Below are 68,727 nucleotides of genomic sequence, written 5' to 3' on the forward strand. Positions count from 1 at the left end.
CACAAGAAATTAGAGCAGAAAATGGAGACCAACATGTCCCGATAAAAAAGCAGAGGGAAGTTAGAGAGGTAGAATATAATTATTCAAACTGGAATCTGACCAGACCGCCAGGGGTAATACCCTCACTCCTGCAAAAAGGGTTGAGATCTTGGGTTTACTTCCAAAAGACATAACCTCAAGCAACACAGAACCTTTTCATGCCACACTGGGTGAGTGACCATATTTCCCAAAGAAGAACAGGACACCCCCACCCAATTGCCTGAGCCCTCCCCCCACAAGACTGTTGCCCATGGCTAGAACCCTTAGGGGGGCCCTCATGAGGCTGTCCCCCTGCCCCAAGCTGGACTGCTGCCTCCCCTCCCCAGCTTTGCCTCCCCCGCTGCGGGGGCGGGGAGCCTGACATCTCTGCTTGCCCCACACGCTCCTCCACACTGCACCCCACTTTTTTGACAAAAGTGAGCATTTGTCCCATTGCTCTTGCCAACACAGCAAGAGCAAACGGGACAAATGTCTCCTTTTGGGAAAAAAAAAGTTGGGCCGGCAGGGACAGAGTTTTAAAAAGGGACTGCCCCGGGATGTACGGTCACCCTTCTGACTCAGCACTGACTCAGAGAGAATGACACCTAGTGTCTAACCACCACCACTTATCACACAATGAAGTTAGCCTGTGCAACTCATTGCCACAAGATATTATGGAGATCAAGAACTTAGCAGGATTAAAAAAGGACGGGAGATGTATATGCCTAACAAGCATATCCAGAGTTATAATGGCAAGAACAACAAAACGAATATTGGAAGGACTATAAGCCCTCACACTTCAGAGCATAAGACAGCCTCCAGCTATTGGGAGTTGGGAAGAACCCTCTCTCTGTGGGCAGGTTATTCCATAGGTGCCTAGTGCCAGGTTGTTTTCCAATCTTCTGAAGCAGCTGATGTTTGAGATGGTATACTGGACTGGATGGAGCCCCAGAGTGGGGCAATTCCTATGCATTATTGTCCGAAGTGCCTAGGTGTTCCTCAGAGGTCACGGACCTAGCCTCACACAGGCTCTCTGATGGGCTCCTGTCCCAGGGATGGAGGTAGGCAAGGAAGCAGAAAGAGTGGGGCAAAGGATAACTATCGTCTCTTTATTTACATTGCAACCAAATGCACATGCAACACGTCACAGGATGTACTACAAGGTAACAGCCCTCCCCCACCTTCCATCGTCAGAAACTTTATTGTCTGTTCACTAGGAAAACTGCATTTCCCCAGAAAACTAAAAATAATCATTAAAAAACCCACACTCCAAAGGAGAACCAAATGAGTGAGAGCTGCAGGCCGGGACATTTAGCTTCAGCCCATCCCAACCAGCTTGTCCTCCATGGGAGAGAGAGGAAGGGATGGGGAAGGGACAAGCTCAGGAACTCAGAGTCTACAAACTGCAGTGGGAACTAAAACAGGGCATGGCCTTGTGGCTAGGTGAGCCTCGTTCCAGCCTTGGCTGCTGGTTGAAGAAAAGCAAAATCAGCATCTGCCCCTCCCAGTGTCACGGTGCTGACCCAGGGACAGACCCTCTGGCTAACTGCACCAGCCCTCAGTCGAGTCCTCTTGCCAAGAGTCCCCTCATAGATCTGCCTTGTCACTCAGATCAGACTGCGTGCTGAGCTGCTGGTCCTCCGAAAGGGAGCATGCTGGCTGGCGCCCCTGCCAACAGCACAGTGCACCAGAGGGTCTGAAAAGTGGGTCACCAACATGAATGAACTGAAGGAGGGAGGGAGACATCTCCATTGTACAGAAGGGGAAACAGAGGCACAGAGAAATAGAGTGACTCACCCTGGCCCCACAGCGAGTCTCTGGCAAAGCAAAGAGCAGAACTAAGATCCAGTGACTCATCACCTACACATCTAGGGCCAGATCCTCGGGTGGTGTAAAATGGGCCCAACTCCCTTGAAGTCAATGGAACAGCAGCCACGTACACCAGCTGAGGTTCAGATTCTTATCTTCCAAATTACCCCACGCAGACACTGAGGTGTGAGTTCTGGACAGAGTCACCAGTGACGGCAGGTGTTTGTCTAGTGTGTGGTGCGGGCTATCACTAAAGCACTGCTTAGCCGTGCGTCACTGCCCCACAATCCTAGGTACAGAAGAAAGAATCCGACTGGCTGTAGGCGACGAGCCACAGGGAAAGCAAGAATTTCAGGTCTGCAGAGAATGGGCATGTCCCATGCAATGGTCCGGTTTGGGGTATCCAATTTCCTGGTTATCTTCTCTGATCTCTCATATAGGTTTCAAGCAGACGAGAACAAGGACACCCGCCCATTTGTCCCAGAACCCAGGATTCCTAGGGGAGCTCCTCCCAGTCTTCTCACAAGAAATAACCAAGGTGAAAGACTTAAGCCTTGGCTTCCATTCGACCTAAAGGAGGCAACTTTAGCTGCAGTGAGAAGAGAGCCTTGAATTCTCTTTCCCTCTCAGCAGAGAGGATATAAGGCCCCTTTCCCCTGTTTCAGAGGTTCTCAACTCAAGGGTTATCAACTGGTGTCAGAGGGTCCCAATCACTCTGCTAGATGGGAGAGGGGGGTCCCAGCAAGATGGAAGAGATTGGGGGTGGTCCTGGGATAGAAAACGTGGAGAACAATTACCCTCATCTCATCACCAGAATCAGTCTTGTTGGGGTCCTGCCCGGTTAGAGCCTGCAGCTTCAATCATTTGGTAGAAATTTTCCCACCCCTCCCCACTGCTAGTTATAAATAACTCGTCCCTGGCCCTCCAGGCTGGAAATGAATCTCTGCCCCCTTCTACACGTTAATGAACGATCCCTGATCACCGCTGGCTGACTCCGGCTCCACACAACGCCCTTTCCTCCGGGTCACTCTTCGGTTCCGGTGAAATTTGGCGTAGCAACGTAGCCCTGCACAGAAGACACAGATGATGAGTGTGAGATGGTCTACCTGCTCTGGGGAGTAATCTGGGTGTGCGTGTGCGCACTCACACACACACATGGAATTGTACTGGAGTCTGCATGTGTGCTGGTGAATAGAGCTTTCAAGGAATTAGGCTGGTCCTCATCTTACAGTAGGAGAAGCAGAGGCAAGCTCAGCAGTGAGGACATGTGACTCATGGTGACAAACAGAGTCAATGGCAGAACCCACCACAACGGGGACTGTCCCATGAACGCTGGGTGAGCCATTTGGACCAGAATGGCAGAGAAGTCCCATCACCTGCGTTGGACCATGCAGGGCTTATTGTTTTCTTGTCTCTTGTATTAGAGGCTATTTAGCTCACTGCTCAAAGATGACATCTGTTCATTTATGGCTGCGATTTCATTGGTGCGGACAGTGTGTTTCACAGGCACTTCAGAAATTCCACTGACAACAATAAGGACAGCCCATAGGAAGTTTTGCTTGGTCTCCCCCGATTACTTCCTATTACTGTCTAAGCGATCCTGCCACTGGGAAATTACAGTAATGTGTGGCTATGAGAGCAGCAACAGTCGGGGAGCTCCCCTTGCTACTTTCTCTCTCTCAAACTTCACGAGAGGAGGCAGAGGCGTCTGAGAGCAGTGACTGAAGGCCCGATCCAAAGCCCACGGAAGTCCAGAGGAGTCTTTCCATTGACTTCTATGGGGTTTGGATCAGGTCCTCAAGTGTAGGGAACATGTGATGCTGGTAGATGTAGCCTTTGGTGAAGAAGTAATATATGTATACAAGGAAAGCAGCCTCTGTTTTAAAAAGATACCAATGAACAGCCTTCCTAAGGAGGGTGTTTCACTCTGGGAATTTGCCCCGGTAATTCATCTGGTGCTGGGACTTGGCACATTTGTTTTTTGGTGTCTCTTCTTAGTTAGCCTCTTGTCAATCAGAACCATGGGAAGTATTTAGAACGTTGGGCCAGCTGGTAGAAATCCAGCTAGCTCCACTGAGGACAACGATGTACGGCTGGCCCTTGGTATTGCTGGAAGGCGCTGCATGGACAGCCCTGGAGACAAGAGCTCTCTTTTGCTCCACAGAGCAGGGCTGCATGGACAGCTCTGGAGACAAGAGCTCTCTTTTGCTCCACAGAGCAGGGACAGCACAGGCTGGGCAGTGCAAGCTTCCCCTAGAGAGAGACCCTTTCAGGGGTGAGAGGAGACTTCAGTCTCCCTGGCTTCTGCAATGAGACAGCCAACAAAATTGCCTTTGAGGGATGGATTTTATGATGTGGGCAGTTGTTCACTGGACCGATGTCACAGGTCACTGAGCAGATGGCATTTGGATTTGGATACCACTGCTCTGAGCTGCATTCAGACCTGTCTACCAAGAGGGGAAAGGTTCTGCATTTCATTACCAATGCCCTCGGGCCGTTCAGTTCCCCCATAAGAAAAACACACATGATCAGAGCTTCACTCGACTCCAAATTGATCCTACCACCGTATCTCATGGGATATCAATATACGATAAGGAATGCATACTTGTCATTAACTTAAGTAGCCTAAACATGAAACAGAGCCTGGGGCAGCCCCACTGGGATTTCCATAGGAGTATCTTCCTGAGGCCAATCTATCACAGCATCATGTTTGAATAAGGTCCTGGGTCTAGAACATCCTGCTACAATGTACACCTCTGAGAAAAATCTACCTAGAAAGTATATAGCACAGTGCATTTTCAAAGCCCCTTACAGCCATTAATGGATTATTGCTCACACTCCTCTGCTGAGACTGGTATAGAGGGATTAATTTCCCTACTTTGCAGGTGAGGAAATAGTGAGATTAAATGACTTGACCATGGACATGCAGTAAGTTAATGGCAGAGACAAGATTAGAACTCGGAGTCCCAGCTCTCAAACTGCTAGACCACATTGCCCCTCTATAATCTCTGTAGCCAGCCACTGAACCAGCAATAAGAAGAAAACAAGGACTTGGGGGTCTCCCACCAGCGACGGGCTGAACTCACCCTGAGTGCACATGCAGTCATCATAACATTTGTTGTTAAGGCCTCGATTGTGCGGTTTGCAGAGGTGCTCACGCAAGTCACAGCAGGATCCTGCCAACACAGCGAGTGAGCCATCAAGAGATGGTCAAAAGGAGAGAAAATGCAGTTGAATTATCTCCCCACTGGCACCTGCCTGGAGCAGGAAGTCCTCCAGGTCACAGCCCCAGCGCATTGTCAGAACATGGATGTTCACAGCAGGCTCCACGTTCACCTCAGCACCTCACTCATTTCTCAAAATTAGGATAAGTTACGGGGGATGTCACCCCTCCCTCCCCCGACCCCAGCCCCAGAATCCAGGCCTGGATTCCAAACACTCCAGAGTCTGCAACCAACTCTGCAATGAATGAATTTGTTTTTATGAGGCTGGTGCTCACCTGGGAGGCAGTCAAGGTGATGGTCACATGGTTCTCCTTCAGCTGCCATGGTTTCATTCCCACTGCTGGGGCTCTTACTATGGTGTTTCTCTAGGGAGAAGAGCAAATAGCTGATGGAATTCAATGGGGCAGTATGTTTTCCAGCAGCCTGAACCTTCCTGAGGCCTGGTATGGAGGGATTAATTTCCCTACTTTGAGGGGTCCTGGCTCTCAAACTACTAGACAAGACTAGAAGTAGCAGCATTTCTTTAGCAGGTGCTAAGCTACTTTGACCTTCTCCCATGTTCCCTCTCACTAGTCCAAATGACCAGCACTCCCACTGCTCAAGGGGAACAGAAGGTCTTTGAAAGCTTCCGAGATCAGCATTCCTTCCTAGAGGTAGGCCCAGAACTAAACCATCCCTAGATCCAAAGAGCCTCAAACTTTAGAGAAGTTCTGATCTGGATCCAAACTTCTACAGTTCAAGTCTCATCTCTGCTCCTCACAGGCTTCATTGCTTATTGGAATCTCCCTCAGCCTGAACCTAATCCAAACCACATCTTCTAGACCAGCTCAGGGCAAATTGCTCTAGAACACGAAATACAAGTGGATAGAAGAAGGGTTTAGCGGGAGTCAAAAGAATCAGCCCCAGCTAATGGAGATAGTTCTAAAAACAATACTTTCCATAGCTAGATTCGTGGATTAGCTCTTGAAAAACGATGACAAATTCCTTAGCCGTTGACACCAACACTGTTCTCTTTCCAGTTGAACCTGACAATACCAGATAAATCACTTGATACTGCAGAGATGTGGTTTGCTCAATACCGAAGCTGCGGGACCAGCGGACCCTCCGCAGGCATGCCTGCGGGAGGTCCTCCGAAGCTGTGGGACCAGCGGACCCTCCACAGGCATGCCTGCGGGAGGTCCTCCGAAGCCGCGGGACCAGCGGACCCTCCACAGGCAAGCCGCTGAAGGTAGCCTTCCTGCCGCCCTCGCGGCGCTGGCAGATCGCCCCCCGCAGCTTGGCGTGCTTGGGCCTGGAGCTGCCCCTGAGTATTTTCATGGAAGCTTATAAAGCTAAAATGTGCATCCTCATCTTGACAAGCACAGAGTCTGGGTACAGCCATGGCAGGGGTGTGTTAGATATAATCAACTGCACAATCTAACCAATGCAATAAGACAACTTAAGCTTTTTGGCTGTCTCTCCTACTCCTTCCTTCACCCCCAATTCTATCCTCCAGTTTCCTGGATAGCTGGGACTCCCAAGCCTTAGAGGGATGGTGGAGGGTGCAGGTAGCAATAGTGGGTCCTATGGATACCTTTCCTCTTGGCAGATGGCCACATTTCTGGCTTGAGGTCTTCATAATCTGTCCAATCAAACAGAGCCATATCCAGGGTGGGCATCACGTCCCCATCTTGCCTGACACGGGCCTGCAGATGACAAGAAGCAAGGCAGTAAGTAGTATGCCCTTCTGTAGGGCCCTGCAGGCAAATTTCAGCAGGTACTTTAAGGACACTAACTCCCAAGAAGTGGGGATTTTTACCCCCATTTCACAGATTGTTCAGCATCGGCCTCACTGTTCCAATTGAAGCCAAGGATAAAATTCCTGATGACCTCAACAGGAGCAGTTAGGTCAATGCTGCTTACTTCTGAAAATCCTACCCTGTCGCTATAAAGCAAGTCAGTGGCAGAGCCTAGGACGAGGACTCATGAGTTCCTGGCTTCTAGGTGCATCCTGGGTCCACTGGGACATGCTGGAGATGTCTCAATCAAAGGAGGTGATCTTCCTGAGTGAGGAGATGCTCTGGTTGTCTCTGAGGAACTTTTTAGGAGAGCTTTTGTGTCAGACAATACACCTGGAAAGTGGATGCCTGAAAGGGGCAGGAGGGCATTGTAGCTCACGGGGAAGTTTTGGGGTGTCATACTGGGTGGGGAGAAGGTGTTTTTCAGTAGAGAGCTGATCATTGTGGGGGAGATGGTGACACCAAGCAGCTACCTGTTTCCTCTCCCAGGATTCTGCTGTCTCCAGGTGGGGACAGCCAGCCATCCTCAGCCTCCATACCACCATTGAGCTTGACTTAGGACAGCTGAGCACTTAACTCCCTCAGGTCACTTTGAAAATTCCAGCAAGCTGCAATGGTGGAGAGTCCAGTGCGTTTAACAGATGCACCTTTACCTGGGGCCGAAGGGATGCGGCTGAAAGAGCTGGTGGTTCCTCAGTAGAAGCTCCTGTCTCCAGCGTGGTGAAGAGGAGCACCGTGGGAGCCAGACCCGTGAATTCCTCCACCTGCAGGTTTTGAAACTGCCCCTCAAAGTTTTCAGGCTTCTTATACAGCGAGCTTGGACCAGGGTCAGGGCCTTTGCCTACAGAAGGTGACAAGGACAACAACTTCATCTTCCTCATCCCTTTCCTTGCTGGGGCAACCGAATTTCCCCTGGGGATAGTTACACCGCAACACCACCTGCGGCCTTTGAATCTGGATCCGGACATCAGATGCACTTGGACCTTAAGGTGTGTGGGGTGGGGGAAGCAGTTCAAATCCATTTCATTCCAAATCCATCTCTCCCAGGGGAAGTTCCAAAGGGGCTGACACAGACTTTTATTGATTATTAATTATTATTATTATCGATCTGTATTGTGGAAGTGCCAACCCAGCAGCCGATGGTGCTTGGTGCTGTACAGACAGAACAAAATAATCTCTGCCCCGAAAAGCTTATCTGGGAATGCCATAGAAAAACAGGGCATGGCCACTGATTTAAAACTATATTGTGGGATTCAGCCAATGCTTGCTGGAGTCAATAGTAGAGTATGGCTGAGTGCTTTTGAGTAACCCACCCTTAACTGGTAAGCTGTAACTGTTTAATTTAAATCAGGTTGAAACCAATATAGTTATGCCACCACAAACCACTGTGTGCCCACACTTATTTCAGTTTGAGAGGACTCTATTTTGGTTCCGTGTACATCTGTTCCTAGTTGACTGTTTAAGATAAACTGAAGTAAGAGCGTCCACATAGCCCTTTGTCCTAGTTTAACTAAATCAGTTTAAATTTACACCTTAAGCTAAATTTATGTCTACACAGGAAGATTGCAACAATCTGGGAAGATTGCAACAGTCTGCCTGAAACCAGCAGTAGTGTTCTTTGTTCTCCCCCCTGTAGACTTTGTGTGAAGCAGTCAGTCCCATAAGAAAGCAACCAAGGGCTCTTTCTTTTAGGGAGGGCAGAAAGAGATTGAGGTGAGCCCTGGGAAATATCGGAGGCCAAATTCTCAGTTGGTGTAAATTGGCATAGTTGCATTAGCGCTAATAGAGTGATGCTGATTTACACCAGCTGAGAAACTGGCCCCCAGAATCATGCATATACACAGCTTGAACTGAGAAGCAAAGCAGCCCCCTTGTTAAATTAAAGCAACTTTTTAATTCTGTTAGTGTAATTTGGCACCTGCAAAATTTACATGTTTCACACAACTTTGCTAAATTGACTTGACTGAAAATCGTTAGAATTCAAGTTTTGATGCAAAATAAATAAATAAATAAATAAAAATAAATGTGGATGAAAATTGTTTTATGTATGTATGTATGTATGTATGTATGTATGTATTAATTTCCAATTCTGGTAATGTTCCAAGGTCAAGATTGGAAGTTTTGAACATTGCTGAAATGTGTTTGTAAACTGAACCAGTTGAGGAAAAGAAACAACAATAAAACCCCCAAAGAAAGCCAAAACAACCCAACCCTCATGAAATTTCAGGGTTTCCTTCCTTCCCAAAATCAGATCATTTTTACAAAACAGCAATGAATTGTGACAACCTGAGATTTCAACATTTTCACATTTTCTTGTGCATATTTTGTACATATGCCCACCCACCGGATCACACCAGCCACACACACTGCCCCCAAACACCCTCCCATGCTCCTCTACACCTCTGCACACACACACTGTCAATTCCCAATCACCCTCCTCCCTCACTCCCAGAACCCCGACACACTGCCCTTCCCTAACCACCTTCCCCCATACACACTGCCCTTCCCTAACCTAGCGGATTTTCAGGTGTTACTGAATTGGATGCCGGGGGCCCTGAAATGGGACAGACGTGTATTTTCCCTAACCACCTTCCCCCATACACACTGCCCTTCCCTCCCACACTGTCCCTCCCCAGCCACATTTCCCCCTCACAAACACACTGCCCCTCCCCACCACACACTGCCCCTCTCCCCCCCCACTGCCCCTCCCCACCACAGACTTCCCTTCTCTCCCACACTGCCCCTCCCCAGGCACATTCCCCCTCACACACACACTGCCCCTCCCCGCCACACACTGCCACTCCCCTCCCACTGCCCCTCCCCACCACAGACTTCCCTTCTCTCCCACACTGCCCCTCCCCAGGCATATTCCCCCCCACACACACACTGCCCCTCCCCACCACACACTACCCTTTCCCCTCACACTGCTCCTCCTTAGCCATCTTCCCCTCACACATTGCCACTCTGCCCCACACTGCCCCTCCCCAGTCACCTTTCCCCCCATACTGTCCCTGCCACACACACACTGCCCCTCCCCAGCCACCTTTCCCCCACACTGCCCCTCCCGCCACACTGCCCCTCCTCAGCCACTGTCTCCCCCCACACCGACCCCCCTCAAGACACCTTCTGCACACACACTTCCCCCCACACACACACACACATACACTTTGCCCTCTGAAGTGGCCAGGAGACCTTGGTCCCTTTGAGTCCCTTAGGGTTCTGCTACCTCTGTGTTGTTTCAGCCTTTCCCTGCGGCTGTGCCGCCGGTGCTCCCGGTTCTGCTTCTTCCCCCTCTCCGACCCCGGGGACTGGTTCTCTCTCTCAGGATATGGGAACTCAAAGCCCAGAAACACGTCCTTCTGCTGCTTCAGGGCAGCGGGCCCCTGGATTGCTCCCTGGTCCTCCCCCGCTGGAGTCCCACTTGCCAGCCTGAGGGCCTCCTCTCCAGACACCTGCCCTCTGGAAGTCATGCCATGGGCCCTGTCCTTCTTGGCTCCACCATGCCTGCGGTGGTGCCCTGCTCTGGGCTGATGCTGCCACAGCTCCTCGTTTTGAAGGTTGTTGTTATTCTCTGGGATGTTTTTGTCCTGGGTGCCAGAGTCCAGGGAGCCCACTGAGCAGATGTCAGAGAGAACCAGGACACAGAAGAAAAAGAAAGGGGACAAGGAGCAGGAGGAAGATGCCATAATCCTGGGCGCCTTGCTGCACCTGAGGTAAACATATAATCAACATCAAGCTCATCAAAGAATCCAGGCCTTGTAGAGCCCACAAAACCCCCTGCCCCATACCAGGATTGAGATCAGCCCTTTAAACACGTCACGCTCACTGGTCCCACAGCTGCACTCCAGCCTTGTGGGACTGTGTTTTTATCCCTTAATAGCACCACTTCAGATGTTCTTGTTAGCCATATAAAAGTCTCATCTTGATCTGAATCCTGCTAGGCTCCTGGCCTCCATGATATCATGTGGCAATGAGTTCCACAGGCCAACCGAGCATTATGCAAAATAAAATAAAATAATAATAATAATAATAAAAGCCTCTCCTTTTATCAGTTTGAAATCTTCTGCCTTTCAGTTTCATTGAATGTGGCTTTAACCTGAGGCTCTCAACATGCTTTACAAAGACTTCCAAGTGTTGTGATCCCCTTTTGAGGAACAGGGGAGACACCAAGAAATTAAGTGCATCGGTCAACATCACCAACTGGCAGAGCTGGGAACAGAATCCAGGTGCTCTGACGCTCACTCCTGCCCTCTGTGCCACACTGCTGACTTAAGAGGGTGAGCAGCACTGCAGAAGGAGAGTGGCCAGAAGGCAGTATCATCACATGCTGAATTTACTCACCCCGTCCCATGTCTCCTCCTAGCAAAGAGAATGCAATCCTTGCAGATCCTGCATTTATCAAAACCTTGCATCAAGCAAAACAGCCAAAGGAAAGACATAGTTCGATAAATGAGCCTGTTACGTGTATCTGCAGTTGCGTCTGCGATACAAAGAGTCTCCTGTCCGGGGAATGCTGACTCAACATGAATAAGGCGTGCGTTTGAGAACCAGTGAGTAAAGGGGACATTCCAGGCTAGGGCCCCTGGGCTAGCACCTCAGCTGGCATAAATGGGCAGTTTCTTTGATTTCAGTCAAACTGAGCGTCGGCCCAACAGTCCAACCAAACCTCACCAGCTAGAATGAGCCCTGACCTCTAGGGGAAGTTGGAGTCCAGAACCCACCTTGGCAGCTTAGCCCCACCTCTCATCTCTTGGGACACCAGGGGTCAATGACTATAACATGCAGGCAGGGCCAAGGAGCGCAGCAAACGAGGAGGGTCCTTGAGACTGGATGCACATGAAGAGCAGGGGGAGGCCAGGACTGAAGCAGTATGGAGTGGGAGGCAGGCCAAGATTCAGGACTGAATGTGAACACAACGTGAAGAGGCTCAAGGCTGGCAATGAATGAGTCCCTCCTCCTATTCCAGCCTTGGTTACAGCAGCATGTGCAAGGCCTGCAGGGAAGGAGAGGTTCCAGTTTCATGTGCAAATGAAGGTCATTAATCAATGGTGATGCCTCCCTTTGATTTCTGACTAGCCCCCCTACCTTTCCCTTTTACCTCCTGCCAGCTGAGTATGTAGTAATGGGATCCTGGCTCCTATGGGCAATGGTGGGGCAGCCCAGCGCCAGCTGCCATGCTGGAGCTGCCGGCCAGGCAGGTGGGCATTCTGGGCCTCATCACGGCTGGCTTGCTTGAAATGAAAAAGTCAGAACTGGAAGCAGCCGATGGCCTTGCAGGGCAGATGATTGGCTTGGGGCTGGGCTGCACCAGGGAAGCTAAAGCAAAACAGGGTCTGAGTAAACCCTGGAAGTGTTCCATTGAAGGGTAGCCAGGCGGCAGACGAATGCTTCCAGTCACTTCTGTTGGACTGCCAAGGGTGGGAGGGCTGTCTCATGTGCCGAATAGGGGACTGGGACTGGAATTCTGAGCTGCTGTTCTTGGGTTCCGTTCCCTGCTCTGCCACCCTGTGGCCTTGGACAAGTCACTTCACCACTCCTTGCCTCAGTTTCCCCATCTGTGAAATGGGGTTACTGGCGTCAGGAGGCTTGTTAGGTCAGTAAAACCATTTGAGATCCTTAGATGGAATGGTGAGGGCAAAATAATATTATTTACTTCTCTTTGTATTCAGATTTCTCACATGGTTTCTTTACTGCTCAAGTTTTTGTTCTAAGACGGGTCTTCAGACCCTCATACAATCAATGTATGGACTTCACTGCCCTGATCATACACACCTTCTCTCATCCCTTCCCCACCCCTCCAAAACCAATCTTTTCCCATTGAGAATACTTCTTAAGCCGCTCTAGTGCACCTATTGCCGTGGGACAGAGGTACCGTTATTAGCATGGCATGGAGGAGGCTGGTCTCCCTGTGTCTGGGCTATACACATTTGGAAAGAGCAATGGTAAGCCAAAACCCCAAAGGCAATGACCATCTCTAGAATTTAACTGCAGCTCTTCACCTCCTCTGCTGGGTTAGGCCACAAAAAAGCTTCTGGGGCTGACGCTGGTACTGGTGGACTCAGCTTAATATGAGATTGTTACAAAAACTATATCACAGAGGAAGAACTGTGTCTCTTTGGGAGTGCAGAGCTTGGCACACCAAGATCTTTCCTCCCACCAATTCTCTTCACTCCTGATTAATTTCCCCCTGCTCCCTGGACAGTGACCAGATAGCAAATGTGAAAAATCAGGACACTTTTTTCACTGGGGGGGGGGAGGGATTGCCTTTTTAAAACAAAGCCACTGATATCAGGTCCTCTGGACAGCCCAGCTCCCAGTGAGCACCTCCTAAGTACATGCCTGCAATGGCTAAACCTCAGACCACTGCACAGCAGCCATTAACCCTTCAGGTTCCAGGCAGCCTCTATGGATTGTCTGGCTAGAGTCAGCATGACAAGAAAGCAGAGGAAAGGGGAATAACTAGCATCTCCTTTGATGCCAGCCCCACCGCTGCTTCATGAAGCCGACCACAGGAGGCCTGAGATTCTCTTCCACAGTTAAGATGTTTTCCCTGAGTTTCAAACTATGACACAGATTCAGTGTAAATCTGGAGCGTCTCCCCTGAGGTCAGTGAAAGCTCCTCTGCATTCACACCTGCATGACTGAGAGCAGAATCTGGCCCTGAGACAGGATAAAGGAGCCCTGAGCCGATGGGCCAGCTCAGCTTTCTGAGGGTTAGCTCCCAGGAAAGCACGACTGCTGTGTAAGGGAGATTCAGTGTGCGCGTCTTAGGAATCAAACTTTAATTAAACATGAAAGACATGAGTTAAAAGGACTCGCCACATGCCCATTACTTGGTACTGATATAATCTTTACCATTGGCACATTTTGCTGGGGATTTGTCACCAGCACATGAGGAAGAAAGGGAAGCCCTGGCTGTCAGGAGCAACTGATGTGCTCATAAGAAGGAATTCTTCAGTCCTCTAGCGAAAACCCTGCTTATTTAACCCCAGCAAACTCTGTCACAGCCTTTCTACAGTTACTGCCTGTGGGTCTTTAGAGAGTGGAAGGAGGCAAACCCTTCCATATGTTTCCACTCCCATCGGGAAAAGCCCCCTCCCCTGGAAGTTCAGGCCTAAGCAGCGCTAGTGTAGACAGCACCCGTTCCTTTATTTAGGGCTGCTAATGAACGAGGAAAGCCGCTTGTCTAAGCATTGCTTTGCGAGGCACTGGAATGTCTTATTTGCCAAGGGAGGTCATGCTACAAAATAGCATTTCATTGTGGTTCATGCAAAATCTAGAGTTACAACTTGGAATCCATCTAGCAAAGCATCTGCAGTTCCCAGTCCAAGGCCAGGGAAACAATAAATATTGTTGAGCAAAAACCAGTATCTCTGTGTCCAGAACATTTTCATCTTGTTTTTTTTTAATTAGAGCAAACCAGTTGGATCTTGGCAACTCTGAATTCTAAGGACTGGGAACAGTGTCTCACCTTCTCATCCACAGGAGAAATGGGAGGGTACCAAGCGGAAGGAACAGCAGGTGCCAAGAGTGGATTAAACAGGCAGTTCTTGCCTGGGCCACACATTACAATCACTAGTGCTGCCACGATCCCTTTGCTTTCCACTTGAACATTATCCCAGCCACGTGTTCTTCTGGGGACCTGATGCCAAAGAATCAGACACAGAACCCCCATGCGGGGCTAAATGCTGCTGTGAACTTAAATGCAGCTCTTCACCAACTGGGAAAGTGCAGCGCCCAGGCCCTGGCCTTAGGAGCTGCCCTGAGGGCATGATACAGGTTGGAATCTTGCAGGGGCCAGAGGGCTACCTCCACTCTGCACTAGATCTGTGGGCATGGGGAAGAGGGCCCAGGTTTGCAATAATAATGCAGTTAATAAATATGTGATATCATACAGCTCCTGTCATCAGAGGAGCTAAGAAGTGTTTATGCTGCTGTCCTTCCTGCGTGACTCCAAAGACAACCGCATACATTCGGGCCACCCTAAGTTAATGGAACCACCGCTCCATTAAAGAGCAACTCCTACAATGCCCCTTGTCAGCATGGGACTCCTCCAGATAGTGCATCCTCTTCTGCATCAGCCAGTCATATGCCCAGATCCAGCTGCTACCTCTACTTCCCAATCCTCTTCCCCTGCACAATCTGCAAGTTCTCCCTTCCCATCTACGGCATCCTTTGCTTTACACACACAAACCCATTCGTTTCTGACACTGGTCTGCATCTTCTCCGGCCTCCTGCTGCTGCTCTTCCCATCAGCATCCAGTCTGGCTCCTGATCCTCCTCCCTCCAAACCAAGCTCCAGCGTAGCCTCTCTCCTGATTGAGCACCGCACTTGTACCAAGTCCCTTGTGCTCTGCATTTCAGAGACATAGCAGCCAGCATCAGTCTGACACCTCCACTCCACTCTCTTCATAACAGGATAGATTCTGTGTTCACCTCAGTAGGTGTTAAGTCAGAGTGGAATTTGCCCCTGCAAGGAGATACCTTCGCCAGCCTGCTCTGAAACAAAGTTGTACATAGTGTAAAGACAAAAGTTCACCTCCTTCCTGGGATCCGGCTTAATCAACAAAGGTTATAAAGTTCCCCCAGGCTTGGCTGCTCCCAGGGTTCCTCCCTCAGTGCTGCTTGGCCCACACCCTAGATCCTCATTCCTCTAGAGAGCCACTTCTGCCTCCCCTATGCAGGCAGGGTAATGAGTCACCCCCCTCAGTGTGTCAGCAGGACCCACTTAACATTCCCAGTAGGATCAACACCTGCTAACAGAGTGAAGGGTCTCAAGCAAATACTGTTAATGGTCCTAAAACTACCCTCAGTGCAGCTAGGATGGTGTAGGGGATGGTGCAGGGGATTATTAATGGGCTATAGAGCCTCCCAATTCTAAGTCACCAGTCTGAATCCAACTTGGGTAAGTAGTGGCTGTTCAGTAGCTTATATAAGACATGAGTTTGTTGGGGCTCAGGCCAGTTCCTAGTGGGCAGATATCTGTAGCACAAAACCCACCAATGTAATGGGCACTAATGTGCTCTGTCATTTGTAGTCGCTACAGAGAAAAACCAGGGACTTACTGTGCCACTGAAATGCAGCCATCTCCTGCCCCCAACTTAAAGGTGGTTCCTCAGGGATAGAGCAAAGACATCAGACCAACACTAAATTCATTCAAATATCTAATAATCCCCCTGCCTCCCACTCCATATCGGGGGGGTGGGGGGGAGCAGGAGCTCTGAGCCCATGAACAAAGAATGTTGAGACTCTTAACAGACAGAGGAAACCAGCTTGTGAGCTCCAGGGCTGAATCAAAATGGATTGAACAGAAACCTGGGCCAGATTTATCCCTGGCTTTAAGGAATTAAATTCGCGGTGGGAGTGCTACAGTGTACAGCTCTCATGGGGCTCCAGACAGAGGAACATAAGCTGCAGGGATAGACAAATGCACGTGTGTCTCTCATCATCTGTGTGTGTTGTGTGCTCACATGGCAGGACTGATGACCAATGAATCCCAATTGTCCCTGCCAGGGCTCACAGTAAAGAAGGATCCAGGGGGTGACGGGGTGACGGATGGGCCTGGAGGAGAATAGAATGGGTGAGCTCTGGTCTGGGCTAGCAGACATGCAGCGAGTGGGCTGGAGTCAGGAGGATGGCATTGTGCAGATAAATGAGGTTTCTCTTCCCTGCTGGGGCTCTCTCCATCTGTTTTTTTATTTCTGCAGGCAAGTGCTGGGGAACTTCACATGTTTCTCTCCCTTTCACCAGCATCCCTCACTTATATGCACTCATCTCAAACACCACCACTCCAGATATAGGAAATGTACATGGCCTCATCCCTGGCTTTGAGCATTTCTTGCATATTCCTGTCACCAATTTTGTAAAGAGCTTTCTGTCGGGACAGCTTCCATGCCAGAGCTGCCAGCCCAGGCGTCCTCTTTCAGACCTAGCTCATGCAGACAAAGAAGCACTCTGTTACTTTCAGGATCCACCTCCTCCTTTTCCGAATGGTCCATGAACTTGCTTCAGCTTTCCTCACTCCCCTCTCTGAGCACCACCCTGCACCCCCTTCATTTGTCCACTCCTGGGTCCTCCTTGTCCCTGGTCACCAAATTTGGTGAAAGAGCCTTCTTCTCTGCAGCTCCTTTCTCACTCTGTCGTTATTTAACTTGGTGTGGCATTTTACAGTTACTGCAAAAGCTGCTACACAAAAGAAAGTCCCAGGGCCAAATTTTGCAATGCCCTAAGCGCTCACGGCTCCCTCTTGGGTTTGCGGGAAATTGAGTTCATTTGTATGAGGGCTGAGTTTGGCCCATATTGTGATTGTGGAAGGGTTGTGACTCTGACACAGGACTGAATGGGCTTTGGGAAAATACACGTCTGTCCCATTTCAGGGCCCCCGGCATCCGATTCAGTAACACCTGAAAATCCGCCCCCACCACTGTGCAGCCTCTTGCTAAGCCTAGATGGCAGAGATGGTCGGTTCCTGCTGCCTGACCCATACTGTCTAATGTAAATGCTTTGCACTGCCATGGCCCCTTTCATCCAAGGATCTCAGAGTGCTTTACAGACCTTAGCCACACAATGCACTTGAGACGCAGTGCCTTACGATTACTCGTTTTATTAATGGATGGAGAGAAGCACAGAGGGGTAAGACCCACATTTTCAAAAGACCCAGAATTAGATGGCAATCTCCATTTTTGCATGCTCAACCCAAGACACCTTAAAGGGGCCTGATTCTCCATTGTCCTGCACCCTGGGTTGTCACGAACCCCCGTGCAAAGTGAGCGTACAATGCTACCATTCCAAATGGGCAGGGTTTTACATGCACGTCAAGCTCACTTTGCACTGGCAGGAATGACTGCACAAGCTGCAGGCGGTGGCAAAGCAGGCCCCACTGCGGTTGTGATGGCCTCATCCCCTCTGCAAGTCAGGCCCTTGGTGTCTCAAGCGGAGCACTGAAAATCAGTGACAAGTGGAAAACGTTGGCTTTGATGATCAATAGTAGAGCTGGGATGCCCTCCTGTTGAGAAACATAGTGTCACACGCGTAATGCTACTCAAGAAATCCCATCTTCAGCGGCTCACATACAGTGGGAGGTTTGCATGTATACGTTTGCCACCACTCGCTTCCAGGGTTTTACACTTTGGCTCTGAGTGGTGCTGGACACCTTGCAAATCTCTCATCTCCCAAGAGATGGGCCTTGCCTTCCTATTATCTTGAGCCTCAATCCTCGACCTGTACCCTGGGGAATAACTCTTCCTCAAGCTCTATTGACTTCAGTAGCACTATGGCAAGAGGGTTGCAGGACTGGGCCTCCAATGTCCTAGAAGGTGGAACAGACTGATAGGACATGGTATGGAAATGGAAGAGGGGCACCTGGATGAATATGCAGTACCCTCTGCTCTGCTTTCCCCCTGGAGCTTCACAAAACGGCTGACACAGCCATCATTGGTGAGAGACGTGTGACCTGCTATCAAACGAGGTCTCTTCTTCCCAATAATGAGATTAAAATGGCAATGAGTCTGAGATTAGCATCCAAGATACAGTCACTTGCTGTCACCACGGCACTGAAGAATCTCTAATTTCATGCACAAAGCAGAGTGACAAATGGGGGACGATCAATAGGAAAGGACACTGCACACGCCACTGAAAAGCATTCAGCCAACTGATAAAAAACACCCAGTGGAGTTACACCAGGGGGGATTTGACCCAATATGCTCGATCATTTCAAGGGGTGAATTTGTCCCCATGTATCAGCTCACAAAGCAAGATACTGACATTATTCCTTGAGTGATAAGTGTTGATTTTTTTAAATCAGATTTCACAAGAGAAATGCACAGTTTTATAAAAGGGAAATGTAATGAAAATGCAAACCAATTTCCATCCAAACTCTGTGCTGATGGAAGACTTCACGTGTGAATTGGATGAATGTCACATAAATGCTATATGATGAATTACCAGCTGTAATAAGCCATTAGCTGATACCAAAATCATTTAATTCAGAATCACAACCCCACTTTCACCAGCAGAAGAAGATTAGAGGACAATCAGGGAGCAACTGAGAGAGGTGTGTGTGTGTGTATGTCTCTGTGAATTCAATTATTAGCTTTTAAAAAAAACAGGAAAACAGAAGCTTTTCATCATGGTAACTTTTCCCAGTGGAGCAAGTGCAGGCTGAGGAGACGTCTAGGATCAATGGGACAGTGTGGTTACTCTTAGGTGCAAAAGGAGCTAGACAACTGAATGGAGAAAAACAAACAGTAGAAAGTGCAAACAAGCAAACTCAGGAAGACAACATGAATGGAGAACCAGGATCTTAAAAGCAGCAGAGAGTCCTGTGGCACCTTATAGACCAACAGACATATAGGAGCATGAGCTTTCATGGGTGAATACCCACTTCGTTGGATACATGCATCCGTCGAAGTGGGTATTCACCCACGAAAGCTCATGCTCCAATACGTGTTAGTCTACAAGGTGCCACAGGACTCTTTGCTGCTTTTACAGATCCAGACTAACACGGCTACCCCTCTGATACAGGATCTTAAAGTGACCCAGAGCCTCTAATAGTATCCAAAGTGACAAAGATTTAAAGTAGCCGGGAAACAGCAACCGTGTCTGATTCTCAGCATGAATGGAGAAGAGGGCGAGCAGAGATTAATCATAAGGACTGACTGACCCCAGTACTCATGGCCCCATCTCCAAAGATCTGTACTAGATCAGATCGCTAGACAGGCCTAATCAGTGGGATGCTCTATAAATATTTCAGGTTCTTAAGTCCCCCCACCTTTCTGCCAGGCATTAAGAAACATCACTAGCATCTGTTGTGCAGATGATAGTTAGAAGTGACTGTATCAGGTCTGACTCCGAGGAACCCGCCACAACCAAAATAATGAACCCTGTTGGCAATGGGCCTGCATGTGAAATAAGCAATAAAATAACTAATAAAACCCTGGGAGAGACCAGACTCAGAACAGACAGTGCCTGAGGTGCCTGTGAATGGATTAAACTGCATCCCCACCACAGCCCTTCCCGCAAGCACAGTGACTAGAATCAATAATACAGGAGGGAAGGGGGGAAATGAGGCACAGGGAGGTAGAACAACTCAAACAATGCACTAATCAGAGGGACCATGTCAAAACAATGAAAGTGGAAGGCTGGCTACCTCCCCCCTAGCTTAGCCATCGCTGGCTAAAAGTGACTTTAGACTGGCACCAACCAGGAACATGGGATCAGCAGCATGAGCCCCCCACTCCCAGTCCGGGGGATTCTAAGCAGGACCATGATGTAAAGGCGTCACCCCCCACCCCTCCCGCACACTTTCCCCAAGAATCAGCAGCTGTACCTGAAATCAGCAAAGGCGAACTGGACCAAAGCTCAGGACTGCAGAGAGTGGCATGGGGGAGCGCGATCTCGAGCTGCCCAGGTGTGTGCAGAGAGTGGCATGGGGGAGCGGGATCTCCAGAGGGGCTGTGAGCCCCAGAGGGGGAAGGGATCGGGGCAGCCTAAGGAAGTGGAGGTCTTTGGACCGCGGCGCAGTCAGCCACCCTCAGCATCTCACAGCTCTCCGCCGGGCTGGGAGGGAGGGATGGGCAGGAAAGGTGTGTGGGCGGGGGAAGGGGGGGCGTCCCGCCAGAGGACGAGAGAACCTGCCCATTCCTTGCCCCCTCCCCAGAGAAGAGGGCTGAGCCCAGCTGCAAGGTCAGAGGTGCAGGGAGGGAGAGATCCGCTGCCTACCTGTCTGCAGCTCCTCGGCTCTGGAGTCAGCCCGGACGGCAGAGGCAGCTGGGAGGGCAGGGAGGGGAACCGCCGATCTGCCTGGCTGGGCCGGGGGGGGAGCCTGTCCGAGAGGAGGAGGAGACAGGGAAGGGCGAGAGGCAGTGGGGGAATGTGCAGAGCCGGCCGAGGAGCTGGGGACGCTGGGAAGCCCAGGGGAGAGGGGTGGGGGGATCAGATGGAGCTGCTAGCAATAGAGCTGGGGGGGGGGCGGGGGTGTTGCAATAGGAGGAAAGGGAGAGTGCGCGTTCCCGAGCCCAGGCGCGCCCCCGCGGGGCTGCTCCCCCAGCTGGTGGTCCCCAGAGAGAGAAGGAGACAAAGGCAGGAGACAAAGGCAGGAAGGAGCCCCCGGGGGGAGAAGTTGATGCCAGGCTGCGAGAGTGAGAAGGGAAGTTCCCTCCCCCCCTAGTCACAGGAATCAGGTGTGGGGGGAGCTGCACAGCTCCACGCCTCACCTGCCTGCAGCTGCTGCCGGCCCGGGGCTCCGCTCCCGCCTCCGTTCACACCCCCCCGCAGCGCTTCAAAGCGGATTGGGGCCCTCTGGAGTCCCGGGGCAGCGAGTGGCGCGGTGGCCGCAGGACACAATGAGATCAAGGCTCTGCTCAGCTGGTGGAGCGTCTGCCCGCGTCCGCGAGCCCCCGCTCAGTCCCCAAAGAGATTAGTCTCCATTGCTGTCAAATGGGATGGAACAAATACTGGGGGGGGGGAGTTGTTAGGTTGTTTGATGATAAACCCCCCTCCCCCCCGCACACACACACACGCATCATACTAGAGAGTGGTGTAAAGGTGGGGAAATCTCCCCCCCTCCTGATTTGGGGACATCTGTGTTAGCAGGGAAAAGAAAAGATAAAGTCATCAACATCATGTACACGGGTCTCTTCAAGCCAGGGCGCACCTGGGGTTTCACTTCCCTGCTTCTCTCACAACAGATTTTTTTAATTCCCAAGAGAGGGTTGGCAGTTCAAATGGTCTCCCCCCCATCCTTTCCCTCCTTCCTTTGCCACAGTCTCTATTTCTGGCTGTATTAAAAAAAATCAGTCAATCTTAGTGGCTTGGCATAATTCTTACTGCACTGATCTCTCCTCAGAGATGACTTGTGTGTGTGTGTGCACCATGGTATGTACCCACGTCTCATGTAGGGAATCTACCACAGAGTGTTACTGTTGAACATATAAATGCATCAGAGACGCGAAGGCCTGCTGTCCAACTACAGCATCCTTAACTCGGCCCTCTGGGGCACACACACTATTCCGCAGGGCTCTAAATGTGCCCATTCATGGCCCAATCCTGCCATCCTTCCCGCTGTGCTGAGGCCTTTACTAGAACCTGGGGCCTCTGTTGAGCTCATGTAAACCCTGGTCCTGCCCATTCATTCATGAATATTCCTTACTCAGGGAAGCAATCTCGCTGACTTCTTCACAACTACTCACAGGTAGCTGGGCAGTGCCACAAATGAAAGTGCACCTGGGTTGTGTGGCAACCCTGATGTGCAACGTCCTCATTGTTTTTGTGATTCAAATCTTAGCCACAACGTTCAGTGCACAGCTGGGGTTTTTGCATTCATTCATTTCAAAGGGTTCAGTTCTAATCCTGTTAAAATCAAGAGATGTTTTGCTATTGGCCTCACTAGGAGCAGGACAGGGTCCAAAATGTGTGCACTGGGAGAGCTGAAGCTTGGCATGCAGAATCTGACACTGGTACTGCAAAGGCCTATTGCAAAAAACTTTAGATTTTACCAGGGCTGTGTCCCCCAATGCACACATTTTAAAACGGCATCAGAAAAGTCCCACTAGATCTCGAAGCTTTCCTCCTAGGCTTCTGCACCACCAGTGCTGTAGTAAAAGGGTCCAGTGCACAGATGTGGAGTATATGAAATTTGAAGTGACTGTGAAATTTAATGCTCCCGTCAAACTAAATATGGTAGAGAAAATTTAGAAGGTGGAATGACTGAGTGAGATAGGAGAATCAATCTATCTAAGGTACTTCTACATGGTGGTATCCCGGGCTGCCCAGAGGATTCAGAGGGCCTGGGGTCTTTGGTGGCGAGGGGCCCCCGCCGCAGAATTGCCGCCAAAGACCCAGCACTTCAGCGGAAGGACCCCCTGCTGCCGAATTGCTGCTGGAGACCTGGAGTGGAAGAAGCTCCAGGGGCCTGGACCCCACGAGAGTTTTCCAGGGCCCCTGGAACGAGTGAAGGACCCTGTTCCACAGGCCCCAAAAACTCTCGTGGGGGCCCCTGCAGGGCCTAGGGCAAATTGCCCCACTTGCCCTCCCCCTGGGTGGCACTGGTGGTATCTAAACACCTCACAATCTTTAATGCATTTATTCTCATAACACCACTATGAGCTAGGGAAGCGCTATTATCCCCACTTTACAGATGGGAAACTGAGGCACGGAGCTACTACAGTTGCTACGGCAGCACAACTACTGCAGTGCAGCTGTGCCAGTCTTGTGCTCAGGCTGCTGCACTAACCACTGGACCATCCTAGGGTGATTGGACTCTGACACCACCAAATTCATTGTGTGTGTGTGGGTGTGTAAATATATATATAATTTTTAATTCTCCATACCTGTGTTACTCATATCACTTTAGATTATTAAGAATGGCAGAATCTGAAAAAAAAACTTTTAATGTTTGCATGTACATTTGGACAATGAAAATCACTGAAGTCAGTTTCTTTGTCTTTATTTATTATGTGTATATAGAGAATTTTGCTTTCTGGCTGTCAAGCAACGGCACAATGATTCCCAGTGTGGGCTGTAAACACCAAAGGGAATGTTTACTTGTTTTTTTTAAAAACATAGTGGAATTAATATAAATGCCTGGAGATATTTTTGTTGGTTACCGTCTTTTTTCAAACTGGTCTGAGAGTTTTTGACTTAAAGAAGCAGAATTTGGGGCCAACTTTGATCTAAAAGTGTCCCTCTAAGAGGGAGGCTTTCAAAAGGAGGCTGGATAGCTATCTGTCTTGACCAGGGATTCTCAAACTTCATTGCACCGCGATCCTCTTCTGACAAAAAAAAATTACTACATGACCCCAGGAGGAGGGGACCGAAACGTGAGCACTGATGCTCCAGGCGGGGAGGGCCTACGCCCAAGGGCTTCAGCCCTAGGTGGGGGGGCTTGTAACCTGAGCGCTACTGCCCAGGGTTGAAGCTCTTGGGCTTCAGCCCCGGGCAGTGGGGCTTGGGCTTTAGCCCCAGGCCCTAGCAAGTCTAACACTAGCTCTGGCACCGTGGGGTCATGACCCACTTTGAGGTCCCGACCCCCAGTTTGAGAACTGCTGGTTTAGACACAACAAAGCCTGCATCTAGATCAGTGGTTTTCAAGTACTGGGTCGCAGAATGCAAGGCACTGGGTCACCTTGCTCAGCACCCAGGGACCCTGGTGGCCGGCCAGTAAAAATGAGTGGTCCCTACCTGTTCCGACACCGTGCTGTGCCCCGGAAGCGGCCAGCAGCAGGTCCGGCTTGTAGGCAGGGGGCACCATGGGCTCCAGGCGCTGCCCCCACCCTGAGCACCGGCTCCGTGCTCCCATTGGCTGGAAACAGGCCAGTGGGAGCTGGGGGGGCGCGGGGGAGATGGTGCCTGCGGGTGAGAGCCACGCAGAGCCGCTCGCGTACCTCTGCCTAGGAGCCAGTCCTGCTGGCCACTTCCAGGGTGCAGCGTAGTCCGCGGTGCCAGGACAAGCACTAAGCCTGGCTCTGCACCCCAGCTGTGCCGTTGACAGGGAGCTGCCGGAGGTAAGCCCATGCCCCAATCCCTCCCCCAGCCCTGAGCCCCCCCAAACCCAGAGCCCCTTAAAGCACCCCAACCCTAAATTCCAGACTATGTCCCCGTCTCTGAGTGCAGCATTGCACATAGGTATGGTGCTTAAAATGAGAAGAACCAAATCTCAGAGGAACTCACTGAAAGCCCTTGATCAAGTCACTCACTGCTTTCTGCCTCAGTTTCCCAACCTGTAAAATGAGACCACCCGATGAAGAGAAGCATATTAGCGCTAAACTCAATTTTGAGCGTGTTACTGAGGCAAGGGCTCAGAAATGTGTTTGTGTTTAAAGTGATTTTTGATCCCCACATCGTCCTCCCCCCCGACTCCCCTTCAAAGGCCTGATTCAAAGCTCCATGACAGGCTCCCAGTCCCACTGGCTTTGGATCAGGCCCTGCCTGTCCCGTGGGAACACACACTGCGGAGACCCCTTCTCTGAAGAGGAAGCAGGGACACTGCGTGGCCTCCCGCCCCCGGGGGACCCCCACCCGGAGATCCCCACACCAAGATCGTCAGAGGCCCCGGCTCCCCCCAGCGCCTGGGCGCTGCGCCCCGCCCTCCAGCTGTGCGCGGCTGGCGCAACCCGCGGGGCGCTAGGACCCGGCGGAAGGCAGGGGGCGGCGAGGCACGTCAAAGGGCCGCGCCGAGCGGACACCCCCAAGCCTGGCAAGCGGGGCCCGGGTGGGGAGCGGCCACCGCCCCGCGGTAAGGGGGGGCACGGGGGGTGGCCCCGCGCGTGCCCCGAAAAGGGGGGGTGGAGTGGGGGTGGCCCCGCGCGTGCCCCGAAAGGCGGGGCTGGAGTGGGGGTGCCCCGCGCGTGCCCCGAAAAGGGGGGGTGGAGTGGGGGTGGCCCCGCGCGTGCCCCGAAAAGGGGGGAGGGGGCTGGAGTGGGGGTGGCTCAGAGCGTGCCCTAAAGGGGGGGCTGGGGATGGTGGCCCCACGCGTGCCCCGAAAAGGGGGGGGCACGGGGGGTGGCCCCGCGCGTGCCCCGAAAACGGGGGAAGGGGGCTGGAGTGGGGGTGGCCCCGCGCGTGCCCCGAAAAGGGGGGGGCTGGAGTGGGGGTGGCCCCGCGCGTGCCCTGAAAGGCGGGGCTGGAGTGGGGGTGCCCCGCGCTTGCCCCGAAAAGGGGGGGTGGAGTGGGGGTGGCCCCGCGCGTGCCCCGAAAGGCGGGGCTGGAGTGGGGGTGCCCCGCGCGTGCCCCGAAAAGGGGGGGTGGAGTGGGGGTGGCCCGGCGCGTGCCCCGAGCTGGAGGCATTGGGGAGGGGGGCCCTGAGTGCGCCCTAGACTGGGAGGGGGTGTTGGTGAGATCAGTCCTGCGTCTGCCCTGAAATGAGACCGGGGTGGGGGGTGCCCACATGAGACCCTGTTCCTGGAAGGTGCCAAAATTCTCACAGAACCTCCCCCCCACGCCGCAAGGTGCCAGAGCAGGGTGGGTCTGGGGGGTGAAGCAGCCACCTGCTGCCCTGGAGAAGCCCTACTTGGGGTGGGCTTGTGCCGTGAGAGTGAACCGATCACCAGGGGTGAGAGGGGGGTGCCCTGCTGGATTCACGAGTGCTTGCCACCGATTGCCAAATCCAGGCTTGCTCAGGATCCTGTCTGGCCAATTGCCCTGAAAATGTAAAAAGAAGTATTGGATGGTACCAAAATAAAGTAATAAGAGTGTCTCCATTGACAAGATGCTCAGGCTTTCCCCAGCTTCCAAAGAGCATCATTACCAATATACACAACCTCAATCCATTGGGCCCTCTCAAACCATTGACAAGAGCCCTGCTGAGTGGATCAGCACATTTTCTATCCTATCTGCTGTAATTCAGGTACACACCTGGGGCCTGATGCAAACCCCACTGTAATGGATGGAAGGACTGATCTTAGTGGGTTCTGGGTCAGGCCCACAGTCCCCCATCCTCACCATAGTAAGCCATATCCTGGGGCAGTGGGAGGGTTAGCTATTAAAAACGGTGGTCTTGTCCTGCAATTGTCCTCAGGTGGGTGCAGCTGTCTCTATGTAGATTCATCTGCAGGATTAGGGTCTTTGTGAGAGGAAGGCTGGTCTGAGGTTGAAGGTAAAAGGAGACACTGGAGAGCTGAGTTCAATTCCCTGCTTTGCCACAGATTTCCTGTATGTCCTGAGCTGGAGGCCTAGATTTTATTTTTTTTGAAGGTATTTAGGTGTTGCTGCACTCAGTGACAGTCAGTGGAATTTAGGTTCTGAAGTACCTAAATCCCTTTTGGAAATGAAATTTAGGCTTCTAAATCAGTTAGGCATTTCAACACCGAGGGCAGCCCTGCCTAAATACCTTCAAAATCTATGGCCTTAGTCTTTCTGTGCCTCAGTTCCCCAGATAATGGCACTTCCCTACCTCACAGGGTGTTGTGAAGATAAGTACATTAATAATTGTGAGGTGCTCAGCTACTGTCTAACAGAGGCCATATAAGTACCTCATATGGGAGGGGAGTTTGGTTTTATAAAACACTTTTTTCCACATTAATATAATTTTGTTGTTTGGGTTTAATCCTTCCCCTGCAGTGTTTGCAACTCAAACACTGCTGCATTTTGTTAGTGCAGGGGAACCAGAAAGGGAAATAAAGACAAAATTGTGAAAGTGACTAGCTCATTTTCACTGCCCAGGCTAATACAAAAATCAAACAAAAACACCCCCCCCCCAAACAAACAAAAACAAAACAAAATCACATATCCCAAAACATTAACAAACAAGAAACACTCCCACAAACAGCAGAAACCAGTACATTCAGATTTGCAATTTGAGGTGTTATCAAGAACACAAGGACGGATGTCATCTTATGCAAAATATGATTTGTTACCCACTATCCCTTTAACTGGGTTCCTGAGAGCCGATCTGCGAGCAACCCCGATGGCAGTTCAAGTAGATGGGGGCTATGCGGCATTTGAAAATCAGAACCCTTCCTTGGTTTGTGTAATAGCAGTTAGTGTGCGCGCAAATATCTAGAGTGTGGAATTTTGCTGCTGGTATGGAGGTAATGGGGGAGAGGGATCTGAATGGTGCCATGAGCTGAGAGGAAAACTCCTTTCCCAATTCCTTCCCAGGTTACTGGAAAGATGACCACCCTCACCCGGCAGGATCTCAACTTTGGACAAGGTAGCATAGCGTGCTGCTCTCCAGAAGCTCATGAGGCTTCTTGCTGGCACAGGGAGTCCTGTGGAGATAGAGCTGGCTCTGCCTTGGTGTGTTGGTCTTCTACCCCTCAGCTACTGCTGTGAATGGGGTGAAACATGTACTGTACAGGGAAAATGGGACACCTTTATGCCTTGCTGGTGGGTTGTAGTATTGCAGGTCAGAGGTTATGATGATCACTGCACTGCCCTGTTATGAGCTTTGGAACTCACAAGCTAAGCTGGGGTAGCTCTGGTCATACTTGGAAGTGAGACCTGTAAGGAGCGTTTATAATCCTGGTCAACTTGCATAATTATATTTTTACATGGGTATATCATGAAATTCTGCCTTCCTCCAGTTCACCGCAGTTTCAATTGGATACAGGATTTTTCTTTACTTCGGGTCATACATGGTTGTATAGTGTTGCTGTGGTGTTAAATAGTTAGCACATTCCATCCTAGAGGTGGTTGTGTATCAGTGGTGAATGCAGTGATCTCAAGGGTAAAACGCTTTGGGAGGACCGTCATGTCACCACAGTTCATAAAACAAGCAGTGTACGGATAAGATGATGATCATGGGCAACAGTTAACCAGGAGATTCCTGCAGCCAGGACATATTTGCTGGGTTTGTTTTTCTTTACCTGCTTTCCTCCACCTCCTCTTTCTTCTGTTCTCCAGTGGTTGCAGATGTGCTCTCTGAGTTTCTTGAAGTGGCTGTTCATCTCATCCTTTATGTTAGAGAAGTTTACCCCATTGGGATCTTTCAGAAGAGGAAAAAATACAACGTACCAGTCCAGGTAGGTGTCTCTCCTGTAGCTCTGTGGCTATGAGGAAATACACAATTAAGCAGGGAGCATGCTGTATGTTCAAAAGCACTACAGAAGAGGTAAGTATTATTATGAATGCTTAGGCTCAGGGAGGTGCTACTAGAATGGCATTTGTGGCCATCAATGAGATATTGGAGGTGCGTTTGTTCTGGCTGGTGCCCAGCTGAATTAGTTTATATTTGAACAAATGCAAACCCTTAATTATTTTCAAAGTGAATTGAGTGGTCCTGAAAAGGGATGAAATAACAACTCTGGAGTTTGAAATGTTACACTTATGCACAGAACAGACAGATCACAGGCAACAGCAGTACAGATTTCCCCCATGCTGCCCGCACAATGTGCTGTAATCCTGGCTGGGAGAGACTGTCTCTAAGAAAGACCAGTTGTGAGGTAGACAGTGGTCTAGTGGTGTCTGCTGACAACTAGCCTATTTCCCATAAGCCACTGCATAGTTATCAGATGCCAGCAACTTCCAATCACTACTTACCTCGGCTGGATTTGAACTGGCAACCTAGTGGTAAAATATCCCATTACAGTAGCAACCCCCTGAGGCCCTGCAGCCCACCAGCCCTTCTGCTATTTGATCTGAGTTCTCATTCTGTTTGCACAGATGTCCTGTCATCCAGAGCTGAATCAGTACATCCAGGACACGTTGCATTGTGTGAAGCCACTGTTAGAGAAGGTGAGGCCATGCCAGAGACCCTCGTATGGGGCATACCCCCTGCCCCAACTGTGCTAGTCACAAATAGAGAACTTTTACAGAGATTTGTATAGAGCAGTGGTCCTCAAAATTTTCAGGATCACACTCCCCTGTCCACCTGTCCCTGTCCCACCCTGTCCACACCTCCCTCCCCCAGGGGCCAGAGCCGCAGCTCCTGGGGAAAGTGGGGAAACGTGATAAGGGGTCCAAAGCTGGGGCTGGGAATGGAGCCACAACCAGGGGCCTAGGTTGGGGTGAGGGCTGGGGCCGAAACCATGGCTGGGAGCGGGATGGGGGGCAGGGCCGCAGCGGAGCTGGGGGGCATTCTCTCCCTGCCCCCCATGTGGGCTTGCCCAGGTCTGCTACTCTTCCCCCCTCCCCCCAGTTCCTCTGCACCCCCCTAGAAGGGATGCACCCCACAGTTTGGGGACCACTGGTATAGAGTTAGTGACCTAATCAGTTTCCCCACAACCAGGGTCCAGGTTTGGTGGTGTTCATTTATTCACATTGAAACAGGTAAAAGGACACCAGCAGACTGCTAACTAATATATATGTGTCCTTAACTATGGTATGTTACAAATGATTAAAATTGAAACACTTAAAAATAAGGCTTATAAATCCTGAAGACACTTAGTCACTAGTAACTTTACTCACATGAGCAGCCTTATGGAGGTCAGGGAGACTATTAATGCAAGCAAAATTAGACACCCGCTTAAGGCTCCAATCCGGCAGTGAGGTCTGGCTGTGCAGAGCTCCTTGCCTTAGGCTGTTGTTTACTCTTCGCAGTTTGGCATTGCTCTCCATTTGGAGGATTGAAATAGGGCAGTTTCACTTGCTAGTTAATTTTCCTCAATTTCACTTCTGAGCATTAGCCATAAAGCTGCGGTGGTTGGTTGCCAACACCACGTGGTTTATTATTTTTCAGCACTCTTTCCACTATAACTCAATAGTCTATTGGCTTTAGGATTTTTAAACGCTTATTTTTACATAATCTAAATTGTGAAGCCAAACTCGCCTTACTGGTGCTGTGAGTGTGAACTGTCCTCTGCCTTGTATTGTCCCTGGGTTGGGAGTATATTGTGAGCCTCGTGTCTAATCCTTGGGGAGGTGGAAGCCTATGATGGCTGCACGTTGCCTCTCCATGTAGCAGTAGCTAGAGAGGGAAATGTCCGTTGTGGTGGACTGCAGCTCCCTACAAGTCTTGGGGTGATTCCCCCAACAGGGATCTCGTATCCAATAATAAACTAGTAGGGCATTGATTGTAGCTAGAGCAATCCAGCAGCCTTTCTAAAGCACTGGGAAAACACTGAAGTGATGCGGGGCTAGAGCAGGTAAGCATGTTCCTGATTCATAGGGAGCATCAGAGACAGGGGGAGCAGAGGAAGAGGGGTGATCTGGCAGAGAGCTCCTGACTGGGTGTCTGTGCTTGCAGAATGACGTGGAGAAGGTGGTGGTAGTAATCCTGGATAAAGAGCACCATCCAGTGGAGAGATTTGTCTTTGAGATCACTCAGCCACCTCTACTTTCCATCAGGTAAAGGTTCCCTCCTCCCAGCCCAGTGCAGCTAGTGCAGCTGCTTCCCTCTCCCCGTGTTCGACTTTGGGAGCTGATATTGGATACAACTACCCCTCCTTCTGGGCCAGGGAGTTCCCCTAATGATCTCTGTCTCCTCCCCAGCTCGGACTCGCTGCTGTCCCACGTGGAGCAGTTGCTCCGTGCCTTCATCCTGAAGATTAGCGTGTGCGATGCCGTGCTCGACAACAACCCCCCAGGTAGGACTGAAAGCCTCCTCTTCTCCAGGTTGGGCTCTAACTGCTGCTCCAGTGACAGCCTCACTGCCTGATTTGACATACCGCTCTTTGTGTAAGGGGTGGCAAAATGTCTTTCCTGGACAAAGACACTAGGGAGAAGCAGCAGAGAGTCCTGTGGCACCTTATAGACTAATAGATGTATTGGAGCATGAGCTTTCGTGGGTGAATACCCACTTCGTCGCTCCAATACATCTGTTAGTCTGCAAGGTGCCACAGGACTCTCTCTCTCTTGCTTTTTACAGATCCAGACTAACACAGCTACACCCCTGATCCTTGACACTAGAGAGAGTTTGTTTTGCACAGCTGGGCTCACTGTCACTCAGACAGGCAAAAATGGAGATTAAAAAAAAAGTACAGGGGATCTAATCCCCAAAAGATCACAGGGCCTGGTGCATATTAGACATATGCAGCATCGCTGAAGTGCAACCAGCTCTGAGGTGGAAGGCAGCAGCCAACAGGTAACGAGCATCTCGCTCAAGAGGTGAGGGTAGAAATAAAATGTTGATCATGAGCACTGGAGCAGAATCCGAATCATATAAAAGGTGCTCTGGGCCAGTTGCATCAGGGGCCTGGAGTTGGCGAGAGGTTTACAGGAGAGGGGAAGGTGGAGACCGTGGAGAAGTCCACAGTTTCTGAAGTGGTGCTAAGGAGAGCGCTAGCAAAGTCAGAGAGATCAGAAAATGACAGATTACTTCCCCAGTCCCTTTTGGAAAGGAACATGTCTTGGTATTTACTTAGCTGTGGATGAAACATGCAGAGAAGCTGGCTCTGTCCGAGCACTGCCCAGATCATACCCTGATCCCTGTTCCCTCTGGCCATCTGATTACAGTGCCTTCCTCTCATCCCTGCCCCATCCCTTCTAGGCTGCACCTTCACTGTCCTGGTTCATACACGGGAGGCTGCCACGCGAAACATGGAGAAGATCCAGGTGATAAAGGTAGGTGATGCCTCTATCTGCTTGTTGCTTGCAGTGAGCTGCATGGTAAAGGATGGAAGTGAATTAAGGTGCTGCAGCTTTGGATTCTCCTTTCATCAGTGGGATTATATTATCATTCCCTGGAAGGACTGGGCCACAGCAATTCCTGATGTCTCAAAGAGCTCTCCAAAGACCTCTCCTTAACAAGGAGGGTGTGAAGTTTTGCACTGGGAATGTACATGCAGTGTTGCAGGTGTCTGGCCCCCGGCCTCGCCTGCGACTGATCAGGTGATTATAAAAGCTAACAAGTAGCCCAGCTGGGAGAGCTGCAGAGAGCAGGAAGGCTCCTGTTGGAGATCCTTGGACTAGGGCTAGAAAGCAGGTTGGCTCCTGAGGTGGGACCTAGAGCAGAGGTTCTCAAACTTCATTGCACTGCGACCCCCTTTTGACAACAAAAATTTCTACATGGCCCCAGGAGGGGGGACTGAAGGCTGAGCCTGCCCCATCCCTGCCACCATGGATTTGGGGGCCAAAGGCTTCAGCCCCAGGCAGGGAGCCTGTAATCTCAGCCCCACTGCCCAAGGCTGAAGCCCTCAGACTTGGGCCCCAGACAGTGGGGCGTAGGCTTTGGCCCCTGGCCCCAGCAAATCTAAAGTAGCCCTGCCGACCCCCTAGTTTGAGAACCGCTGCCCTAGAGCAAGCTAGATCCCAGGCAGATGGCCTGTAGGAAGATTGGGGAAGAGCCGCCAGGAGCGAGGCCAGACTGGCAGCCCCTGTGTCAGGGGAAGGGACTAGTTTGCAATGTGGAATTTGATATTAGTTTTACATGAGACAACTCAAGCTGAAACCCTGCGAAGAAGGGCCTGAACCAGACAGCAGGCTGAGTGGACAGGCCAGCAGCCTATGTGCATGTTAGCCAGTACATGCTCACAACATCCCCCTGGGGAGATGGCTTACCTGTCTTCCAGATGGGCAAGTCACTAATCTTGTGAGGTGCTGAGCCCCCTTTCCCCTATGGGATACGTAACCCACTTTGAGTTCTTCTGCTTAGCCCCAGGGCAGAGGTAAGGTCTGCAAGTGGAGGTCAGGGGAGGGAATTGGAGGAGGAGATTGAGGTCTCTGGGTGCATAGGGTAATGAGCCCTTAGTAATCAAAGACCTTGGCTCAGGCTCTGCTGGTAAACCCTGGCTGAGGGATGGGCGGGGTGGACATTGTCAGTGTGTGGATTAGCAAGACTTTCTGGTATAAACCACTCTTTAAAGCTGGGAGCTCCCTGCTAACTTCCCAGCCAGGCATGTGCTCTGCCTCTACTCCTCCCCTAGCCTGATCTATGGTCCCCCTCAAATCCTCATGTTCATGGCCCCATCCCCATTCCCTCCTTACTCCTTTGCCATAGACCCAATGACTGGGAAGGGGCAGGGGGAGCACTTGTGGGGTGCAGAAGGCCGGAGGGAGGGGCAGTAGTGGGTCCCTGCCACCTCCACCCAATGCTGCTCCCATTTCCAGCCCTCTGAGCCAAGAAAGGGAGGGTGCTTTCTGCAGTTCATTCCTCCTGTTCTGAGGAAGCCTCTATTCCTGCCGCCAGGATTTCCCATGGATCCTGGCAGATGAGCAGGATGTGCACATGCATGACCCCCGGCTAATCCCCCTGAAGACCATGACCTCGGATATCTTAAAGGTGAGCAGAGCGCTCCAGCCCAGGCTGGCATGGTACTTCAATCTATGCAGATTCCCCAGGGTGAGGGAAATCTGGCTCCCATTTCATCTACGGGGCAAAGCTTGGGAGGGAATGAAACACTGGCCCCATTATCCCATCATCAGTAAGTTCAGCCTGGCTCAGACCATCTACGTGTTACAGGGGCTGGGGAGTGAAGTGCCCAATGGGCAAGCCAAAGAACACCCCACTCTGCTCGTCGGAGGCGAGAGGCGCCACGGCACAGCCACTGCTGGAGGGCTGGGTTGTAGCTCCCGTCTGTCAGAGCTGTTGGATTATAACCCCTGCCCACTAACAGTCTGATTGCGAGCGGCTGAGCACCTCGTGGAAGTGTGCCCAGCACCCTGAATTCCCCTTGGGAACTGTGCTCTTAAAGGACTGGGCCCTAGAGCAAGAATATATCCCCGGACTGAATCCTTAGCTTTTTGGTGCTGCTCCACAGCACCAGTTTACATCACCTCATGCAAATAGACTCTGATCACAGGTGCAACCTACGGCGAAGACCCAAGCTGATTAAGTCTGGTTTCCCTGTCTACAGTACATTCCCCTAAGAAGGTATTAAGCCAGTACTGCAGGGTTACCTTTCTGAATCCCTTCTGTTACTCTTTTCTAGATGCAGCTTTATGTAGAAGAAAGAGCCCACAAAGGTACCTGATGCCGACTCTTCCCATCAACTTCAACCGTGTCCAAGGCTCAGATCTTCCAGAAGAATCCAGTGTCTTCTAGGGGGACGCAGCGTATCCTGTTAACGGGTGCTTCTTCAGTTGGCCTCCTGAGTGACTTAATGTCCATTAAGCAGCTCCCGATGGCCAGGCTGCCTATGGATAACCTTTAGAGGGCAGCTCAGTTGCATATTGGTACTTTATGTGAATGTCCATTTTGTGTACGTACCTCTTAGCATCCAGCTGGATAACTTGGCCATGTTCTGTTGGAAGCCTAAGCTCGTGTGACTCCACCGAACTTGCCAGACTTATAGCAGGGATGAGTGGAGCCTTATCTACAATGTGTGTCCACTGTGAGTGAGCTGTAGCGTTATCAATAAATACTGAGTGAGTTCTGCCATCGTGGAGGTAGGCTGAATTGTGTCAAAGGCAGCTTCCCCCAGTGTGGTAGATGCACAGGCCAGTACTATTCAGAACTATTTCAGTGACCAAGTATAACTGGCACCATTGCTCCTACTGGCCTTGCTCTCTCTTCATTTTCAGTGTTAGACACAAGTGATGGCCCCATGTTTCCATGGGAAAGATCTAGGAAGGGTGGAGAACGTCCGTGGGATTCCTTTGGCATCCCAGTCTCCCCCTGTACACATACACCTCCAGAAGGAGAGGGATTCAGCCCTCCAATCCCCCGGATCCCCAGGAAACTAGAGCTGTACGCACAAGGTGCTGGGCCTCCCTCTCCCACACCCTGTCTCCATCACAGCTACTGTGGTGACTTGCTGCCACCACTCAGGCTTCTCTCAAGGAGAGGAGGTTCCCATGGCCAAGAAAATACAGCACCAGCCTCTTGCCTCTCAATGAAGGGTCTCCACTCCATCCTGTGGGAGAAACAATAGGCAGGAGCATTGTCCATGTAGGATAGGCCCATCTCCTGCTCAGCCTCCTGCCCTGGTCAGGGCCCTCTTTGATGTGCAGTGCTGTTATTCTGCAAGTTGAGGCGAGAGCTGGAGTCTGTTCCTTGTCTGTGCTCCTACAAGATTTGTTTGAGGGAGGGGTTTTGCAAAAAGCACTTGAAGTTGCTCAACTCTGTTACCACTGAAATTTATGGGAAAACTCCCACTGACTTTTCTGGGAGCAGTCTTAAGAGTGGGGGTGGAGGGGGTTCACTTAAGTCTACAAAACACCCTTTAGAAAAAACAGGGTTGCAGAAGCCCTCAAAGGGGCCTTCAGAATCTCGTAGTACTGGTGAGGGTGGAAAAGGGAAGAACATCGTTTGACTATTGGCTCCTAGACTGTGGTGGCGAGGCTGGCACAGAAACACCCTCCATGACGAATCAGTGAGCTGGCCAGCATGGAATCACCTGCTGCCCTACTCCCAGAGTCAGAGAGCAGAACTCCATTAGACAAAGGAGAGTAAAGAAATTGACTAGGATTATACATATCACTTTATTCACGCCTATTGGCCAGCCAGTAGCATCAGCACTTCAGGGGTAAGAGACAGTTTATGAAGATAAAAATAACCCCTCTCTTCCCCACCCCAAATCCCTTTCCTTGGTCCTAGGATCACCCTGCACCTTCCCTCTATCCACACACAAAAGCAATAATGCCCAGTGCACAGGGAGAGAGTTCTCTAGAGCTACAACCTGCTTCCATCAGCTTCATTTTACTTAATCAATCTGCAGCACTCAGGACCACCCAAGGCTGAAATCCGGGTCTAGTTTCTTTCCAAGCTGTGGGAAATATGGCAAAGTAACATACAGGGGAAAGAGGGCTTAGGTCCAGTGGGTTGTTTTTGTTTTCAGCATACAAAGAGGCCTGGCACTTGTTGTTGCTTTACACACTACACAGTGGAGTCTCACCTTATTCTCCAGGGAAGCTTCTGTGGCTGCCTGGAGAACCCAGCTGTTTGATTAGAGATACCAAGAAAGCAATTTAATTCAGACTATTTACATGTTTAACGCCACTGCCCAATGAACAGTTTGAAGAGCTTTGCATCTAAGATTCAAAACAATCCTAACTCCTGGGGGAGAGAGAGCTCATGTTCCAAAGCAAAGTGCTCCAAGAGAGACTTGAAAATTCTGACACTAACATAGGGAAAACAACAAAGGTCCCTGTCCCCAGCTGGTCCCCTGTGAGTCCTTTCAGGCCTTAACCACAGATCATGACCACTCCGGGTTTCCTTTATCACCACCCTGGTTTATTGTATTTTATGTTTACAGCAGGGGTGGGCAAACTACGGCCCAGCAGACCATTTAATCCAGCCCTCAGCTCCTGCCGGGGAGCGGGCTTGGGGTTTGCCCCACTCCAGCGCTCCCAATCCCCTCACTGCCCCCCCCTGCACCCCACCCTGGAGCCCCCTCCCACACCCTGAACTTCTCATTTCAGGCCCCACTCCAGAACCCACACCCCTACCCCCAATTTCGTGAGCAATTCAGGGCCTGCCCTATAATTTCCATAGCCCAATATGGCCCTCAGGCCAAAGACGGTGCCCACTTCTGGTTTACAGGGAGCCGGCAGCATCCCCCTTTGCTCTGGATCAGGGTACAATAGTAGTAGCAGCCAGTTCTGCCTCCCCCACCAAGCTCTTCAACCTGTCAGATGTTCTATAGAAACCCACAGGCACAACCCTCAGTCCCTGCCCCCTTTGAAGGTCTCCTTTAAAGAGATGCTGCCGGGGTCTCTGGCTGCCTGTGCTGCAGCCAAGGCCAGGCCTTTTTGAAGAGGCTGATTTCTTAGCGGACCGTAGCCCCGGAGCATATTCCCTCCTGTGGGAAAGACACTCGGCTGCTTGGCCTGGCTGATGTCCCTGGTGCGAGATGCATAAGGTTAAAATGGAGTCCCAGAGAAGACAAGTCATTTCAGAGGGCAGAGCTTGTAGGCGGCTTGGTGTCAACCAGGAGCACTTGCTCTGCAGATTCCAGCCAGGGTATGAAAATACAGTCATGGAGAGGCTGGGGACAGAGCAAAAAAAAAAAAAAAAAAAGTCTGACACCACCCCAAGTCTGAACTGGAAGAGCTCACGCAGATTACCTCAAGTGCTAAGAGCTGGAGTCTGGCCTGTGGCCTCTCTACAGTGACCTCCTGGCTCAATGGTGATGCTGCTGTTCGTCACTCTGCACCCGTACCATCCTGCCCAGAACTGGGTGTCCTGTCCTCCATGTTCGAACAAGATGTGACGAACTCCAGCCTTGTAGTTGTGGAAGGTGTAAGAGATCTGGGGGGTAAGAAAGGGAGGGAAAAAATCTTCCATTTTGCCTGATGGACTCAGCCCCTGTCCTGTGATTGTGAGTGTGTCTGTACTGCAAAAATCTCAACGCTAAGCCAAGGTAGCCGGTCTCAAGAGGCAGATTGGCCCGGCAAGCGGGTGGGTCTCAGAGCCCGGGCTCCAGCCCAAGTGGGCTATTTTTAGCCCTGTAGCATGAGCCTGGGTCAGTTGATGTGCTGCTATAGGGTGGTGTTTCGTTTGTGTTTTAAACAGCGTAGGCATCCCCTATGGTAAAGTAAGAGCTCTGGCCTTGTGAAGAAGTTATCTCATGAACATCCTCTCTGAGCTGGAAGAGGGTTAGAGACAGAGGCTTGCGTTGCTCTATATGGAAGGCCATAAAAGGTTAAAATAAAGTTAAAAATCCAGGCCCTGTCTAGCCTGGAAGCCTCCTTGATATCTATAGTCGGATACTAGATGCCCCAAGTTCTCCCACATTCAGTTCACCGTGGCAGTGGCTATGTGGTGCAGACGGGCCTGGGGTGTTTAACCACTGTGTTATCCTACCCATGGCACTGGAAAGGATGTAAGCACCTTGCTAAATCAGGACCTTGAGCATCCACTCACTTGATTTCAAACCAGTTGCAGGGATTTTGACATCTTCCATTAAATCACCGAGGCCTGGTCTATGCTACTAGGTTTAGGCTTATGGTGTGCACAAACCATTGCCTATCATGCTGGCCAATATCATCTCATTGTTTCCCTGTGCTGCCCCTCTGTTGTCTGTCTTATATTAGATTGCCTGCTCTTTGGGGCAAGGCCTGTCTTGTTCTGAGTTTGCATCATACCTAATGCAAAAGTCCTGGTCCTTGACTTGGGCTCTGAGGCACTGCTGCAACAACTAATGATGATGATGGTTTACTAGCAAAACTCAGCTTCTGGCAGCATAGCCGTGCACACGTCTACACTCAGATCTGAGTCCTGCCAGCACAAACCTGAACTCCTGCCAGCGAAGTGACACGAGTCCCTCCACCTGGACTGTGTGGATGCTGTATTACCTACACTGGTACAAAGAGTCCTCCAGCAACAGGCCCATGATGCTACTGTCGCTGTGGCAGCAACCGCCCTGCTCTACGTGTTGTACGTAGCGGTGACTGGATGCCTGCCCCCCTTTGCTGATAAACCATTCTAGGGTAGACAAAGCCTGAGGCTAACGTCACTGCACCAGTTACACTGGCTTCATGTTTAGAAGGTTTATCCTCCCTCCCCCTGCCACGTTGAGAAAACACTGAAATAGAGTGAGCACCCACCTCTCCCCTGGCTATTCTGCCAGGAAAATCAATCTTCCTGCTATGTCTGAAGTTAAAAAAAGCAAGCAGAGACACGCCCCTCCACCCTCTTTACCTCTTCAGCACTTTAGCTAAGTCACACAAAGCACACACCCAATTTCTAAATCCTTTTCAGGTCACCAATCAAACTTCCCTTCTTTTTCTGACAGATCAGCTTCCCCTCTCGCTCAGGGCCAGCTGCTGCTTAGCAATGACTCCTCTGGCTGCCGCCTCTCCCATATTAAGTAATGTTGAGGCCCACAGCGGGCACTTGAAAATACTTTCAGGAAAGAAGAACATCACAGGCCTTAAAACAAAGGGTGCAGGGAACTCTCTTGAGGGGGCCATTTGGGGATTGGTCTTGCTTTGAGCAGGGAGTTGGACTAGATGATCTCTTAAGGTCCCTTCCAACCCTAATATTCTATGATCTGATCTGAACTCGGATGCAAAATTAAAGACGCATTAAAAAGAGAAACTACTGGCATTTGACTCAGCTTGGCTTTTCGATACAAATAAAAAATTGCTTTGACAAAAAACTTTTGCAATATGGCCAGGGAGGATTTGGAAATGCCAGTGCAACAGCTGGTTGTTAGCCAACAGTTCCCAGCAGCAATAGCAACCCAAACAGGAAGAACTGAACCTGAAAGTGAAACTAAACTCGATTCTCAGCTGGTACAGTGTAGAAAACAAATGACGTTACAGAGGAGGGGAATACAGATCAATTTTCAAAGCTTTTCAGTTCATATTTGATCGGTGATTTGGTGCCAGACATAGAGAGAACTGTTTACAGTGTGATCACTGTTAAGCTAAATCCCTGTAGCGGCAGGTTTATTTGAAAATATTGGGATTTTAAATTTTCTCCTTTAGGCCTTGCAAACCAAACAAGAAGTGTTGCTAAAGCAGGAGGCTGAAGTGAAACGCCGCCGCTCTAGCTTCACATTCTCCATGCTGAAAAGTAAACAAACTAGACCTGGAACAGGCACATTCAGTTTTTAAAGCACTCAGATTTTAATACTGGGGTTAGCAACAGGAAGGACATAAAATAAAACAAAAAATAAAAATGATTCCTCTGACAATAGCATTGTCTACACTGGGAATTACCCTGATTTCAGTCAGTTGTGGCTGGCAGTCAGCCTACATGCTCAAGAGCAAACCCTCCTATACACAAGAAAAGCTGCAAAGTCAGGACTAATAGACAGAACAGACACGGCCAGTGTCCCTTAAATTTGGGGTTTATCTACACAAGACAATCGGTCCAGTACAACTTGAGGTGCTGGGTTACAGAGGTGTGCTCTTCCTCTGGTTTAAGAGTGGCTTATCTGTTTGGTTTAATTAGATTAGGAACAGGTTTGAAAGAAACCAAAATAGTGTCTACACAGTGTCCTGCAGCAGTTTAACTATAACGGTTTAAGAGCCAATTCAAAATTATACCGGTGCAACTTTCTTGTTTAGACAAGTCCCTTGAAACCTCATGATAAAGTTAGTTCAGGTTTCAGAAGTAACTTTGCTCCAGTCTCAATCAAAAGAATGTCCATACAGAGCACAAGGGACCTGACTGGGTCATGTTCTCCATTCGCTTTGCATTTATTTCAACCCTCCATGTTGAAATAGATGTGGGACCTGCTGAGCATCTGCGACCCCTACTGAACCCAGCTCACCCTCTCACAGCTGTGCTGCTTCTGCAGGGCCACTAAGGAATAACTTTAGCGCTGGAGGCCCAAAGAGAGCAGATGTGCTGGGGAAGGAGGACCCATTGTTATCCAGCCATTGTTCAGATTAGAGTCATGTGTTAAAACCATGGCACTGATCTAAAGCTGCTGCCCACACAGCTAGTCTCTGGATTCCTCACCTCTCTCCACTCTGCATCACTCCACTGCTCTATGATCACTGGTTCGGGACAGAACTTGTGAAGGACGATGTAGTCTGCAGAGAGCAGCTGCACACAGAGCTCATAACGGCACCCACAGTCAAATCTGGCAGCGTACCTGGAGAGACAGCGAGAGGTCAGGCACTGGGACGATGCACACACCTGCAGGGACAGTCACCGTTCTGGGGATGCCTGTTGCCAGAGACAAGCCATCCCTGCTCTTGTCATTTTATACAGGGGCTCGGAAATGGAACCGGAGCTAAGCTGAAGCCTGCCAGTGGATGGGAAAGCCAGCTTGCGCCTCTTATCTGTAATGGCATCTCCAGGTCTGTCATAACCCAAAGGTGGTATTACTATTACCTAGCATTCTTCTTCAGAGTACCTCAAAGAGCCGGATAGATGGGGAGTATCATCATGCCCTGGCGGGGAAACTGAGTCATGTGAGCCAGTGACAGAATTCTGGAGTCCCGGCTCTGTGACTTTCAACACTAGATCATGATCCCTTCCGGACTCAGGAACAGAACCCAAGTCTGACTTGTTCCTTATTAAATCATCACAGTCCCCAGAGCCAGAGTCAAAGAACTCCACTGATGTAGTCCCAGCTGAAATCCAGAGTCATGTGCATGCTCACCAGTCCTTGACTACAATATCAGGCCGTATTTCATCCATCAGCTGGTCCCAGTAACCCTCTTTCTTTAGGTCAATGAGCTGAAACTTTAGACACTGCCTGGGAACAGATCACATAAGTTTTTCGCATCACATGCAACATGTATATGTGCCTATTTCCTCATCTCTCCACTGGAGTTTAGTGGTTCCTTTTAGTTAAAGCCCAGGGCTCCTCCCTAGATTAGTAACACCCCGGTGCTGTGCGGCACATGCTGCTAGCCCAGACAGCACATGGTGTCAGGGATGCTGCAGCAGCAGCTAATCCTCACCTTTGACCCCTACTCAGCTGCTTTCATTGTGGGTCACTGGAACCAGACACACACACACTCAGAGCTTGAATCCGACTATCCCACAGGTTTGGAACAAACTCTGTTCAGCTTTACTGACAAAGGACCGCGAGAAAAGCTTCTGTGTAGGTTATACCCCATTTACCAAACCTTTACACAAGCTGTTTGGCCACTGCTTTATATTAGAAGAGAAACAAATCTGAGCTGTGAGGAGCTTCCTGTCTCCGCTAAAAAGCTCTACTGGTTTTGTGGCCCTGGAGACGTTGTCTGGGTGGCAGTATGTCCCATAAGAGGGCAGAGAGGACGCTCCCTCTGTATCTCCACAAGGTAACTAGTTACTTCTTTTCTATTCCTGGACCCAGCTCCACTCGCCTGCATGGAGTCCGGTGTGTTCTCAAACAGCCAGGGTGCCCTCTTCCCTCCAGGCCCAGCTTCAGAGCACGAGAATCTGATTCTTACCCGTAAGAGGTGACAAAATATTTGCACACGTGTGGGCTGGGAAAGTCTCTCCCATGTTGCCCAGGCAGATCCTCGACTTTCCATTTATCTCCCTTGTTTGATTTCAGAGTCCAGAACTGAAAGCTCTCTAGGAAGAAATCATGAAGAGGACAGTGAGGCCACTCAGCCAGCACACAGAGGGCTAATCCCCAGAAGGGAGAGCAGAAGGGTCTGAGAACCTGAAGTTTTCAGCCCTCACCTCAATTTTCCGCAAGAATCTAGTTTTCACTTTAAAAAGTGAGTCGTGGGGTGGGAGGTGGCAGCTTTGTCCCAGGGATAATTGCAGCAGCCTGGGAATCCATTCCCAGTGATTTCAAGGTGTATCTAGTTTCCCTACTGCAGAGTCTCCTCAGGCTTAATCTACGCTACCCATTTCTCCCCTGGGAGAGCCTGGCTGTCAGCCAGCACTATCTTTCATAGCAGCATTCAGCACAGACCAAGCACCCCAGCAAACTTGTGTGCCCAACCTCTCTTGCCTACCCTAGGGCGACCTAGGTAACAATTCCCCACTACTCAGCTGCACCGGGGCCACTGCAGGTTGGGGGGTAGGGAGAGGAGGGGCCAAGGGTGCATCAGGCTGCAGCAGCCGGTGATTTTCTCACCATGTCATTTAAACTGGCCACACACTTTCATGCTGCCGAGGCCCTGCCGATGCTGGAGATTTGTTCTGGTTACACCCATAGGTGTAGCTGCACCAGTGCTACCTTAAGGCTCCATGGGTGCAGCTTTACCAGCCTATGCCAATGGTTGCGCCAGCACAGCTAAATCAGTAGCCAAACACAGATGACTGTATCCAGGGCAAACCCACAGCGTAGGCGAGGCCTGAAAGATTAGACCTTGGGCAAGGCTATGAACTGACCATCCTCCTAGCTGCTGGTAAATTCCCCTCCCGCCGCCACTTTCCAATAAAAAGGAACAAACCTTCAGCACAAGGATTTTTGAGTAAGTTCTTCTTCAGGCTGCAGAGGAAATAGAAGATCTTCCAGTCCTGGATAGTCTTGTCCCACTTCTCATGATTAAAGCCCTCCCGCTGACACTTGCGTTTCCACACAGTGGCTAAGTTGACCACATCCCGCCACAGGACACAGACCAGCTGGCAGTTACAGATCAGCTCCCGGGCGGGGACCAGGGAAAAGAGTTCCACCAGGACATCTTCGGGAAGGTCGCCGATGTTCGCCATCTTTCTGTGGGCCCAGGGCTCCAGCAGCCTGTAATGCAGGCCAGGGAGAGACTCACCAGGCACATTCTGCCCAGAAAGGGTGGGAACACAATACGCAAAGCAGGTCTCCCATTGAATTGTGGTGGGAGGGGAGGGAATGGAAGGAGAAGGAAAGGGAGTTAGGACATGGAAGTCAGATTTATAAAGCACTGCACTAGAGAGACACCTCTGTGCAGCACTCTGTGGCTACACTGGCAAAAATGGGACCCGACAGCCACCAACATCTCTCACCAAGGGTGAATTGTGGTCCCATTTATTCAAGGCTCTTAAAGCCAGACGTTTACGTGTATAAAATGCAGATGAGGCTTAGCTGGATGCATGAGTCCTTGTGGGAGTCAGGCACCTAACCTGCATAGGCGATTCTGAAAATCCTCCTAGGCATCTATTTACATCTTTAGGCTCCTAAATAATTCTGAAAATCTGGCCCTTAGGCCACCTTTACATTGGATTTTGAGCCATGTGCTAAAGCCAGGGCAACCAGACAGCAAGTGTGAAAAATCAGGACGGGGTGGGGGGTAATAGGCACCTATATAAAACAAAGCCCCAAATAGTAGGACTGTTCTTATACAATTAGAACATCTGGTCACCCTAGCTAAAGCGAAAGCTAAACTCCATTCAGACACAGATCCATTCAAACATGTTTCCAATTTCTGTTGGCCAACTGCAGGTTGACAGGGCCTAGCTCACCCCAAGACACATTGCCAGGCATTTCCTTGATGGGATTTACAGCTGTGTAGGAGAAACTTTGTGCAAATGGGTCCTGAGCTGGGCTGCCTCTGCCTACCTGTGGGGCATGCTAGCCCCACCCATGTGTGGGCATCAGTCAATAGGCAATGCCAGCCACCCACATCCTCCAGTCAAACAGATTCACTTTGTCCTTTCCCATGCCACAAATCCTGCTTATCTCCCCAGCCCAGACAAGAGATCCTGCACCCCATCTACACATGCATGGGCCCTTCGATTGCCACTGAGGTTACCACCTAGTGGGTATTTGACCAGCCTGGCCATGGTTTTTTCAAATGGACTTGCCAGTTGCCAGAAAAATAATCTGCCACTGTGGGGTTTTTTTATGTGGGTCTAAAGATTTGCATTATTCTCACAACACACTGAGATCGCCAATGTTAAAAGTTTCTGCATCCAACTGACAATAACCTGCAGGAGCGGGAACACTGCAGTAAGCGATAACAACTGAAATACAGCACCCATCTGCCCTCCAACATGCAAGTGGGTTTGTGTCATACGGATATGGGATCTCTCTCCAGACACTATAGGGAGCTGCTGAAGGGTGGGGGTGCAAAGCTGCCTTGTGCTTGGGGCTGTGGCAGGCTTGCCTTAGGGAGGGGGGCAGATAGCGTGACCAGATGTCCCGATTTTATACGGACAGTCCTGATTTTGGGTCTTTTTCTTATATAGGCTCCTATTACCCCCGACCCCGTCCCGATTTTTCACACTTGCTGTCTGGTCACCCAGGGTGCAGATCTGTTTTGTTGTTGTGTTTGTTTTTGCATTTCCAAGCTGGTAACACTAGTTGCCACCTGACCAAAGGTTTTCCCAGGACGGTCCTGGCCTGGGAAATGTGTCAGGGTGCCCAGCAGACGCTGCCAGCTGCACCCCGGATGTACCCGAGAAGTGCCAACCCCAATGGGCCCCCTCCTGCCATGCAAAGGCCCCCCCCCGGCTCCTACCCGGCCTGGCCCCCGGCGCGGGGAGGCTGCCCCGGCCGCTTGCTGCCGAGATCCAGGCCGCCGAGCCCGGGCTGCCAGCTCGGCCCGCTGCCGCCTGCGTCTCCTCCCCCGGGGCAGGGCCAGGACGTGCGAACCGGCCCCTCCCTCCCCGGGGCCCAGAGCTCACCCCAGCCCCCTGGATCCCCAGCCCGGAGCCCCGCTCACCGCCCGGAGCCGGGGACAGCTGCCGAGAGCGGCCGCAGAGAAGGAAAAGGAAACTAACCCAGCTGGGCGGAGCGTCACGCCAGCCCCGAGCTCCCCCTGCTGCCAGGTCTGCAGCCACCTCTGGGCGCTCGTTTCTACTCCCAGTCACCTCGCTAAGGCAGGGGCTGGTCTTTGTACAGCGCCTAGCGCACCGGGGGCGAGGGCCACGGCGGGGGTGCCTGGGCGCTACCAGAGCCCCAGTAAATAATAAAGCTGAAGAGTGAGAAAGGGAGACAGGTGGTGAGTACTCCAGGGACAAGCACAGGATAGGAGCACCCAGGCTGCAGCCACCCTAGGAACCCACGGCATTCTGGCTGGGTAGGACAAGGGGGCCATGAGGTGTGAGCAGTGGCCGGCCGGTCTTCCATCAAAAGCCTCTCCTGTAGATACAGGTACACTGGCTAACGTTTGCTGGTACAGGTTAGGGGGCCTGCAGGGCAGTGGGAACTGACTGGAGGCGGCTCTGCAGACAGAAGTGGAGTGTTGCTGGTATAAGCTGTAGCCGCACAGCAAGTGCTTTGCCAGTATTACTGTACCACGGTGCACATCACTCCTTGTGTAGACGTGGCCTGAGCTGGGTGGACAGCCGGAGGGGGGCACCCTTCATGTTAACCGCAGCTTCTGTTATCACTTGCATCTGACTATTCTGTTCTAGGAATCTGCTTCATCTTAAGGGAAAATGTACTGAACCAGGGAGGAATTAAAGTTACAAGAGGCAGAAGAATAAACCAAGTTGAGGAAAAGGAAAAAGTTTCATTGTTAAAAAAAAAAACCTTCAGAAAGAGGGAACTATTTTCGTGAATTATGCAGGCAAGTAATTACTGTTCTTGCCCAAGCCTCTGTCATGGACTGAGAGCTCCTTGGAGCAGAAGTGTTTGGAAAGCGCCGAGCAGAGAGTGGGCATTCACACAGCTGAATAACAAGAAATGTGATTTAGAAAATGAGGGTGAGGGGATGTCTAGGAAAATAATAATAATCACCTTATAAACAAACCCCTCTCCCTCCCCACTTGGATGATTGGGAGTGAAATCGTTTTACAAACCTTACTTTTCACCGTCGATACCAAAACCAGTCAAAATGCTAAGTACATAAGAGCAAATCTTTACAGATCCTAACAAAACTGAATAGCCACATGATACACTTACTGTAAACTTTGTCCTTCCTGTGTCCCTGGGGATAATTACTGTCACTTGTCACTGGCTTTACTCTGCAAAGCGCCGAGCACCTTCCCGAGCCCTGCATACAAAACTACCACCATTATGGGGCCTGTTCCCTTTTGGCACGTCACTCTACTCGGACCACAAAACTAGTTCAGGGTCAGCTCCTGCAAGCTCTTTCTGCAGTCAGAGCTGCTCACGAGGGTTGCAGGCACCTGAACTTTCTGAAAATCGGGCCCAAGGTGTCTCAACTTGGGCATCCAAAAAGTGGAGGTGCCCACAAGTTAGAGGCCGCTTTTGAAAATGCACCTGCCTGCCTGCAGCTGGGGAGGAGAGATGGGTGTGAGACAGTAGGAGGAGGAGGAAACAGGAGTAGAGGCATGGTTATGTAGATCTCCAGGGGATGAGGAGAAGCCCAGAACTGATGTAGAAGATGACAGTAAGGCAGGGGCAGATTCGAGAAGGGAACGTCAATTGCACTTAAAGACTGAATTTACCCATGCACTTCATTGTGAACACAAAACATCATAGTTTGTGAGGATGAGCTGTCAGGTCTTAGCCTCTCCCATTCCCTAGTAGCTGAGTATGGAAGGTGGCATCAGCCTCCACCCCAGCTGAGATTTCTCTTTGGCTCTGGGGAGCCAGCCCCTCCGGGATCCTCCTTCTAGCTGTTTGTACCACCCTCACCAGTGTGGTACATAAGAACCTGCATCTCAAGGCCACTGGGTGCCCCTCAGCCAGTGCTCAGAGTGGGCAGGCACCTCCAATGCTGCAGCGCCACCCGGAGGTGGAGAGCAGCGCGTCAGGGATAGATATGGGACACAGCTGGAGTGAGCCCTGCACAGCAGGCCCTATTCGGTCTCTCACATTAATGTACAGTTTGGTCTCCCCTTGCTCGGGGCTCTTGCATGAAACAGGCACAAGTTCCTAAAGCCAGGGAAATACAGAGTGGGTGGCAAAGGGCACATTCATCCTCCCAGCACCCTGGGAGGTAAGTGTCAACAGCCCCCTCCCTCCTTTGACTGGGCAGGAGGCAGAGAGGAGCAAGTGACTTACCCGAGCTCACACAGAGCCTGAATTAGAAACCAGGAGTCCCTGGCTCCCAGACTCACGCACCCTCCCCCCAGGTAACTCTCTAGCCAGGTCAGCAATATCACAAGAGCCAATACACGAGCGCCTCCTGGATTGCAGCAGATGAGGCACTGTCCCTTTAAGAGGGAACCCATTCTGCCTGCTCTCCGCTCTAGCAGAGCCCTGCCAGCATTAGTTACTTGCCTGCGACAGACCAATCCAGAACGGTGCCGCTGTCTCAGGAGCAGCAAGTGAGGTAGGAGCTTCTCAGGGTCTCCTGTTCCTCTCTCACTGCCGGGCTGGGATGCTGCTAGAGAGGCAGGCCTTTTGCACAGCAGCCTCGGCTTGCGCTGCAGCATCCTTGGTGCATTACAGGCATGGTTAGGACAGGTGCTTTAACCCTGCAGCGCTCCCTGCAAGGCAGGAGTGCACCTTTAAGGCTTAGGCAGATAGGAGAACAGGGCACAGGAAAGGTTTGGGAAGGGCAGGGCACCTGGGAGAGGAGACCAGAGTGTGCCCCCAAATAGAGAAAGAGCTGGAATCAGAAGTTGTTCAGTTCATTGTGGACTCAGGTTAAGTTAAGGGGAGACTCTTCAGAAGGGGACAGGGGCGGACATGAAAGCAGGGCTGGGGGCCAAGTCTGGGGCAAGGCGGTGAAATTGAAGGAGGACCGATGAGTCTGGCTAGTCTGGAGACACGGTGAGTTTGTCAATGAAGGTGCAGCAAAGCTGCTGCAGACGAAGTCAGCAGGGACTGCAGCCTGCGTGATCGGAGTCTGGCCTGTTCTGCCCTTTGGAATTTCCTTCAGATTAAACACTGAGCTTGTAACTTGGTTGGGTGGGAGGATGCTAATACCACCCCTCATAGCTGTGGAATTTTGCCACCTGATGCCAATGCAGGGCAGATGGGAGAAACCTGGAGCTCAGAGCTTTTGGGTTCAGAATACCAACAACAGTGACCTCTGCATCCTGCCCTGCCTGTTGGCCTGGCTGTATTAATGCTGCCAAGGTTTCTCCAACTGGCATGTCAGGTTTGCCCACTTGGTTCCATTCGCTCCTGGCAGCACACAGAAGATGGACCGAATAGAGCCTAGTGCTAGATGAAAGCTATGATTGGCTCCTGGCGAGTCTGGTCAGGTCCCCTCCAGACTGCATCTTAGTGCAGCCTCAGCAGCTTCTCAACAGCAGGAGTCAGATGGGATAAAAGCACTGTCATGGTGCATCCCATATTAATGACATGCAGTTTGGAATCTGCACTCTCAGCTCCCGTTACTCCATCGCAGTTGGCTCCAAAGGCTGGGCCGGTGGGGGTGGGCCTGGCTCAGTGCCACACAAGGTTTCCGAGTCTGCACACTCAAGTAGGGCGAGTGCTAAGGGACACGTCTGACCCTGTTGCCAGGATTCCTAGGCCTTGGAGGGAGGAGAGTCAGAGGAGACTCGACTGAGATATTTGCCATTGCACAAAGTGCATCATTCTGTACTGTCCTGTCACATGAGAGCAAAGGGGCCACTCTGTGATACAAAGGGCTTGCAAATTTCAAACACACCCAACTAAATCTGACGCATTGTCAAGGATTTACAGGGTGCCGATCACCATGGTATCTGGACACCATTACAGGGCATACACAAGACACTAGTCATCTTATGAATGGAAACCCAACACCCTGCCTGCAGCTTTTTATCTGGAAGTGAATCCAATGGCAAGGGCAGGTGTCAGTAGCTCTTGCTACAAACAGCCAGGTTCCTGCATAAGCACATTTCTGGAAGGATTGCATTCCAGAGGCACAGGCTGGCTAGTGAAAATGCCCAACCTCAAGCTTCACCCTTGGGCTGTTACATTTTAATTGTCTTACTTCACTGCCACCAGAAGTCAGAGGCTTCAGTAAGAAAGTTCTTGCAGTTCTGTAATAACTTAATATAGGAATAACCTACTCTCATGTTTCATCGTATAAAGTGTCCAGGGGTCAGGAGGACTTAATTCCGCCTCGAACACTGGTGCCCAACAGCCTGGTGCAACATGAGCTGGGTTGTCTTTTTTCCCTTCCTCTCAGACTGCAGTCATTGGCTACTGCCAGAGGTGGGATACCAGCTCCGATGGACCAATTGCCTGCTCAAGGGGTGTAAATCCTCTCCCCTTGTTCTCAGAAAGCTCCATCCAGCCTGGCCGGAGGATGGATACTCTCCCTGAAGCTGTCCTGATCCAGATCCTGGCCTCCATCCCTGCGGTGGAGCTGGTGCTGGTGTGCCGCCTGGTCTGCTGCCAGTGGAAGAACCTTGTGGATGGAGCAGCTCTCTGGATCCTGAAGTGCCAGCAGGAGGGCTTCACCGGGACAGAGCCTAAAGAGGAGGCTGAGAACTGGCAAACGTTCTACTTCCTGAGTAAGAGGAAGAGGAATTTAATCAAGAACCCCTGCGGCGAAGGCAAGTGACTGAACTTTATAACACCTTCGCCTGGCAGGGGGAGGACCGGGCTGGTTACTGAGGATTGTGCATCTCCGATCACTTTAAGAGGCCCTGGGTTGGGGAAGAGATGCAGCACCTGTCTCACTGGGTGTGAGACTAAATCAACAGCAGCTGGCGTTGGGGTTCCATTAGCAGGGGTGGTGGCCAGGTGTTGGATCCTCTTTACACAAGCACCTGCTGGGATTTCCAGGAGGGGGGCACGTGCTCAGGTCCACGTGGTTAGTGGCCACCCTCCCCTACAACCTGGTGGCTTCAGCTCCAGCTTCCAAAGAGGAGGAAGGACTGTGTGCTGGTCAAGGCACAGGATTGCAAGGCCTGAGATTTGGGTACCTTTTGGCTCTGCTACGGATTCAGTGGCAATTCACTTACAGGGTTGGTTTCAAAGGGTCTCTGTGAGCCAGGATTCTGCAGAGAGTTTGGCTACTACTGGGGTCTCACAACAAAACAAAAAAACAAGGGGAATTTTCAAAGAAGAACATGGGCAGTACTTGTTTGAAAATCTGCTTTTAAATGATGTACCCAAGGCTATGTGATGAGCTTGTGGCAGAGTTTAGAGCTCAAGAACCCCTGGTTCCTGCTCTGCCTATAAACCACTGGATCATGCTGCTTCTGGCTGTATCACTCACCAACAGTTGCTTTGCTTCCAACTTTCCAATATAATTCTGGACTTGTTTAAATGATCACGGAACCACTGCAATCAATGGTGGGGTTTGTAAAAGCTTGTTTTTACCAACCGGACACTTTTGGTCTAAATTTGACCCCAAAAGCAGCTCTCTAAAGCCTTGTCCACACATAGACTCATAGGTCAGAAGGGACCAATCTGATCATCTAGTCTGACCTCCTGCACAAGGCAGGCCACAGAACCCCACCCATCCAATTTTATAACAACCCCTATCCCAGGACCGAGTTATTGAAATCCTCAAAATTGATTTGAAGACCTCAAGCTGCAGATATTTAATTTGTTGCAATATGTACCTAGACCAGGCTGAAATGCTGGGCAGGGCTCTCTAGTGAAGGGAGGCTGCTAAGACAATGATCAGAATGTTGGTGATGAGAATCGAGGGCCAGATTACGATAGTCCTACCAACCAGTCCCTTGCACTGCACATAGTGGCTCGCTTGCGAAGTCAAGCATAACCCAAATCGAACTCCCTGCCTAGATCTATTAAAGAAATCCCCACGGAGGAAGGTGAAAGATGCTTGAGGCCACGTGACTCTAACCCAGAGCCTCTCTCTTGTTCTGCTACCTGCAGAGGATTTAGAGCACTGGGGGGAAGTGGAGAACGGAGGCGATGGCTGGAAGATTGAGGACCTGCCGGGAGACTTTGGAAAAGAATTTCCCAGCGATGGAGTCCACAAATATTTTGTCACTTCCTACGAGTAAGGCTGCCCTCTTTTCTGGCTGGGTTCTACCCTATACTGGCATGTGAGGAAACAAGGACGCACTCAACTGGTATCTTCTCGTCTTCCAGGTGGTGCCGCAAGTCTCAGGTCATCGACCTCAGGGCTGAGGGATATTGGGAGGAACTGCTGGACACAACCCAGCCTAAAATTGTGGTAAAGGACTGGTAAGTTTCGGGGGGAGGGGTTGTGCTGTGCTGGCAGGGAGAGAGGGAAAAGGCCAAGGGAAGCAGAGAGAGGGAGATGAGGAAAGGCTGGAGCTGTGTCTACACTGGGCTTCTTTGACCTCTATAATTTCCCACCATTGCTTATGTGGGCAGGGGTCCATCAATGGGAGCAGAGGCAGCAGGTCACTGCTCCGTGCCTCTTGCAGACACACTGGAGAGAACACCAGCCCTGGCTCTGCACTAGCGCTCCCCCACAGCCAGCAGCAGTGGGAGACTCAAACAAGCTCACTGTAATCCAGGCTGTGGGGGCTTTACTTTCTGGACATGGCTTGGTGTAGGACGGTGCCCAGTCTGGGCCCAGCTGCACTGCTCTCAGCACCGGGCCTGTTTGCTGAGCGGCCGCGAGGGGCAAGGCTGGCAGCTTGGGTCTCTTTGCAGGTACGCAGGTCGCAGCGATGCCGGCTGCCTCTACCAGCTGCACGTGAAGCTGCTGTCGGAGCACGAGGACGTCCTGGCCGAGTACCAGAGCGACACCATCGCCATTCCACAGGACAACGCCGCCGACTGGACTGAGGTGAGTCACGGTGAACAGCTGGGCAGAGTCAGGGTGACGGGACAGGGCAGCGCATGCCTTGGGGCTGCAAGCAAAGCCTGATGGGAAGGGACTTCCCTTGGTGAGCTCAGCTGCCAAAGGAGCAGGATGGGGTGAAGGCTGGGTGGTGGGGGAGATCTTTACCCCGGGATCATGTCTCTCTCCTCTTCTGCAGCTAGGACCATGAAGCTGGGTTCCATGCAGTTCGTGAGTGGGTGGGGGAGAGAGAAGTGGCATGGAAGGAGAAAGTTGCTGATGGCTCCAGTGTAGTAGTGGGGCCCGAAGACCATCAGCTAGCCCATCTCCCACCAGCGGCTGATGACCCCAGCCCCGCACGCCGGGGTCCAAAGCCTCGCTCCCCGGAGGGGAAATTCAGGGACGGCTTGTGACTTCCAGGGAGCCGTTCTCTCTCTTTCTCTCTCTGCCCCCCTCAGCTCTCCCACACCTTCTCCAACTACGGCCCCGGGGCTCGCTTTGTGCGCTTTGAACATGGTGGCCAGGACACGCTCTTCTGGAAGGGATGGTATGGGGTCCGCGTGACCAACAGCAGCGTGACGGTGGAGCCCTAGCTGGGTCATGGCCCCTCAAGCCAGACCGGGTCCCATTCACCGCAGCTGACCCCTTGGGTCCTCCATGGGCTTCGGATAGTTTCTGCGTGGTGCTGCTTCCAGAGATGAGGCGGGAGCTCCAGGCAGAGAGAGAGAGAGAGAGAGTGTGAGTGAGTGAGTGTGTGTATATGTGCGCAGCTGCCCATCTTTCCTCACTGAGTTACGCAGAGCCTGGGACTAGCTGGTTTGAGGTCCATTCATGCACCAACCCTTAGAAAGCTTTTAAAAATCTCAGCGCTCTCCCCTACCCCACTCGCCCAACACCCTTTCAGCCAGCTGCAGCGTCACTTTGGAATGGTGCCAAGGCTGGAGTAGGGGGAACGAGAGAGCTGGCTATAAATAATTCCAGGACCTTCCCTCTCCTTTGGGCTGACGTCACCTCAGACCCTAAACCTCCCTCCCCAGCAGCCATGCTGAACAGTGACTCTCACAGCGCCGCTTACCAGCATCAGATACAGTCCACTTAGAGAGGGTTTCAGGCTTCGTCTGTTCGATGCTTTGAGAGAGAGGCATGGTCCTATGGTCTCAACACTGGACCTGGAAGCCCCAAGTCCCAGTTCTGCCCCTGAGCCCCTCTGGAGCAAGTCACTTATCTTCTCTCCCCATCTATAACAACAGTTGCCTGCCTCCTGGGGGACAGAGCTCATTGAAGTTTGCTGTGCTAGGTGGCTGGTTTCTTTATTATTAATAATCATGCAAAGCATCAGGGAGAGGAGGGCGCCTTTCATCTTAGGCTGGGCCCAGGAAAGGAACAAAAAGATGAAGGTGGAGTCTGCCCTGGAACCTGGTCTAGTTTTATTAAAGATGAAGCAGCTTAGCTAGTATAAGCCAAAGTCTGGAGAGAAACCAGGACCTGGGCCCAGGCAGATCAGCTGGAAATAATCCAGATGGGAGAGAAAAAGAGAGTGAATGGAACCAGATCCAGCAGCCCCAATGGACCTCTAGACTGGGCTAAATCCTGACCTCAGGCTTTGGCTTTTTGTAGGCAGGAAAGGGGGAGGTCCTTAGAGAAACCCTCTTCTAAAGAGCATCTTCTGCCTCATCCCTTGGGAACCTTGGCTCTCCCTCTGAATCGCCTCTGCATGCTGTACCCCACGTACCAGGGAAGGGCATGCACGAGAGCCTGACACACCAGGGACTGATCCAGGGACCTCCAGAGCTCAAGGTGTGACCTGCTACCTGCTTGAGCTATAGCCCCAGGGATCCTGGGTAGGGAGGACTGTAACAGCTTCACATCTTCTGCAAATCAGCCTCTGCCCCACCACCATCTCTTCCTGCTCCTCTTCATCCTCTCCATCTCTCCGCTCTGCTTGCTCCGCTTTTCATGCTAGCCCCGGTGCTTCCTTCCCAAGCACCCTCGCTCCCCTCTTCTGGGGGACGTTCTCCTGGACTCCCGACTTTGACGCCTCCAGCGTTTCTTGGCCTTGAAGCTCTTGGGGACTGTATCTGTGGGATGTAGCCCAGGCTCTTACATCGCATGCTACAGGCAGAAGGGAAGGCCGGGCAACGCAGAAAGCCACATGCTCCAGGGATGTGCCCAGGGCCTGCAGCTAGCCATGTGCTAGTCAGGCTTTTGGAGCCTAGAGAAGCTATTGCTAAGCATCACCTGCCCAAGGATACCTGGCTGTTTACACAGGGCCTTTGGAAACCACAGATCCACCACGAACGCACATGCCTATATGCCAGAAAACACGTGCAGACTCCCCCTTAATGCCCCTTGACGCAGCTTAGGGCTACGCCCACAACACCGAACAGAACATCCTAAACTTAGCTGAGCAAGATTAACCCCCCGCCACCGCCCAGCAACCAATCCTAGTGAAAGAGCCTAGGCGACCCCTGCCCTTAAACAGGCTGACTGCATGGCTGAGCTGAGAGAGAGTGTGAGTGTCAGTGTCCTCTTTGCCTCTGCTGTCAGGGCAGGGCACCCAATTTAACCCCTTAGCACCAAATTGTGCCATTACCCAATGCAACATGCTCGTGTTTCTTTTGCAAAAGGCAAAAGTAGTGCTTAATTTGTGACAGGATGGCACCTCTAGCCTTGGCAGCTCAGAGCCCAGAGGCACCGGGGGCAGCTCAGAGCCCTGGCACTTCTGGCCTTGCTGCGTCAGTTATGGAGTAAAACCACTGCTTGAGCCCCGGCCCCTCTGTCATTACAAACGAAGCCCTGGGCAAGCGCTTCTGAGCCGCACTGCCTTTGTCTGGCCTTCTGTCGGGCTCTCTGCGAGTCGCTGCACCGGGACACGTGGGCCCCTCTTGAATTCTAAGCCACTGTCCAAGCTGGAGGGTCTCGCTGGCTGAAGACCATAAATAAAAGCACTGTGTGTACAAGCCCCGCCTGGAGGATCTGTCTGTGTCTCTCTGGGCTCAGCTCGCTTTCCTCCTGCCATACATGAGTGGGTGGGCTATGTCAGCTGCCTCCAGGCAAAGGGTGCCTGGCCAAGATTCCTTCCTCAGGGCTGGATCCCTCGTGGGGAGGGCACACGCCAACATCCCAGCTATACTCATCTCCTTACGGAGCCAAGCAGGCTATGCTTGGGCCAAGGGGCACATTGCCCCTACTCTGCAGACCAAGGGCGGCAGCCCCACCAATCAAATGTACAAAGAGGCGGAAGTAAATCTGGGGACCTCTTGCAGGCATCCCTGGGGAGCTGGGAGAGCACAGGAGCCAGGTCAGCGCCAGCAAGAGCTTTTCACCCAGCGTGTGTCCCCTCCCCTCACTTGGGGCTCTAAGATCTAAGAGACACAGTTCGTAGGAAAGCTCAACGCGGGCTGTGAGCCGCCCCCTGCCGAATGGGAGATGAGGCTCTGCCTGCTCAGAGTCCAAGACCTCTCGCTGCTGCCTCCCAGGAACCCAGGCTTTCCTGGAGCCCCCGGCTGGCCCTTGAGTCCCCTCCCTTGCTTCACAATGCTGCCCTAGTTGGGGGACTGAAGCCTGGAGTTAACTCCCTGCTTGCAGTACCCATCCCTACTGCACACCCAGGCTCTCACAGCTGCTCCACATGGTGCTCGTTCATATCCATCTCCGTGTCAGCTGCCTGCCCCCTGGGAAGAGAGACAAGAGCCTGGAATATCCCTAGGGAATTGATACAGGCAGCAGAGGGATCCGTGCAACCAGCCACAATACAATTCCCGTGGCATCCATCCCACGTAACATGTGCAGGCCTGAGCTTCACCTCCTCAGGCATGGGGTGTCCCCATCTCTCCACCGGGTGACAGTGCATGTCTATAGCAGGGAAGTCACTGGGTGGGATTCTTGTGCCACCACCATGCCTGCCCTGGGCCTGTATCCGAGGGTGGGGGTTACCCTGGAAGTACCTCGTCCCAGTGGGGTCCTGCCTATTCTTTATGCCTGCACTCCAGAGCCCCCTGCCATCTTTAAACGGGGCTGGATTTCTCCCCTCACTAGCTTGACCTCTGTGTCACTCCACTGAAGAGTGGGGAGCCACTCCTGATTTACACCTGGTGTAAGAGCTCAGACAAAGGCCCAGGCATCTCCTGCTCTGAGGGAGAAGGATCAGCTGAAAGGGGCCCACCTTCCATAACTGGCTGGCTGGCAGCTCCTGTGCCCAGCAGATGGCTCTGTGGTACCACAACAGGCCCATGATGTGGATATTCTGAGCTAGCCCCAATGCCTGTAAGCAACAGCTGGGCCCCTTGCAGGACACACCCCGGCAGCTGCTTTGCCAGCGCTGTGCCCAACAGCACCATGACCTACTGTCCCCGCTGCTCTCCGGTGTCTTTCTAGCTGCTCACGCCACGCATCTGGGTTTGGTGGGTAGGAATGCAACTCACCCGTCAGTCTGCCAGGGCCAGGCTGCTGGGTGGGGGGGTACGAAAGCACCGCCGCCCGTTAGGCACCTAACTCCTATGGAAAGGCAATGGAAGTTGGGTGCCTGACTCCCTTAGGCCTGGTCTATACTGAAAAATTAGATCAACCTAGTTACATCGCTCAGGACTATGAATGATTTCATGCCCGGCACAAGGTAGTGACGCCAACCTGAGCCCCGGCATAGACGCAGCGAGGCCAATGGAAGAAATCTTCCAGTGACCCAGCTCCCATCTCTCGGCGAGGTGGTTAACTGCATCGGCGGAGAAAACCCACCTGTCGATATAGGAGCGTCCACCCTTCACCAGAGCAGTGCCACTGTAGGCGCCAACGTGGCCTTAGGCACTTCTGAAAATCCTGCCTCATGTGTCTGTTCTAAATGCTACGCACCTGCCCTCCTTTGCAGCACAGGTGCAGGAACCGGGGGGGGGGGGTGCTGCAGCACCCCCAGGTTCTATGCAGGGCTCTGGCTGCTGGCCCTGCACCTGGGGGCTCTGCTCCCAACCCTGCATGCGGGGTCTTGGCTGCCAGCCCCGTGCCCAGGGCTCTGCCCCTGCCCCCAGCTGTTGCCCCAGCCTTGGCCCCCCCCATCCTTGTCCGCATCCACCCCCCCAGAGCCATGGCCCTGCTCCTGGCTCCAGCTCTAAGGTGCGGTGGGGAGGGGAGGGGGCCCAGACAAGGCTAAGGGGGGGTGCAGCACCCCCACTCTAAAAAGTGTTCCAGCACCACTGCTTTGCAGCTGGCCCACGCACCTGCTCCTGCAGCCAACAATGAAATCTGCCCCAAGGACCCTCCCCATCCCTCTCTTCAGAGAGCCAAGTATCCCCCAGTTCGCAACTCACATCTACTAGGCCAACGGAGCATGGCTGGAGCCTTGGGCTGCCCCATGTAACAGACTTCAGTGTACTTCCTTTGTGCTAACAGACCACCGTCGGTGTCATACATGGGACTCACGCGGAGTTAATGTACCCATGACAGAGGAGCAGAGGGGCCTTCGCCCTTAAACACCACTGTGCCACTGAAGTGCTGAATCATGGACAGCTTCAGTGAACCAAAGGGTCTCCTGCCCCTTTCTGTAAATAGCAGCATCACCCCTAGCATTTACCTATTCCTTGTATTACCATAGTGCCTAGCTGTCCCAGTCATGGGCCATGGCCCCACGGTGCTGAGTGTTATACAAAGACAGGCCCTGCCCCCAAAGAGCTTACTGTGATGAACTAGGAATGTTCTTAATGTTTTCTCTGAATACTGTGTTGGTGCCTCAGTGTCCCCTAGGCAGTTCTTAAGTATCTGGCACAGCAAAGGGCCAGTGCACCTAAATGCCTGGCACTCTGTCTCCTAGCAACTGATGGACTGGGCCCCTCCCCTGCAAAGGTGCCAGCTGAAGGTGTTGGAGACAAAGAGATCAGGTGACCTCCTGGCCGGGGAAAGGAGCTGAGCAGAGAGGAGGGGCTGGAGGGGGTGGCGAGTCTGGAGCTAGCTGGGGATGAGGAGTGAAGTGGAGACCTGGGGGTCTGGCTCACTGACCCCCAGAATGGACCCGGCCGAGGGGTCCCGTTCTCTGTACCTACAAGCTCTGTTTTAGACCCTGTTCCTATCATCGAATAAACCTCTGTTTTACTGGCTGGCTAAGAGTCACGTCTGACTGCAAAGTGGGGGTGCAGGACACTGTGGCTTCCTCAGGACCCCGCTGGGGAGACTTGCTGTGGGAAGCGCACGGAGGGGCAGAGAATGCTGAATGCTCCAAGGAGAGACCCAGGAGGTGAAGACGTGTGAGCTTCTTGCCCTGAACAAGTCTGCTCCAAGGGAGAGGAGGCTCCCCAAAGTCCTGACTGGCTTGGTGGGGAGCAGTTCCAGAGCATCGCCTGGTGACTCCATGACACTTACACTTGCACTTTCCATCAGCAGCTCTCAAAGCACGTTGCAAAGCCCATTTTACAGACAAGGAAACTGAGGCACAGAGCCGACTTCCCCAAGGGCACCCTGGAGGTCAGTGGCCCAGCTGAAAATGGAACCCAGGTGTCCTGAGTCCCAGTCCAGTGCCCTATCAACTCAACCACACTGCCTTACCCAATGCCCACAGCAGAGTCAGCTTTGATAAGTTCCTCCTCACCCCAAGTGCTTATCCAATGGCAGTTACTCCCCTCAACCAGCTGGTGCAGTGAAGTGTGCCAGCCAGCAAACATCCTCCCTGAGTCCCTCTCAGCCAGATCCTTCTATGCCTGCATCCTCTTCCACTGCCCACCTCTCCCACTCCACCCCTTGCTGCTTCAGCTCCCCTCCCTCCATTGTCCAAGAACCGCCCCCCTACACACACACACAGCTGCTACACTGTGCCCCTGCCTCCTGGGAAACCAATGCACCCCCTCCAGCAACTCCCTCCCACCTTTTCCACTGAATAAATGCTGGTGGATGATTCCAAACGGAAGGGCTAAGGATGCTTCAGGTAAGTACATGCACGTTAAGGATGGCTGGATTAAAGACCCCTCACTTAAGGATGTGTCTACTAAGGATGCCTAAATTAAGGTGATTGTATTAAAGACGTCGCAGTTTTACTTTTATTCTTTCTTTCAGTCTTCTGCTTTTTCCCCCTCAAACAAACTAGCCCCCCCCCGCCCAGTAAAATAAATACAAAATCCTGTCATTACTGGAACATCAACACTCAGAAACACCGACATCTTCCTCCCCAGCCTTGATTGCACCCCACCATCTGCCCCCCCTGGAACAGACCTACTGCTTGTACCCGGGCCAAGAGCAGCCAGGGGAGTAATGGCAGCTCACACTCACACAGTGCCTTTAACACACAAATTACGCTGCAGCCACCGCTGGGGTGGAACGTGGTTGCTGTTGAACAAGCCCTCAGCAACAATGTCAGGAAATGGAGAAATCTACTGTCTCTAGCTGGAACCTGTGGGAGAAGGGGATGAATGAGGGGGCGATTTTATGAAAGCAGAATAACATTTCCCCAAACGTGGCCAGGAAACCAGCACTAACCCCCTTCTTTCTCTGACAAGAAAGTTCATCTTTAACGAACCCATCAACAGCTCAGGGAGATTCCAGGAGGAAAGCACTAGACACAGCCTATATTCAACCCCTAGCCAGCCACAACAGCTGGTGTCCCATCTCTAAGTGGTATCTGATGCACACAATGGCCAATCACCAGGCTAGAGCCCCACTGTCGTTTTCCTTTCTGAAAAGCCCTCTCCAGCCAGCCCTAGCTATAAATGCCATGAGAATTGAAAGGGTTCTTTCATAACAGCCCCTGCAGTTAGTCACTTGCAGAGGAACAGAACAGAACCGGATGGGGTATGCCAAGGAAGTACTAACATTCATCTCTTTGTTGGGCCTAATTGAATTTCCTACATGAAGCAGCTATTATCATCCACAGGGGAGTTCTGTGGCCAGATGGAGGAGTTTGCTCCCCTGCCTGGATTCAGGATTGGGCGGGGTGTCTGTGTGCGGGGGGAGAAACAGGAGGAGGAGAGGGGAAATTGATCTGGTATTTCTCAAGCTCAATTGCTTCAGCCAGTTTCCTGAGGAGATTGATTCCCTTTAAATGGAATGGCTTTCTGAGGTCGCAGCAGGGCATCAGCACACCTAGCTAGCCAGGATATGCTTCCGCTCCGATGCCAAGCTACCCCAACCTCCGCACCCTAGCCCTGACATGTCCATCCCCTGCTGTCCTTTCTGGGGATCTCTTATGAACACATTTAAGGGGACTGTGTAGCCTGCTGGTTAGAGCAGGGTACTGGGAGTCAAGAGACCTGGATTCTGTCCCTAGCCCTGCCTCAGATTTTCCCTGTGGTATTGGGAAAGTCACTTTTCCTGTTCTGTCTCTGAGTTTCCCCATTTGTGAAGTGAGGCTAATGATGCTTTCCCCACCTTTGTGGAGTGCTTTAAGAATCCCAGGAAAGCAGTGGTATAAAGGCATTATTACTTCCATGCCACGTGCTCCTGGTGGCTGGAGCGCAGGGGGGTTTTAATCCTCCAGACTCTCAGACCCTGAGTCTCTCCAAAGCTGGGGATCAGATCCTGGCCCCATTGAAATCAAAGGCAAAACTCCCAGGGACTTCAACAGTGCCGAGATTTCAGCCAAGCTCTCGCCATATTTTCCATATTCCCAGTTTTGCTGTGCGTTAGCAGCCCAAGGCAGAGGTAGTTATAATGCACCAGTGCCAGCAGGGGGCACTCTGGCTGTAGCTTCAGTGAAGCAGGAGTCGAGCTCTCCGGTTTTCCTGACTCTTTCCTTGGGAGCTGTTAACACTGCGGTGTAAAGTACCTGGAATAATTTAAGATGTTTAAATTTAATGCTGTGTTTTGATTCCGGTTTCCAATTCCTGAAGCTAGTCTCTGCCCCAGACACAGCTTGGCCTCAGCAATTTCCTTTTCTTCTGCCCATCCTAATTTTAAAAGAATTTTCAGTCTCAATTTCCATAGCCCATTTCAACCAAACGAATCCCAAAGCTCTTTACTAACCTAAGAGCAACTGTGCTTTCCCTGTTCACGAATGCAGCCATCTCTGGTGTGGAACGCTTCAAAACCACTCTGCTGTTTAGCACAGGAAGGGAAAAACTACATTACATTTAGTTCAAATTACAGGGGGAGTTTAATGGCACAGTTAACCCAGCCAGAACTGTATCTCAGCATCCTAGCTGACATCTCACGCTTCCAAAGACAGAACAGCGAGGGCGTTGTTGACCACAGGTCAAGCCACTCAACTCAAGGAACCTCCAGTAGCACGGCCCCCTCGTGCTATGCTAGGGCATTGGCTTGATGCCACGCAGTAGTAAAAGTACTGTCTACTCAACCACCAGCACTACATCTGCAGCCCCTGGCTTTTCGTGAGAGGTCCCCACTCGAAGTACTGACCCTTGACCCTGCTTATGAGTTGGCAAAAATCACAGCTGGGCCTGGCCAGTCTCTGGCTTGTACCTGTCGTGGGAGACTGATCTGTGCCTATGGCGCCATGTCCATTTCTGACACACAGCACCTACAGGACACCTGTCTTTGGGTTTCTTCTCAGGGCCTTTGCTCGGGACCCACAGACGTCTTTGTCGAGACTGGATGTGTGAGCGCTAAGCTGGTTTGCGACGGCATCACAAGCTGAGGCATCAACTCACGGGCTGCATAGGTATCTGCACGGAGCCTGCTGCTTGTTTGATTTATATTCAGACTCAGAGGGTTTGCAGCACCAGTCTGACCACACACTCACCAGGACATGGATTGCACTAGTTTGATATCGCACTTCAACCCAAAGGTCCTGGCTATGCAGGAGGGAGACACTGACTCTGGTGTACGCTAAGGCTCAGGGTGCTGGGGGGAGAGGCAGGTGGCTGCTAAATTGCCTTCCAAGGCAGGTCCTTTAGACTAGCTGTCTTGGGGCCTAACGGAGGCGTGGCTCTGAGAGGCTACGCTGATGCTACAGGAGCAGATGGTTTTCTGGGGCACTTAGCAGAGCTGGGTGAAATTATTCTGACAAATAGTTTATTCCCTGAAAAGGGCAGTTTTGGGTCGACAAACAATTTGAAAAGTTGGGTGGAATTCAGCCAATAGTTTCACCCCCCCCCGCAAAGGAGTTGAAATGTTTCCTTTGAACCTTGTGGAAACACAGTGCTTCGACTTTTCACTTTGAAACAACGTCCTGGTTCAAAGCAATTTCATTCGGACATTATGTTAGGGTTTTTAAGGGCTAAAAGCAGCCCCAGCCTACATGACCCCCAAACACACACAGCTTTCGGCTGAAACAAAATATTTCTTTTGACCCAGGACAACAGATTGTAGTTTTTCATTTTGGTGAGAAAAAAAGCCAAGCCCGGCAACTCTATAGATTTGATGTGATTTTTCATTTCACTCCCTGAACTGAAAAATCAATGGTCTGCTCTGCTCTGCTCAGCAGGGCGGGTGCAAAAGGGAGCTTAGCTAGTACGAGAGAGAGAGAGAATCCGCTGGCTGAGCTCAACCGCAAAACTTCTCACTCACATCCCAATCTCCTGCTGCCGTTCGCCCGCCCTCACGCAGCCAGTCACGCTGGGCCTGGCCTGTTGGCGAGGCAAACGCATGCTGAAGCCCGAGTCCTGGGTACAGTACGCGTGCCCTTGGATAACCTCCTTTGCATCATTTGAGCAGCCCAAAGTTATCCAGTCGCCGCTGCTTTGCTTGAGGGAATAAAAGACCCATTACGCAGCAAAGCCAACTATCGCTCTTGAGGGGACGACAGAAGGGGGTTGGGGAGCAGGAAGAAATCAGTGCACAGAGCGTGCCGGGCCAGGCTGATGGGAGGCTGGGGACGTGTTCAATCACAGTGTAGGGGAGAAGCTCAGTGATCTCCCACTGGAGATAAGTGGGTTTTCAGTAATGAGACACTTTCCCAGGTAGCTCTTGGGAGCTGTGCTCCGCAGAGATGCAGGCAGCATTGTCAGGTGAGCCGCCTAGGTAGGGGGAGAGACATGCTTGTCATGCCATATCTCTGCTACGCCAGGGCCTGAAGCTGACTGGTTAAGATTAGAGAGAGAGAGAGCGTGAGCGAATCTCTACAGCTGCTTCCCCCGGCACACACACACACACACACACACACACACACACACACACACACACACACCCCCCAACCAAGAACTCCTCGACTTCTGAAGCCAACCTCCCAACCCTTTGGATCCCTTGTGACAGCAGGGCCACTCCAGACAGCGTGAGGCCGTCCTGTCGGGAATGCCTATCAGTGGCATCTCCCCTGCTCTGAGTTACCTTGAGCCAAAACCAGACTTGCCTTCAGTTGGAGCTGTTTTTTTTCCCCCACAGGGCCACGCTGCCCTGTGGACAGGCGCTCACATCCTAAACCCCATCACCATAATGGGTGGCATCACCTTGGGAGGGCAAAGACTGAACTCACCTCTCACCCATAAGGGAGCTTCTCTAGCCCAGGGCAGAGGGAGGCACATCGGAGGGGCTGGTTAGTGGAAGCCAGCCCTGCCTGTGCTGCGATGAGGCAGTACAGCAGGACGCAGAGCAGGGCATACCCCTAGGGATCCTTTCCCAGGTTAGGTACAGTCTGTTTCAGCTCACCTTCAGGCCTTCCACCACTCCATCCCCAGGGCTCTCCATCACCGGCAGACCCAGGAGATCAGAGCGGAATGTCTCTGCTGTGCTAAGCCTCCTGTCTCTGGGAAATGGATTAATCTCCCCTGGAAGCGGGAGCTTCCCAAGGGAGCTGGGAGAGAAATCTCAGAACCACGTGAGTGGAATACCCCCAGGGTCCTGTGGCCAGGGGCAGCTCCTCTTGTTCACATAGCCATACTGTGTATTGCAAGGCGAAGCAGATAACATCCTGATCCAGATATGAGTAATGACTTCGCTTTTTTTTTTCTTCTTTTTGTAAATTAAACCTAATCTTGTGTTGACTCTGCTGTACAAGGAGAAATAATGAAGAAGATTAAGATGAGATCTTGTTCACTCTTGCTGAACAAAAGCCAATTAATTGCCGGCAGGATGACTGTGAAGTCTGATCTTAGACAAATACAGGCAGAGAGGGACCAGGCGGAGGTGGCCTGCTTTGGTGTAATGATAACTCTGGCAGGACGGATGAATTTAATGCGAAGAAGCTTTTAGCCATGTGCCCCGCGCCCCCCCGCCAGGCACCTTCCCAGGCATTCCTCACCATCGGGGGTTGTGCAAATGGAACAGGAGGGAGGGAGGTTTCTCACCCGCCGTGCAAAGATGGCAGGATGTAATGAGAAGTTTCCAGCCTGGCTTCTTTGGCATTTCCCCCCCATCTCCTGTCGTGTTTTCAGGTAACTGAAAGAGGGGAAAGAGGGGAGCAGGAACTGATGGAACCGAAACCACTGCTGCCCTGATAGATTACTCAAAACCATGGCATAACGGCCAGCAGAGACTATGACATTTGTTGAGAGACACTGGCAGTGGAAGACCATGGCACGTCATGGGAGACAATGGAAGAACGTGGCATGTGAGGACTGTGGCGTGTGATGGAAGCAGATGGCATGTAGAGAAAGACTTCAGCAGTGGCAGATGGTGGCACAGGATGGTGGCCTTCGGTGGAAGCCGACGGCCCTGGAGCACCGTGGCACCGGACAGAAGCCAGTGGCACGGGATGACAGAACCTGGCACGAGAAGAGGATCGGAGTCCCAGCATGCACTGATGGGTCAGGAAGAGAGAGAAGAACGCCCACCTCTTAGTCACTCTCCCACGCCTGACTGCAGTGGCGGAGTTCAGCCAAGCAAACACCCGTTCAGTTCGTCACCACTCCCGAGGCCTTGACAGCACCGAGTGCCCTGCCAGGGAGGGAATCCATAACCGCCAGAAATAAAAGGCGCTGAGCGAATTTGTGGCCGATTTAGTTGGAGTTAGAGGAAATACTTCTCTTTCACGCTGGTTCAAAAAAAATAAATACAAATGGAGCCCATTCGAGGCCCGCAGCACTCGCACTGACAGACCAAAATGAATTCGGAGGTGAAAAATGGGCAGGGAAAGTGATTTTCTTTGCTTGCGTTGCCGGGGGAATTAGATCTTGGTTTTTTCGTCACCGCCCAGTGGAATAATCCAATATATTAAAGCTAATGTGCTTCTTGTATTTATTGCCATGTGTTTGACCTAACAGAGCTTTATTCCTACATTAAGAATGAAACCATTCTGGGACACAAGCTGCAAAGCCCTAGATCAATTACTGCCATCTTCAAACAGCAGAAAAATGAATTATTCCTCATAAAAAGAAAAAAAAACCTTTGAAAATAATGATAAAAAAACCCTACTGTCCTTTCTGCTCACAACATGAATTCTGCACTGCAAATTCAACTGAGTTAGATAAAATTGAGTTTGGTCTCCAAGCAACATTTAAAAAGCAGGCAGCAGTGTAAGGCCAGTGCTTTGCAGAAGTGCATGTGCACGCAAACACATCGCACCCTCCTGCATCCCAGCTACCCAGGCTCTATGACCCCTGGCTCAGTGGAACACCGGGCTGGTTCTAGGGCAGACGACAAGCTGGATTCAGCCCACAGATTTTACACTGTGCCCATGTTAGGTCACATTTTATTAAAGTGGCAGAGAGCATACAGGAGGGTCAAAATCGATACAAGAAGGCTGTAGCTGACAAATAAAAAACAACCCTTGGAAAGCCAGGCAAGGCAGGGTGTGAAAGTGCTGAATTTCACCTTAACTCTGCCCGCTTCAGGCTTGAGCTAAAGCCAATTGATGCCAACAAGGAAAGATTTCCATTCAATTTAATAGGCTTTGGCTCAGTCAGCCTCCCATTGTTATGCGCGTGGAATTTCACCAATATGTGAAATTTCCTTCATGCTTGTGAGTCTCCAGTACTAAGGACAATGCTCTTTTACGGCACTAATTGTGCCCTGGGGGATTCTCATACAGGTAGACACAAGAACTTTAAAGCTACATTAACGACTTGGAATCATCTGTGTGGAGCATGCCCAGACTTCCCAACAGGCCTTTAGTGAGCTGTGAGGAATGACTGCCCTCCGTAGAGTGCTTGTCTAGCCTGGCTTGATGGGTAGGTATTTATATGTCCCTCATAACCAGAGTATCTGAGTGCTTCACAGTCAGTGAATTCTCTCCTCACAAGCTCCTCCCCCCTCCAGGTGGAGATGTATTACCTGCCAGCAGCTGTATGCACATTACCCTGGTACATACCACTGGAGGGGCACCGATTTGAGGGCAGGGCTGCCCAGAGTGGGGGGCTAAAAGAGGCAGTTTGCCCCTGCCCCCCATTTCAGAGGGCCCTCAAACCGAGTGGCATCGCAACCCAGCACGCAGGGTCACAATGCCTCTCAGGGTTAGTCCTACAGCCCCTCTGTCATGATGGAGGGGCCACAGGGCCAAATTTCAGTGGCTGCCATTACAACCCAGCGCTGGGCCAGACCTGAGTGGCACTGGGATCCTGTACACTAGGTCACAATGCCACTCACTGACATTTGGCCTGGTGGCCCCATGTCACAAACCCGCAGAGCAGGATGGCAGGCCCAGCCCTGTGGGACAGGAGCCAACCTGCCATTACAGGGTTAGTGGAGCTATGCGTACCTGGTGAAAAGTTGCTGGGGGGACCCCAGTTCACAAATGGAGGTCAGAGTACAGGGTGGATTAAGTGACTCACCTAAGGTCACACAGGAAGTCTGTGGCTGAGGCAAGAATTGAACCCAGGTCTATGAAGCCCTAGGACAGTGCCCTGCCCACTAGACCATCCTTCCTAGCCAACCAGCCCATGCTAAACAAGACTTGGTACAGTCCATTTCCCCCACACCTGTGGTGCACATACAGCCATGACAAAAGGCAAAGTCGGCCCAACCACCATACAATGAAGAGTAAGACATTTGAGTCTGTGATCACAAGCAAGCTAAAGCTGTGTGCTACAGATGGAGAAGGTAGTCTCTGAAGTTGTGATATTTCTCAGGTCCTCTCTTCACATGCTGAGTTAAGGTAATCTGGGTCCATTAGTGGGATCCATTCCAATGGATGGGTTTCATTGACCCTTAATTTTAGCTCTAAATATCCTTGAGGCTCAAGGGCTGAGGGGTTTATTTTTTAAGTCTGTTCTAAGGGAAAGTCAGTAGGCAGCCCGTGCGCCAGACCCTTTTGAATGGACCCTGAAATCTTTTTATTTACTTATGATCATCTTTCTTGTTTGGATTTTCTATTTTCTTCTTCTTCTCTGGAGTCTGGACATTGACTACACCTTGACCAAAACATTTGGACTTTGACAAAAAACTAAATTGACTCCCCCCAGTGTCAAGGGTTTTGTGAGGCAAGGGGGTAAGCATCAAACTGCTGCTTTAACTCCAGCTTGCCTGGGAATTTTTAAACTATTGCGTAAGCTTCTGGCAGCCGTGCCCTGTTTGTGACAGCGGGAACGCCAGCAGGGAGTGAGCTTCCTCACAGCAGTGGCCTGTCATTGCACGCCTCTGCAAAGCCAGAGCAGGGGTGGCTGGCGATATTCAGAACAAGCTGAGAAGGGCAGTTTGCCACTTCACGTGACTAGGGCAGCTCTGCTATGAGGAGCAAGAGATGGCCTTTAGCTGCTAGCAGCGCTAGTCATTTCGCCTCTCTGCGGAGGAGCCATTGGGGGATGCTATTACTCTCACACATTGTCACGGAGTCCCTGGGCAATGCTTTGGAACTGCTCCCCAACAAGCCAGGCAAGACTTTGGGGAGCCTCCTCTCCCTTGGAGCAGACTTGTTCAAGGCAAGAAGCTCACATGTCTTCACCTCCTGGGTCTCTCCTTGGAGCATTCAGCATCCTCTGCCCCTCCGTGCGCTTCCCACAGCGAGTCTGCCCAGGCAGGATCCTGGGGAAGCCACAGGGTCCTGCACCCCCACTTCACAGTCAGACATTGACTCTCAGCCAGCCAGTAAAACATAGGTTTATTCGATGATAGGAACAGGGTCTAAAACAGAGCTTGTAGATACAGCGAACCGGACCCCTCGGCCGGGTCCATTCTGGGGGGCAGTGAGCCAGACCCTCATGTCTGCACTTCACTCCTTGTCCCCAGCCAGCTCCAGACTAACAATCCCCCTCCAGCCCCTCCTCTCTACTCATCCCCTTTCCTGGGCCAGGAGGTCACCTGATCTCTTTGTCTCCAACATCTTCAGCTGGCACCTTTGCAGAGAAGGGGCTCAGGTCATCAACTGCTAGGAGACAGAGTGCCAGGCATTTAGGTGCACTGGCCTCTTCCTCTGCAACAATCACACACCCTTATTCCACCACCTAGACATTAAGAACTGCAGAGGGGACACTGAGGCACCACCACAGTATTCAGAGAAAACATTAAGAACATTCCCAGTTCATCACACACATACCCCCGTCACGCCTTACACATTACTCAGCTGGGTCCTGATAAGCCTCTGAACCGTTTAGGTGCTTAACCCAATCTCTAGTTCCCGCTGAACATTCTCCCATCACCAGCCAAGCCGGCCAGAGGATCCGGACAACAGCAAACGCTCTGCATCTCCACTCCGCAGCTTGCAGCTGCTGCAATGGCTTTCCAGCCACACATGCCAGCAAGCGAGCAGATGGCCCTGCAGACCTTTGAACTGCATGAATAATCAAAGCTGCCTGTTCCTCTCTCCTCCACGCAGCAGCATGGCCAGGCAATTGACCCGCGTCCCCAGAGAGCATCACTGCAGACCAAGATGTGGAGCTCCTGCTGTTTTACTAATGACAGCTATGCTGAATCCCAGAAAGCCATGCTGCTTCTAACTCCTTCCCTTGCCGATTCGCTCCTTTACATATAATGGTCATGGGATGGGAGAGGCAGAAGGGGCAGGTGGCAATTCTGCTCTGCTGGGCCTAACGTCTTCCAGGCTGTCTTTTTTG

The 68,727-nt window shown here is 51.5% G+C and overlaps 4 protein-coding genes across 14 annotated transcripts; 2 read left to right on the forward strand and 2 right to left on the reverse strand.

The window, feature by feature from the left end:
• Nucleotides 1-1,107: 1,107 nt before the first annotated feature.
• Nucleotides 1,108-20,747, reverse strand: DRAXIN (dorsal inhibitory axon guidance protein). 2 transcript variants are annotated; one of them, XM_030537921.1, is made up of 7 exons: nt 20,549-20,747; nt 10,056-10,537; nt 7,483-7,670; nt 6,625-6,736; nt 5,327-5,416; nt 4,914-5,003; nt 1,108-2,893 (listed from the first exon to the last, which is right to left on the reverse strand). In XM_030537921.1, exons 2-7 carry the CDS (start codon nt 10,513-10,515, stop codon nt 2,781-2,783), a joined length of 1,053 nt encoding a protein of 350 aa, XP_030393781.1. In that variant the 5' UTR covers nt 10,516-10,537; nt 20,549-20,747; the 3' UTR covers nt 1,108-2,780. The 2 variants fall into 2 exon arrangements, with proteins under 2 accessions (XP_030393781.1, XP_030393780.1); XM_030537920.1 differs by having other exon boundaries at nt 20,157-20,747.
• A 4,226-nt stretch (nt 20,748-24,973) lies between these two features.
• MAD2L2 (mitotic arrest deficient 2 like 2) lies at nt 24,974-34,520 on the forward strand. The gene is made up of 9 exons (XM_030537717.1): nt 24,974-25,061; nt 27,425-27,476; nt 28,169-28,287; nt 28,928-28,999; nt 30,450-30,550; nt 30,695-30,789; nt 31,692-31,765; nt 33,330-33,422; nt 34,072-34,520. The coding sequence occupies exons 2-9, from the start codon at nt 27,437-27,439 to the stop codon at nt 34,111-34,113; spliced, it is 636 nt and encodes a 211-aa protein (XP_030393577.1). The 5' UTR covers nt 24,974-25,061; nt 27,425-27,436; the 3' UTR covers nt 34,114-34,520.
• Nucleotides 34,521-35,544: 1,024 nt separating this feature from the next.
• On the reverse strand, nt 35,545-45,145 carry FBXO44 (F-box protein 44). Of its 8 annotated transcripts, none has more exons than XM_030537529.1 (6): nt 45,036-45,114; nt 42,887-43,173; nt 41,927-42,053; nt 41,146-41,241; nt 40,497-40,632; nt 35,545-37,068 (listed from the first exon to the last, which is right to left on the reverse strand). In XM_030537529.1, the coding sequence occupies exons 2-6, from the start codon at nt 43,143-43,145 to the stop codon at nt 36,976-36,978; spliced, it is 711 nt and encodes a 236-aa protein (XP_030393389.1). In that variant the 5' UTR covers nt 43,146-43,173; nt 45,036-45,114; the 3' UTR covers nt 35,545-36,975. The 8 variants fall into 8 exon arrangements, with proteins under 8 accessions (XP_030393389.1, XP_030393387.1, XP_030393386.1 ...); XM_030537527.1 differs by having other exon boundaries at nt 36,977-37,331; nt 45,074-45,145; XM_030537526.1 differs by having other exon boundaries at nt 36,977-37,331; nt 42,887-43,211; nt 45,074-45,121.
• A 2,022-nt stretch (nt 45,146-47,167) lies between these two features.
• On the forward strand, nt 47,168-54,876 carry FBXO2 (F-box protein 2). Of its 3 annotated transcripts, none has more exons than XM_030537865.1 (6): nt 47,168-47,596; nt 49,489-49,760; nt 51,055-51,181; nt 51,274-51,369; nt 51,808-51,943; nt 52,396-54,876. In XM_030537865.1, exons 2-6 carry the CDS (start codon nt 49,511-49,513, stop codon nt 52,528-52,530), a joined length of 744 nt encoding a protein of 247 aa, XP_030393725.1. In that variant the 5' UTR covers nt 47,168-47,596; nt 49,489-49,510; the 3' UTR covers nt 52,531-54,876. The 3 variants fall into 3 exon arrangements, with proteins under 3 accessions (XP_030393725.1, XP_030393724.1, XP_030393723.1); XM_030537864.1 differs by having other exon boundaries at nt 47,171-47,596; nt 49,485-49,760; XM_030537863.1 differs by lacking the exon at nt 47,168-47,596 and adding an exon at nt 47,658-47,730 and having other exon boundaries at nt 49,485-49,760.
• Nucleotides 54,877-68,727: the final 13,851 nt, after the last annotated feature.

Source organism: Gopherus evgoodei, chromosome 18, assembly GCF_007399415.2.
Source record: "Gopherus evgoodei ecotype Sinaloan lineage chromosome 18, rGopEvg1_v1.p, whole genome shotgun sequence".
NCBI lineage: Eukaryota > Metazoa > Chordata > Testudines > Testudinidae > Gopherus > Gopherus evgoodei.

Coding starts and splice junctions, on each gene's coding strand:
- DRAXIN (XM_030537921.1), bottom strand. CDS start 10,515: ATGGCATCTTCCTCCTGCTCCTTGTCCCCTTTCTTTTTCTTCTGTGTC. Junction 7,671..10,055: donor AAGGCTGAAACAACACAGAG/GTAGCAGAACCC, acceptor CACCTTCTGTAG/GCAAAGGCCCTGACCCTGGT. Junction 5,004..5,326: donor TCACCTTGACTGCCTCCCAG/GTGAGCACCAGC, acceptor CTGTGTTGGCAG/GATCCTGCTGTGACTTGCGT.
- MAD2L2 (XM_030537717.1), top strand. CDS start 27,437: ATGACCACCCTCACCCGGCAGGATCTCAACTTTGGACAAG. Junction 27,477..28,168: donor GGATCTCAACTTTGGACAAG/GTAGCATAGCGT, acceptor TCTGTTCTCCAG/TGGTTGCAGATGTGCTCTCT. Junction 31,766..33,329: donor AGAAGATCCAGGTGATAAAG/GTAGGTGATGCC, acceptor TCCTGCCGCCAG/GATTTCCCATGGATCCTGGC.
- FBXO44 (XM_030537527.1), bottom strand. CDS start 43,145: ATGGCGAACATCGGCGACCTTCCCGAAGATGTCCTGGTGGAACTCTTT. Junction 41,242..41,926: donor TATTTTGTCACCTCTTACGG/GTAAGAATCAGA, acceptor ATCTGTTCCCAG/GCAGTGTCTAAAGTTTCAGC. Junction 37,332..40,496: donor GTGATGCAGAGTGGAGAGAG/GTGAGGAATCCA, acceptor CTTACCCCCCAG/ATCTCTTACACCTTCCACAA.
- FBXO2 (XM_030537863.1), top strand. Junction 51,182..51,273: donor TATTTTGTCACTTCCTACGA/GTAAGGCTGCCC, acceptor CTCGTCTTCCAG/GTGGTGCCGCAAGTCTCAGG. Junction 51,944..52,395: donor ACGCCGCCGACTGGACTGAG/GTGAGTCACGGT, acceptor TGCCCCCCTCAG/CTCTCCCACACCTTCTCCAA.